A 72,089-nucleotide genomic window follows, 5' to 3' on the forward strand; every position below is an offset into this window, starting at 1 on the left:
TAAAACCAAATGCTACTACTGTACTAAACTAATGTAGCAATAAAATGACTCCAAATGGCATTCTGCTTTACTCATAGACCAGAGCCTTGTTCAGCCATCATCAGAGAAGCTTCCTTCTGCAGCAGATTCAAACATTTAACACAGAGATCCACAGTCAGCCATACATTATGTTGAGAGTGAAAGACCCTGTAACATTCAGTCCTAAATGAGATTTCTCCATCAAATTTCTCACCTCAGACATCAGGGAACCTTTCTGAAAAGGAAATGGAAAGAGTCTAAGAGTCAGAGGGGATGGAAGACACCAAAGCCCAAATATGAACTCACAGAGACTGTGGCAGCATGCACAGAGCCTGCATGGGTCTGTAACAGATGAAGGTTTTAGAGCTGACAGGACTAGTGAACACATACCCCCATCCCTAACCCAGAAACTATCACTAATTGATAACCACTTGCAAATGAAAATGTAATGTACTCCAATTTCATCAAGGTAGTCTGCCTGGTCAGTAGCAGACAGCCAAATGGAGTGAGCGGGTGGGTGGTGCCCTTGGAGAGGCAGGGGCGTGGGATGGGGGATAACCTTTGAAATGTAAACAAAATAACCAATAAAACAAGAGTTTTATAAGAAAAAGAAAACAAAAAAGAAAATGAACTCAAAGGCATCTTTGGATATTCCTTGTCTCATAATGTGTGTCAGGACTTTTTGTTTTGTTTTGTTTTGTTTCATTTTCGTTTTAAGTTATCATATTTTTTATTTAATTTTGTTTGCATCTCTGTTTACCCTACAGGTCTTTGGAGGAAAAGTTATGGTTTCCAGGTTTTTTTGTTTTGTTTTGTTTTTATGGGACTCCTGAGTGTAGGAATGAGTGGGTCCCTATGTCTATCTATATCTGCTTCTTATGCCAGTTGGAGGGCCCTTTTTCTTCTGCTGGTTTGTTTTGTCCTATCCAGACATGGTAGATATTATATTAATTATATTATATTATATAGTAGAGTATAGTACAGTACTGTACAGTATAGTATGGTGTAGTATAATATATTCCCTTAGAAGCCGATTTGTTTTCTTCTGAGAGACGAAAGGGAATGGATCCAGATGGGAGAGGAGGTGGGAGAAAACTGGGAAGAGTGGGGAGAAGAACTGTAATCAGGATATATTTATGTGAAAAAAAATATCTTCAGAAAATGAAAAAGGAGAAAGAAAATCACAGTCATAAATTCACATTGTAGGGTCTTTTTTTTCCCCTACAGTTCATCCAAGAATTGAGGAAAGTGTTCCTTTTAGAAGAAACAAAGATACTGAAAAGAAATAAGGCAAGAATGGGCTGTTCCTATTTGATTCCGTATTCAGGATTTTCTTCTGGTCAAGATGTGTCCCTCAAGTGAAAAGGATCAGCCTGCAGTCCTCTGGATTGCACTTCCTGTTCTCACTTTTTGACAGGTCTTTCCCAGGCACAGCAACATATTTGTGATAGCTGCAATTTATTGAAGAATCCAACTCACCAATTTCCTCCTCACAGTTGAGACACTGTTCTCTTTCACAGTCACATGAACGAACACATTTACCTCCTGCCATTTCACAACAGCCATTTCTCTCAGACACCATGAAGTTAAGAACTCAGTGTACACAATTAAATGGTCCTTTTAAAGACTCCACAAAGCTCCACGGATTTATTTAAACAGTGACTCATTATGTTATCCATCTCAGAGGCAAACCCCACTTTCCATTCTCACGTTTATTGCTTTCTTACATAGGGTGCCTGACATTTAATAGTCTAAAAGTCTGGTAAAGTAAAAACTTAGCCTTTCTTTGAATCATGATAGTGTAGAGTTCAGGGATCATGAAGACATCAAACTTGCAATAAATCTCTAATGGTAAAAAACCTACTTGGTTTCATCAAGCAATTTCATGCCTTCCTTTTTATATCATCTAAATTAACTCTAGATCCATACATCAATTGGCAATAGACCAAAACAAACCTCTTTGTTTTATCTGAAATTCAGACTTGATCTCAAAGAGGATCATGGATGCAAGAATGAATTGATTTCTTCTGGGTACTTCATTCCATTTCTGCCTTTGACAGCTTTTCTCAAACCAGACGGAAACGGGTGGTGGATTGGAACTTATTACTTATTTCTTCTAAAGTCAAAAAATGTAGTTGGAGCTCAGGAATCTGATAAGCATTTGTAACTCTTTTTTTAATAGAGAAAACTAGAGCACAAACGTGATTTAAAGTAGTTTCTTTATTCTGTGCCTTTTGTAACTCTAGTCCTCTGTAGCTGGAAGAGAGGTGAGTTCAATCAGACAGGTGAATTGGCTCTGAGAGGACCACTATGTAACATCCCAGTTCTTTTTTCTCATTATCTTCTCCCTTTTTTTAATTAGATATTTTCTTTATTTCCATCTCAAATGTTAGCCCCTTTCCTAGTTTCCCCTCTGAAAACCCCCTATCCCTTCCCCCCTCCTTCTGCTCGAGAACCCACCCACTCCCACTTCCTGCCCCTGGCATTCCCCTATACTAAGGCATAGAACCCTCACAAGACCAAGAGCCTCTCCTCCCATTGATGACCGACTAAGCCATCCTCTCCTACATATGCAGATAGAGCCATGAGTTCCCACAATGTGTTTCTTTGGTTGGTAATTTAGAGCCAGGGAGCTCTGGGGATACTGGTTAGTTCATACTGTTGTACCTCCTATGGGGCTGCAAACCCCTTCAGCTCCTTGGGTACTTTCTCTAGCTCCTTCATTGGGGATCCTGTGCTCCATCTAATGGATGACTGTGAGCATTCACGTCTGTATTCATCAGGCACTGGCAGAGCCTCTCAGGAGACAGCTATATCAGGGTCCTGTCAGCAAGCTCTTGTTGGCATCCACAATAGTGCCTGGTCTTGGTGGTTGTTTATGAGATGGATCTCAGGGTGGGTCAGTCACTGGATGGTCATTCCTTCAGTCTCTGCTTCACACTTTGTCTCTGTAACTCCTTCCATGGGTATTTTGTTTCCCATTCTAAAAAGGACCAAAGCATCCACACTTTGGTCTTCCTTCCTTTTGAGTTCAATGTGTTTTGTGAATTGTATCTTGGTTATTCCATGCTTCTGGGCTAATATCCACATATCAGCGAGTGCATATCATGTGTGTTCTTTTGTAATTGGGTTACCTCTAATGTGATACTTGCCTGTCTTGTTCAAATGCTTTGCTCTCCAGGCAATTCTCTCACCCCATCCTTCACTCCTGTCTCAGGGGTTTAGCAAAGCTTAGTCTGTGAGATCATAGTAAGCTGGGTTTATGTGGCTATCTGCCTGTAGAAATCCAGTCCTGGGCCACAGCGTATGACCTCCTTTAACCGAGGAAAAAGGTCAAACACAGGCCTGAAGCTACTCATCCAGGCTTCTTCACACTACACATAAGGTTAAGATCTCCTGATTCTCTACCCAAAACTGGGCAGGGTCAGAATAGATGCCTTCACTTTTTTGCTTCCATCTTTGCTTCTTCAAGTGTTGCTATTCAAGTGTTGGTTATACTTGTAAATTGATGAAATCTGGATCTGATGACATATTTTTCCTTCCCTTATGTCTTAGGACTTTACTGCTATGAAGGGACACCATGACCAAGGCAATTGTTATAAAGACAAACATTTAATTGGGGCTGCCTTACAGTTTCAGAGATTCAGTCCATTTTCATCATGGCAAGAAGCATGACAGCATGCAGGCAGACATGGCAGGAGGAGCTGAGAATTCTACATGTTGATTTGAAGGCAGCCAGGAACAGATGTCTTCTGCAGGCAGCCAGGAGGAAGGTCTCATTCTGCACTGGATAGAGCTTGAGAATTTAGAGACCTCAAAGCCCACCCCCACAGTGATGTACTTCCTCCAAGGCCACACCTCCTAGTAGTGCCACTCTCCATAGGCCAAGTATTCAAACACAAGAGTCTACAGGGCCAAAGCTATTCAAACCACCATACTACCCGCCTTTAATCTTTCCTTCTTTCCTTCCTAACTGTTTTATTACCTACTTGTGGAAGTTTCTTTTCTAGACCTTATGGAATATTCTTACGTTATTACAGGCCTGCTTTTCTGGGGATTGTCAAAGTTTGGTCTCTGTGCTTGCCTCACTTGTTCACCATGACCTAAGCAGTTTACTTTGCCACATGCTTCCGTATCATTGACATCTGGCATCCAGAAAGATGCCTAATGCAAAGGGTCCATCAGTTTGTGAACTGGAACACTCAGAACTGTTAGCTGACAACCCTGTTCTCTTTCAGGTAAACCATCTCAAGTAGTTCAGTATAATGATAAAAATTAGCACACTGATCACCAGTGTTCTGAGATCTTTTTCAATGCTTTCCACTACTTCTGCTCAGGATAATATCTTCTTTTCATCCCATCCCACTCCCTAATGGGACAAGGAAGCCGTTTGTCTTAGAAAGATAGAGCCACATGGAACAGTTTACCTTTCTGAAAAAAACTTTTTTTTTTTTTGGTTTTTCGAGACAGGGTGTCTCTATAGTCCTGGCTGTCCTGAAACTCAATCTGAAGACCAGGCTGGCCTCGAACTCAGAAATCTACCTGTCTCTGCCTCCCAAGTGCTGGGATTAAAGGTGTGCACCACCACTGCCCAGCTCCTTCTCAACAAGCTTATTCCTTACATTTCTTTTTTCATTATTCCGATAACCTCACAAACTATATGAGAAAAGTTCCTGTACATCTGATGAGAAGTTGGAACCAAAAGTTATCACGGTCATGAAGACAGAATAAACTTGTCTTACAAGCTCTTGGGTGATTTGGCACTTGATATGTTCCTTACTGGTATAATGAAAAGTTCTTGCTCTAAATAAAGATGTCCCTCAGTACTGGCATGTAGCTCACTGGTGGAACATTTCTTGAATGTTAAAAAAAAAATAAGAGAAAGAAAGAAATTTTACAAAGGATGGAATGAGCCCAGGACATCTAATTATATCCAGCACAGGAATACGGGCTTATTGAATCCTGCCAACTACAAGATATGGGCTGTTTTTATTTTAAGAAGCTTTTCTATTATAAATTTCTAGTCTATCAACAGAAATGTAAATTATTGCAATGCACTCTCTTATATTTGGACATTCCATGTGGAGTGTAATTATTTCTATTTTTTGAGGAGGAGAAACAATAGTCAATTTTAAGTTGGCATCTTAGAAACTTATGGAACACTAAGCTGGTAAAATAAAGACAATTATATATCATTAGTAGAAAGGAAACTGGGCTCCCACAAAGACACATTTGATGTATTCAGAGACATATTTCACTAGGACACAATTCTCCTTCTTGATGACAGTATGCCCATCATTATGATGCTGATGTGATAGGCTCTTGTGTGGGAACTGGCTTCTGATTCTTATCCTAAGAATTCATCTGACACACACAGGGAGCCACTACCATAACCAAGGCCCTGAGCCTGCACCACTCACCCTCACACCATGTGTTTATCCAGCCCTTGTCCCATTTCTTTCTGAAGAAGATATTTTATTTCCATTTGCTCATCTTCTATTTTGTTTTCTCTCCTTGGCAAGCATTTCTTAAGCTGTCAGATGCTGGGGACAGCACACAATGACAGGGACTGCCTGCAGTAGGCTGGGATGGAGACATCTCAGCAGTCCATGGCAGCTCTTTAAAAAAAAAAAAAAAAGTTGTTCCCATTTCTCCTAACCTTATCCCTATACAACAGCTGTATAGATTTCATTTGTGCATGACTACTTTTCAGTTGGCCTTGGTGTGCATAATTATTCTATTATATCTGACTTTCTAACTTCTTTCTCCTTCTGCTCTGGTGAATTCTGTGAAACTAGATGTTCCTTGATGTAATGATTCTTAAACAATTAAAAATTGAGGCATGGGACACAGCACATCACAGTTCTAATGGTCCAAGTGCATGCTGTGTGTTCTTATCTTGGAAACAATGTAATAACTGCACAATAGTAGTTCCAGATTAATGCTTGACTTGCAAAGAAAGTTTGAAGAAGTTATTAGAAAGTGAAATAGAGCCAACATTGGGACCCCAAGAAAGGAAAAATTATTAAAGTTATGAAATAAGTTTTGTATGAAATTTGAGAATGGCTCCTGAATAAGCAAGTATAGAATATGTAAAATCTTATATTAGTAAAGCTAAGTCCAAACACTGAGACTCTTAGAAGAGTCATTGTGTGCAATGTGCAGAAGCAGAAAGCTAGGGGAATAAGTGTTAAGGGTTAACTTGATTCTTTCTGGTCATTGCCTGGCAGCTTTGCCCATGTTATTTATCATTAGAGCTTTACAAGAAAATGCAAGTAGCTGGTCTTGGAGCTCTGAGCTCTAATGTATAATAAGTTAAAGTTTAAATAATGATAAGTTTGCAATAGGGAAGTTTGACACTTTGGGGAACAATTGTAATTCTTGATTCTTTGTGGGACGTGGTTATTCTTTTGAATTTGATATGGCAGTGATTGTACAATGTCTTTTTATTTTTACCTGTTTTTGGAATATCAATAAAAGACTGGGGCAAGATAAAGGCAAGAGAGTGAGTAGAGAACATGTAGAGAGAGTAGCGAGCATGGAGAGAGCGAGTGAGGAGTATGTGAGGTGAATGTGAAGAGCGAATGAAGAGTGAGAGAGAGAGCTTCATTAAATACTCCTATGAATTTAATTCTCATACTTCTAAGTCTAATGTATACTTAGTTTTATTTTATTCATGAACTCTTCAAAATACAAAAAGCTCCACATTTTTCTGTTAAGTAAGAATTTTCTCCTTTATTGAAAAAAAAGATTTTCTTCCATACAATATATCCTGATTATAGTTTCCTCTTCCTCTACTCTTCCTAGTTCCTCTCCACCTCCCCTTTTCTCTAGACCACTTCCTTTCTGTCTCTCATTAGAAAAACGGGTTTCTAATATATAAGAGAAAGCATAACAAAACAAAATAAAATAAGATAAAACAAAAACCATCATATCAAAAACCATCATATCAAAGTTGAACAAGGCAAGCCAACAGAAGAAAAAGAACGCCAAGAGAAGGCCCATGAATCAGAGACTCAGTTATTCACACACTCAGGAATCCCATAAAAATACTAATATAAGTGTATGTTTGAATGCATGCAGAGGACCTGGTGCAGACCCATGCAGGCCCTCTACTTGTTGCTTAAGTCTATGTGAGTTCATATGACACTGGGATGATTTGGAGGGACTTAGAAAGGCAGCTGGAATTGAGAGAGCTCATATTCATATATATATATATATATATATATATATATATATATGTGTGTATATATATATATATATATATATATATATATGAGTATATATGGAGAGAGAGGGAGAGAGAGAGAGAGAGAGAGAGAGAGAGAGAGAGAGAGAGAGAGAGTTAGTTTTCCTGGATGCATGGGTAGAGATTAACAAAATAATGTATAAAAGCCATGCTATAATCTATTTGAAATGTCTTTGGTAGGAATTTTATATCCATGGAAGAAAAATATGTTACCCATGATGCTGTCTATTTCTGGTCCCTGGCAAATACCCATAACCAGGTCCTGAGCATTGGCCTCTTAAGTACTTCTCTGTCTAGTTGTAGTATTGCTGTGGTGTTAGTGATCATCAACCTTGGCTGTCTTGCTTTAACTTCTCACTGGCCCCTCAGATCCTCAATAAGCTATGATCAACAGACAGAAAGAACTATTTTTTTTTCTTCTCAGAGAAGCTACTCAATTAATGCTGTTGACCTCTGCAATTGCTCTTGTCCATGCATCCAAAGCCCAGGCAAAGGACAATCTGCACACAATGTCAGTGTGAGATACTATCATTCAGAACCAAATTTACCAATGTTATAAACAATCTGGGACCTTACTGATAACCTGTCAGAAATGTGTTTCTTAAATCACTTGAATGAAGATTAAAAACAAAATTAAAAATCTACAATGGGCTGGGTGCTTTTTAAGTAAAAATGAATCATGAGTTACTAGAAAAGATAAATTTAAAACTTTTAAATTTAAAAAATTTTAAATTTATTTTACTTTTATACAGTGATGTTTGGTGAGACTTTATGAGTGTCTCTTCTGACATTACCAAAAGACACATGCTTACAGCTTACAAACTCTGATCTGCTGGCTCTTACAGTCTTTCTGACCCCTCATCTGAAATGTTCTTTGAGCTCTTGGTGTGGGAATGTTGTGTTGATGTATCCACTGGTCTGGGCCCCACAACTCTGCTTTCTAATTGATTGTTGTTTTCTGTAATGGTTTCCATATTTGCATCTAAGTGGAAGAGGAAAAGGCTATGAGGCCTCAATTCTATACAAAAAGTACAAGCAACTAAAAATACTGAGGGTGGAAGACATATTTTTCTACAGGGAAGCATTCCAATTAATTATTCAATACCAGACAGCCATCCTTGAAAATATACAAATAGCATTATATAGACTTAGCAGGTTATATTTAGAAAATGCTTATTTCTATGTATATTTATACATGTATCCATATATAAGAATGATTGGTGAATAAAGAAGACATGAGTATGAAAGAGAGCAAAGAGGAATATATGGAATGTTTTGGAGGGAGGAAATGAAAATGATGTAATTATGTTACAATATCAAAAATATAAGAAAAAACTGAGATTCAAGAGATATAAAATTATGTAGGGGGATATAGTAATAGAGTTTGCTAAGCTGGTAAAGTCTGGTACCTTTTTAACAAAGACAAACAAATATGTGAAGTCATAATTAACTAATTTATTAGAAACGTCTTGTGACATGAGAGCCATTTAATAGAGTATTATTTGTCCATGAATAATAATACACATTAAGGAGAATAAGCTAGACACAGAAAAACAAGTATCACATGTTTTCTCTGATATGTGGAAAGTAGGGGAGGGAGAGAAGTAAAGATAGACAGAAATTTATAAGTTAATAAATTTATAATAAATATATAATATAATATAATATGATATAATATAATATAGATAGTTACTTTTCTCACTGCTGTAATCAAATACCTGACAAGAGCCTGTGAATAGTTTATGTTGATTTACAGTTTTATACGGACGGTATTCATCATGATGAGGAAGTCATGCTCTCTGGAGTTTGGGGGAACTGATCACATAGAAATTAATGTTGGCATTAGACTCTCCTTTTGTGAATGTGCGTACACACATGCCATCACCTCTGTTTGGAGATCAGAGGACAAACGTGTTGTTCCCCACTTTCTATCTTGTTCACTGCTAAAAATGCCATGCTAGCTGAGCCTGAGCTTCCAGAGATTCTCCTGCCCTATATTTTGGAAAAGCAGTGCTAGGATTATAGCCATTTTTGCTACTGCACTGGGCTTTTAAGCAGGTTCTGTCCTCCAAACTTCACCTCCAGGCCTGTACAGCAAGCACTTTACCCCCTGAGCCACCTCCATAGCCAGTTTTCCCTTTTTTATTCAGTCTGGGACTATAGCCCATGGAATGTTGCTGTCTAGGTTATAGTGAGCCTTCCATCTTCAAGTAACCTAGTCTAGATATGCCCTCACAGAATGCCTAGAGGTTTGTCTTCTAGGTGATTCTAGACCTTGTCAAGTTGCCAACCAGCATTAACCATCATAATGTCTTAGTGATTATCAGTAATATTACTAATAAAACAATGTACCAGATAGAGGTGAGAGGTCAAACCACAGTAATGAATAGGAGAAAGCAACTACAAGCTTTAGGTTCAGACTTACTGACAGAGCAGTTTTCAGGGTCTGCCTAGTGTGAATGCAAAGAATGTTTAACATGAGAGGTTCAGGAATGTATTGTTTTACCATTTATTTACATTTTGCTTTGTGTATGTGTGTGTGTGTGTGTATATATATATATATATATATATTTATATATATATATATATTTGTGGTTTTGTTTTATTTATATTTTTACTTCTATTTTTATATATTTATATTTATGTTTGTGTTTATGTTTGTATTTATTTATATTTTGTATTTGTATTTATATTTGTATTCATATTCACTTAGATTTAGATGGTTTATGTTCATGTTAATGTTTGTGTTTATAGGTACATATTTGTACATTTTGGTACAATACTGTGGATCTGAAATAAACCCATAAATTTAACCCATGGTGAGATACAACATTTCTGGAAAAATCTACAATGGCCAAGTTGTGTCACTTCAAGACGGCTCACACTTCAAAGCATTAAGCTTACCTGACAGGAAGCTTTAAAATGGAATGACATGCATGTATATGCTTAGCTTGACCCATGCTATAGAAATTCAAACAAGTCCTAAGTAGGTCCTTAAACATTCTCGGTTAAACCATGGTAAGCAAAATGGCTAAGCTCAGAATCCAGAGAAGAAGCTGGGTGGGGTGCAGCAGGGCTAAGGGATCAGTGCTTGGAAGACAGCTAAGAGCAAACAAAACAGCAGCTGGAAATGTGAGCAAGATTTATGGATGGGCAGAAGATGAATAGCCAATAACTTTCCCTTGGATAAGCATTTATTGCCTAAGGCTATGTGTATTATAAAATATGGTGGGAGAAAAACTAAGAAGAGTCAAACACAAGCTCCTGTGGATCATTAATCATTGACAAAGATGAGACAAGGTCTAGTTGAAGGCTGAGAGTAATGAGCTTGGAGATTCTTTATTGCAAAAATATCAAGTAAATTGTGACTATGCAGCCACAAGTGATCATCAGAACACTGGGATTGCTTGAGATATGTGGGTAAGAGTTTACAGTCCTGTTCTCAGTGAACACGAGCTGGACCTCATCAGGAACACTCAAGAGCATATATTCTTCTTTTTTTATTAGATGTTTCCTTTATATACATTTCAAATGCTATCCCAAAAGTTCCCTATACCCTCCCCCTGCCCTGCTCCCCTACCCACCCACTCCCACTCCTTGGCCCTGGCATTCCCCTGTACTGGGGCATGTAAAGTTTGCAAGACCAAGGGGCCTCATTCCCAGTGATAGCCGACTAGGCCATCTTTTGCTACATGTGCAGCTAGAGATATGAGCTCTGGGGGTACTGGTTAGTTCATATTGTTGTTCCACCTATAGGGTTGCAGACCCCTTCAGCTCCTTGGGTGCTTTCTCTAGCTTCTCCACTGGGGGCCCTGTGTTCCATCTTATAGATGACTGTGAGCATCCACTTCTGTATTTGCCAGGCACAGGCATAGCCTCATACAAAACAACTATAACAGGGTCCCTTCAGCAAAATCTTTCTGGCAATTGTGTCTGGGTTTGGTGGCTGATTATGGGATGGATCCCCAGGTGGGGTAGTATCTGGATAGTCCATCCTTTCGTCTTAGCTCCAAACTTTGTCTCTGTAACTCCTTTCATGGGTATTTTGTTTCCTATTCTAAGGAGGAATGAAGTATCCACCCACTACTCTTTCCTCTTCTTGATTTTTCTTGTGTTTTGAAAATTGTACCTTGGGTGTTCTATGTTTCTGGGTTAATATCCACTAATCAGTGAGTGCATATCTAGTGATTTCTTTTGTGATTGGGTTACCTAACTAAGAATGATATCCTCCAGATACATCTATTTGTCCAAGAATTTCATTAATTCATTGTTTTTAATAGCTGAGTAGTACTCCATTGTGTAAATGCACCACATTTTCTGTATCCGTTCCTCTGTTGAGGGGCATCTGGGTTCTTTCCAGCTTCTGGCTATTATAAATAAGGCTGCTATGAACATAGTAGAGCATGTGTTCTTATTACCAGTTGGAACTTCTGGGTATATGCCTAGGAGAGGTATTGTTGGATCTTCCAGTAGTATTATGTCCAATTTTCTGAGGAACCTCCAGACTGACTTCCAGAGTGGTTGCACCAGCTTGCAATCCCACCAGCAGTGGAGGAGTGTTCCTCTTTCTCCACATCCTCGCCAGCATCTGCTGTCATCTGAATTTTTGATCTTAGCCATTCTGACTGGTGTGAGGTGGAATCTCAAAATTGTTTTGATTTGCAAATATTTCCCTGATGATTAAGGATGTTGAACATTTTTTCAGGTGCTTCTCAGCCATTCGGTATTCCTCAGTTGAGAATTCTTTGTTAAGCTCTGTACCCCATTTTTAATGGGGTTATTTGAATTTCTGGAGTCCACCTTCTTGAGCTCTTTGTATATATTGGATATTAGTCCCCTGTCAGATTTAGGATTGGTAAAAATCCTTTCCCAATCTGTTGGTGGCCTTTTTGTCTTATTGACAGTGTCTTTTGCCTTACAGAAGTTTTGCAATTTGATGAGGTTCCACTTGTTAATTCTTGATCTTACAGCAAGATCAAATCTTGCTATTCTGTTTAGGAATTTTTCCCCTGTGCCCATATCTTCAAGGCTTTTCCCCATTTTCTCCTCTGTGAGTTTCACTGTCTCTGGTTTTATTTGGAGTTCCTTGATCCACTTAGATTTGACCTTAGTACAAGGAGATAGGAATGGATCAATTCGCATTCTTCTACATGATAAGTGCCAGTTGTGCCAGCACCGTTTGTTGAAAATGCTGTCTTTTTTCCACTGGATGATTTTAGCTCCCTTGTCAATGATCAAGTGACCATAGGCTCTAAAGTTCAGAATTACTTGAAAAGCCCAACTGTGGGGAGCACAACAAGTCATGGTTTGAGATGCATAGGCCTTTTAAATTCTATTGTAAGAAGCCTTTTTTTTTTTCACTTGCAAAATCCATCATTAAAAACACCAGCACACGTAGTAGGAGGTACAGAACTCTGTCCTAAATTTTAGCAAATCCAAATACAGACTTTTTTGACTCCCAAGGAATTCATCAGATGTCTTGGCTTCTCAGTCACGTTATCTAAAATATGGAAGTAAACATAAACCCTCTGTGGTCTGCTTGACCACATTTCTGTGAGGATGAATTCAAATCTTAACAAAGATGGCTCTCGGTGTGCATACACACTGGTATAATTAACAATTGCTTAACTTAGCCTCGATTTTACAGATGAAAGAGGCTCTATCTATATTGTATTATTAAATTAGGAAATTTATTTAGTTATCTGTTACATGTAATCTTTGCGGGGCCTGGTGGTGAATGATAGTAATCTCAGTATCTAAGGAAGGAAGATTGACAGTTCAAGGTGAGTCTGGGTTGCATATTAAAGGTCAACACAAACTCCATTTGTCTTCATTTAAGGACCAGGCCTGATTTAGAAAAAGAAAGCCATGAGCTCCAGCACCAGGAACATATCATAAGTCCCAGAAACTAGGCCATGAGACACCAGCTCCAGGAACAGACCATGAAATCCAGAAACAGGGTCATAAACCCCCCCTCCCAAAGAACAGCCTGGGATAACCAAAAAAAAAGAGGGGGGAGAATATCTTATCTCAGAATAGGCCAGCTATGCTGGGCAGCTCTATCTCATCGGTGGTTAAATGTTCATGACATAGGAGTGCAGACAACTGACCACCTATGATCTCCGCAGCTCCTACCGATGACATTTTAGATTACCTAATCCTTCTAGAGAGTTCCCCTAAAAGAAGGTCTGCTTACCTTTCTCTGGGGTCATCATTTTGAAGAATGGTTGACCCTCAATTGCTGGATGTTTCCGTAGAGTAAATGTTCATTGTCTTTGCATACTGTCTGAGTCTGGGGTCTTTGTTCAGTGATTTTTCAGGCCCTTGAACAGAATGAAACTGTCTCAAAAGGAGGGAAAAAACCAATAACAGATAGTTCTAGATATAACTAAATAAACCCAATTAACCTCATGATTTATATAATAAAATCTTTTTCTTAGGTTAGCACTTGTCTTAGTTATTTTTCTGTGGCTGTGATAAAATGCCCTCATAAAAGGACCTTAAAGAAAAGAAATTTATTTTGGCTTGCACTGTGAGAGTATGCCCATTGTGGCATAGAAGTCTGTCTGGCAGGAGGAGCTTGTACTCATGTTGCTTTTGCTACCAAGAAAAAGAGAGACTATGTCTTGTACTCAGCTAGCTTTTTTCTTTTATTCTCTCCTGAACTCCAGCCTATGGAATGGCTTCATCCACAGTAGGTAGGTCTTCTCAACTCACTTAACCACATCAACATAATCCCTTGGCATTGATCCTTGTTTCCTTGAAGAATCTAGATCCTGGTAAGTTGCTAAATTGCCAAATAGTGAATATTAACCACTGTAGCACTGAAGAATAAAAAACTAAAATATGTTTTAATATCAATTAGTTTGTTGTTTTATTGCCCAAACACCAAATATTTCTCATTGGGAGTGGGCTAAGATCAAATAATCAATATCTCTTATTGTCTTTTTGTGATTTCACTGCATAATATTTTCTTCTTTTTCTTTTTTTTAATTAGATATTTTCTTTATTTATATTTTAAATTTTATCCCCATTCCCCACTTCCCCTCCGAAAACCCTCCTATTCCATCCCTCTCCCCTTGATCACTAACCCACCTATGCCTGCTCTAATGTTCTGGGATTCACCTACACTGGAGCATTGAGCATTCAGAAGACCAAGGGCCTCTCCTCTCATTGATGTCCCACAAGGCCATGCTCTGCTACATATGCAGCTGGAGCCATGAGTCCTTCCTTGTGAACGCTTTGGCTGGTGGTTTAGTTCCTGGGTGCTCTGGGGTTTCTGGTTGGTTCATATTGTTCTTCCTATAGGGCTGCAAATATTTTCAGCTCCTTGGTACTTTGTCTAGGTCCTTCATTGGGGACCCTCTAACTCAGTCCAGTGGATGACTGTGAGCATCCTTCTGAATTTGTCAGGCACTGGCAGAGCCTCTCAGGAGTCAGTAAGCACTTGTCATCCACAATAGTGTCTGGGTTTGGTATGGGATGGATCACCATGTGGGACAGTCACAGGATGGCCTTTCGTTCAGTTTCTGCTCCAAACTTTGTTTCTGTATCTCCTAACATGGGTATTTTGATCCCCCTTCCAAGAAGGACCTAAGTACCAATACTTTGGTCTTCCTTCTTCTTGAGTTTCATGTAGTCTGTGAATTGTATCTTGGGTATTTTGAACTTCTGGGCTAATATCCTCTTATCAGTGAGTGCATATTGTGTGTTCTTTTGTAATTGGGTTACCTCACTCAGGATGATATTTTCTAGTTTCATCCATTTGCCTAAGAACTTCATGAATTCATAGTTTTTAATAACTGAGTAGTACTCCATTGTGTAAATGTACCACATTTTCTGTATCCATTCTTCTGTTGAAGGACATCTGGGTTCTTTCCAGCTTCTGGCTATTATAAATAAGGCTGCTATGAATATAATGGAGCATGTGTCCTAATTACATATTGGAGCATCTTCTGGGTATATGCCAATTTTCTAAGGAACCACAAAACTGATTTCCAGAGTGGTTGAACCAGTTTGCAATCCTACCAGCAATGGAGGAGTGTTCCTTTTTCTCCACATCCAGGCCAGCATCTGCTGTCACCTGAGTTTTTGATCTTAGCCATTCTGACTGGTATGAGGTGGACTCTCAGGGTTGTTTTGATTTACATTTCTCTGATGAAAAGGATGTTAAACATTTCTTTAGGTGCTTCTCTGCCATTTGGTATGCCTCAGTTAAGAATTCTTTGTTTAGCTCTGTACCCTATTTAAAAAAAAAAAAATTTATTTTTAATTTATATTTTACACTTCATATTCCATTCCTCATCCCCCCCATTCACCCTCCATCTGCTCCACATTCCACACCTCCTCCCCACCCCACCCCATGTTTTCATGGGTGCCCCCAACTCCCACCCCACCTAACCTCTAAACTCCCTGGGACCTCCAGTCTCTTGAGAGTTAGGTAAATCATCTCTGAATGAATACAGACCCAGAAGTCCTCTACTGTATGTGTGTTCGGGGCCTCATATCAGCTGGTGGATGCTGTCTGTTTGGTAGTCCAGTGATTGAAAGATCTCTGGGGTCCAGATTAATTGAGACTGCTGGTCCTCCTATAGGATTGCCCTTCTCCTCAGCTTCTTTCAGCTTTCCCTAATTCAACAACAGGGGTCAGCTGCTTCTGTCCATTGGTTGGGTCAAATATCTGCATCTGACTCTTTCACCTGCTTGTTGGGTCTTTTGGAGGGCAGTCATGAGAGATCCCTTTCTGTGAGCACTCCATAGCCTCAGTAATAGTGTCAGGCCTTAGGACCTCCCCTTGAGCTGGATCCCACTTTGGGCCTGTTGCTGGACCTTCCTTTCCTCAGGCTCCTCTCCATTTCCATCTTTTGTTCCATTTCAGACAGGAACAATTATGGGTCAGAGTTGTGACTGTGGGGTGGCAACCCCATGCCTCACTTGATGTCCTGTTTTCCTGCTGAAGGTGGTCTCTATAATTTCCCTCGCCCTACTATCAGGTATTTCATCTAAGGTCCCTCCCATTGAGTCCTGGGAGTCTCTCACCTCCCAGGTCTCTGGTATATTCTGGGGGTCCTCCCAAACTCCTATTTCCTGAGTTTGGCTGTTTACATTCTTTCTGCTGGCCCTCAGGGCTTCAGTCCTTTTTCTTCACCCAATACCAGATCAGGTTCCCCCACACACACACACACACTCTCCTTCACCATGTCTGCTTTCCCTCCCATGTGCCTCCCTCCCTCCCCACTTGTGATTGCTTTCTTCTCTCTCCCAAGTGGGACTCAGGTCTCCTCACTTGGGCACTTCAGCTTGTTGAGCTTTTGAGCTGTGTGGACTGTATCTTGGGTATTCTATACATTTTGGGGGGGAGGGGTGGTGGCTAAAATCTACTTATTAATGAGTACATACCATGCAAGTCCTTTTTGGTCTGAGTGACCTCATTCAGCATATTTTCTAGTTCCATCCAGTTGGCTGCAAGTCAGGATGTTCTCATTCTTAATAGCTCAGTAGTACTCCATTGTATAAATGAACCACATTTTCTGTATCCATTCTTCTGTCATGGGACATTGTCTTAGTTAGGGTTTTACTGCTGTGAACAGACACCATGACCAAGGTAAGTCTTATAAAAAACAACATTTAATTGGGGCTGGCTTACAGGTTCAGAGGTTCAATCCATTATCATCAAGATGGGAGCATGGCAGTATCCAGGCAGGCATGGTGCAGGAGGAGCTGAGGGTTTTATGTCTTCATCCAAAGGCTGCTAGTGGAAGACTGACTTCCAGGCAACTAGGGTGAGGATCTTATACCCACACCCACTGTGACACACCCATTCCAACCAGGTCACACCTATTCCAACAAGGCCACACCTTCAGATGGTGCCACTCCCTGGTCCAAGGATATACAAACCATCACAGACTGTGGGAAGCCACACATGCCATTACAAGGTGGTGCTGGTTACTGCTGGCCACCACACATAAGTTTGGGTAAACAACCAATGTGTACATATGCAGTAAAGTTTTTTGCCAAGACACTGCCTGGCCCGGGCATGATAATGAGGTTCTGTGAGGTACTGAGAGTATAACCAATCAGATGTGAGACATGCAAATGAGGTATGTTAATGAGGTTTTGTGAGGTATTGAGAGTATAACCAGTCAGATGTGAGACATGCAAATGAGGTATGTTAATGAGGTTTTGTGAGGTACTGAGAGAGTATAACCAATCAGATGTGAGACATGCAAATGAGGTAGAAGGCATAACCAATCCGGGTGTGAGACACGCCTCTCCTAGGCCTATATAAGCAGCACCAATACTGGGCTTGGGGTCTTTTTGCCTCTGCAATCAAGCTCTCCCAATAAACGTGTGCAGAAGGATCCTGTTGTGGCATTGTTCTTGCTGGCGAGTCGGGCGCTCACAAGAAATGGTGCCGAAACCCGGGAAAAGAAATATCTTCAGGCACAAGCGAAGACCCCCTGTTACAGGGAGGATTCAGAACTGCATCACGGGGAAGGAGCAGTCAACGAAGTGTTCCTGCAACGCAGATTGTTGAGAAGGATTCAGCTGCGTGGATTCAGAACTCTTCAGCTGGGAACGGTGGTGCCAGTAAGTAAAAAGAAATTAATGTGAGTCTCTGAGAGGTATGCTTTCCTACACAGTAGGTCCAGTAATTGTTGCTGGGGTTGTGTTGAAGGAAGGGCAGCGACTTTTGCAGGAGTACCAAAAAGGCATATCAGAAACAGAGAGAAATGAAAAAGAAGACTCGTGCGGAAAAAATAAGTAACTTAAGAAATATAAAAAGAGAAAAAGAAAGGAAGCTAAAATATAAAGATACAAAATATAATATAGAATATAAAGATATAAAGGATAATATAAAAAATGAAGAACAAAAAATTAAGTAAATTTACCCTCCTCTCAAGGACATTGACTAAAGAGGCAGACTTCATCAAAGGCTTAACGATAGCTCTCAGGGAAAGAGGAGTAACTATTAGAAGCAGCCACTGTGTAGAATTCCCAGAAGAAGGAGAAAAAAATGAAAATAAGCTATTTCAGAGCTCTCCTAGGGACAGAAGGAAAACGGGAGACATCCTGCTTCCTTTCTGGCTCCTATGGAGATATTTTTATCTCTGGTTAGGATATCTGTGTTCCTTTGAGACATCAAGTTCTATTCCCTGTCTGTCTATTGTCTGTTTTTGGTGCACCAAATTGTCCATATGTCTGTCAATTCATGTTTGTTTTTGTTTGGTTGTTTGAATGATTGTTGTTCTGTGTTTCATGTTGAAAAATATAAATGGTTAAAACTTTATCTGCTGGCTGTACATCCTTTAACTTGTTTAAAAAGCAGTCTCAGTCTGCACAGCAGAAACTGATAAGTTAGCTGCACTGTGGCTGGGAGTCAAGTACAGCTGAAAAAAACCCTGCTGAGGGCCGATTGCAAATGGAGCTCTTAAAGGGGCAGGCAGTCTTTTCCTTGTAACAGAAAGTTAGCTTAAAAATTGGAAACTCAAGGTTGGAGTCATTCTAAACAACATGAACGAACCCAAGAAAACAGCTCATATGCAAAAGCAGTGTGCAAAGGGTAGAAAGAGTAGGTTTGAAAAGAAAGTACATATCTTTAGATTTGGATAATCGCCCCACTTTACAATTACAAATAGAAGGAAAAACCTTTCAAGGTATAATGGATACAGGAGCAGATAAAAGCATTGTATCCAGTAACTGGTGGCCTGCTTCTTGGCCTGTTAATGAATCATCACATAGCTTACAAGGATTAGGATATGAGGCTACCCCAACTATAAGTGCAAAATCCTTACAATGGAAAGATAAAGAAGGAAGGACAGGGCTTTTTCAACCTTATGTACTCCCTTTACCTGTAAATCTATGGGAAGAGATGTGTTGTCAGCCATGAACTTTATACTGACTAATGATTATTCTCAGAAAAGCAAGGAAATGATGAAAGGAATGGGATATATACCTGGACTAGGTCTTGGAAAAAATTTACAAGGTAGAATTTCACCAGTTGAAGCCACAGAAAAAGCAGACAAAAAAGGGCTGGGTTTTTTCTAGGGGCCGCTGAGGAGCCTTTACCCATTCTGTGGCATATGGAGGACACAATGTGGGTGCCTCAGTGGCCTTTACCCTCTGAGAAGCTAAAAGCAGCTAAAGAATTAGTACAAGAACAATTAGACCTAGGACATGTGGAACCCACACAAACACCCTGGAATACCCCTACTTTTGTAGTAAAGAAGAAGTCAGGTAAATGGAGATTGTTACATGATCTACAAGCCATTAATGCACAAATGCAAGTTATGGGTCCTGTACAAAGAGGACTCCCCCTACTCTCAGCTCTGCCTAAGGATTAGAGAATTATAGTAGTAGATATTAAGGATTGTTTCTTTTCCATTCCATTAAATAAGAAAAATAAACCTAGATTTGCATTTACCCTGCCTTCTATTAATCATATGGAGCCTGATAGAAGGTATCAATGTCGGGTATTACCCCAAGGAATGGCAAATAGCCCTACCATATGTCAGTTATATGTAGGAAAAGGTTTGCAACCAGTTAGGGATGGTTTCCCCTCCTTAAAAATTTGTCATTATATGGATGATATTGTGATTTGTGGACCTGAAGAAGAAAGTATACAGCAAGCTTATGGCTTGCTTAATGAAACTTTAAAAAAATAATGGCTTGATTTTTGCACCAGAAAAAGTACAGCAGTCTAAAGTTAGTCATTTTTTTAGGAGCCACTATTACTTTACAGTGTGTCACCCCACAAAAGATTAGTATAAGAAAAGATTATTTAAAGACACTAAATGATTTTCAAAAATTATTAGGAGATATAAATTGGATTAGACCTTATTTAAGGATCCCTACTTCAGAATTAAAACCTTTATTTCAAATTTTAGAAGGAGAACCACATATTACCTCATTGTGACAATTAACACCTGAGGCTTGTGATGTTCTTAGGAAGGTAGAAAAAGCGATCCAAACAGCACAGTTAAATCGTATAAATGAGCAAGAACATTTGTGCCTATGCATACTATGAACCATAAATTTGCCAACTGCTGTGTTATGGCAAGATGGTCCTTTAGTATGGATACATCCACACATATCCCCTAATAAGACTATAGAGCATTATCCCACCCTGGTGGCAAATATGGCCCATAAAGGTATAAAAAGTTCAATTATTCACTTTGGAAAAATGCCTGATAGCATAATTATTCCATATACTGCTGCATAAATGCAAATATTGTGTGCTACTATAGATGAATGGGCCATTCTTAGATACAGTTATTCTGGTTTAATTGATAATCATTATCCTAAACATCCTTTATTACATTTTATGTTATTGCATCCTGTGATATTTCTAAAGGTGACAGCTAATACCCCTATAAAGGGAGCCATTGATATTTATACAGATGGATCCAAAACAGGAATTGGAAGTTATGTGATTAATGAAAAGGCTGTACAGTTGCAATTTACACCAGGAGCCCCTCAATTGGTAGAATGTTTGGTGGTTTTAGAAGTTTTTAAAAGATTTCTTATGTCCATAAATATTATCTCTGATTCTGTTTATGTGGTTAATGCTGTACTGGCATTAGAGACTGCAGGAAATTTTAAGCAGTCTAGTCCAGTATCGGAAATTTTGATAAAAATACAAGATTGTATTTTGATGTGTGAGCACCCCTTTTATATTCAACATATTAGAGCACATACATCATTACCTGAACCTATGGTTAAGGGAAATGCAATTGCTGATTCAGCCACCAGAGATATGGTTTTCCTATCACAAAGTTCTATAGAAAGTGCTAAGAATTCTCATCAACTTTATCATGTCCCTGCTTCTACATTACGACAAAAGTTTAAGCTCACATGAACAGAAGCTCGAGATATTGTCCTACAGTGTGGTAAATGTGTAGAATTTATTAATGCACCTTCCGTGGGCATTAATCCTCGTGGATTGCAACCCCTAGATGTTTTGCAGATGGACGTCATGCATATCCCAGCTTTTGGTAAATTACAATATGTACATGTGTCCATCGATACCAGTTCTGGTGTCCTACATGCCTCTCCCTTGACAGGGGAAAAAGCAGTTCATGTCATATCTCATTGCTTAGAGGCTTGGGCTGCATGGGGCAAGCCCCTAGTGCTAAAGACAGATAATGGTCCTGCATATACTTCTTCTAAATTTAGCCAATTTTGCAAACAAATGCAAGTGAAACATATTACTGGGTTTCCCTATAATCCACAGGGCCAAGGCATCATTGAAAGAGCCCATTGTAATTGAAACAATATTTGCAAAAACGAAAAGGGGGAATAGAAGCTATGACGCCAAAGATGGCTCTATCCCTTACAATATTTACTCTTAATTTTTAAAAATTGAATGATGCTGGAAGATCACCAGCCGAAAGGCACGGACAATGGCCTCAACTGCCCAATGAAATGGTCAAATGGAAAAATGTCCTTGATAATAAATGGTATGGCCCGGATCCCATATTAATCAGATCCTGGGGAGCTATTTGTGTTTTTCCACAGGGTGAAGATAATCCTCTTTGGGATCTGACGCGACTGACAAGGACCGTGAAAGAGCAAAATGAATCCCAAGATGATCCTGCTATTCTTACTCCTGATGATTGAGACCGGGATAAGTATACCTTTGTGGGCCATAGTAAGATCATGGCCAGTACCTTTACCGGTACATTCCAATTCTTCTACCTTGCCTTTGTTTTTTGCAACGGAATGGTTTTTTGGATGCGCCTTGTGCACGACAAACTCCTCAAGAGCCACAGGTGTATGATAGTACGAGATTTCATTTAAATTATACACTATGCTTTGTGCATAATGTGGATAAACCTTTAACACCCTGTATATTTTTAAAGAAAAATTATCTCTAATTGGGCAGATCCCATTATCCAAAATAAAGTGAGCTCTGGAGTGTTACTTAATGCTTTAACGCAAATTGTCCAAGGAGCACAATCAGGCTCAGGTGATGTTGGAAATAATGTAACTTCACCTATAAACATCACCACTATTATGATAAAGGGAAATGTGACTATTCCCAAAAGATCACGATGGCCTGTTGGCAATGCTGCTGCTATACGCAGCATGCCTTGGTGTCATCCGGACCTCGCATTTCCTATAGTTTTTTCACCTTGTCAATCAAAAATTTTTCCACGGAAAGAAATAGCAAAGGGTTTTGTTTTGTCACCTCCATTAGATTTTGCTGTAATGAATGATAAAGGAGATGCTACAGGGAAAGAAAATATTTGGCCATATTACCAATGGATTTTAAGTAATGAGGCAGGTGCTAGTACCAGTTTGTCAGCCTTTGCACTGCTGACTGGAACCTTTCATGAGATATTGAATGTTTCTGCCACACTTTCCAATACCTCTGCTCATTTAGATAATGTGACAATTAATAGAGTTATCAGAAATATGACTACCTCTCCAGTAGAAGTTTGTGTTAGCCCTCCATTTTTCTTTATATTGGCTGAATTTCAAAATAATACAGAATGGTTAGATTGTACAAATGTCACTTGTTTTTTGACACAATGCTGGAATGGAACCAAATTCTTAGCCTTAGTGGTACATCTACCAATCTTTGTCCCTGTACCTGTTGAGGCAGATCCAGAGAAGTTCCCAATAATGAGTCTTGTTTGGAAAAAGAGAGGTTTTGGAATCACAGCTGCCATTGTTACAGCCATTGTGGTGTCTGCGGCATTAGCGGTTACCACAGGAATTGCTATGGCCAATCAAGTTAGTACTGCTGACACCATATGTCAGATAGAAGAAAAAAACGTCTGAGGCAATGCTTACCCTGCAAAGGGTAGATTCTCATATCGCCTCAGGGTTAATGTTAGTGAATCAGAGAGTGGATATCTTACAACATAAAATGGAACAGATGATGGATGTCATACAAATGAGTTGTGTAGCATCAACTCCGCACGTGTGCATTACTCCCAATAGGTATATTAATAATTCTTTTATTAAAAGTAAAGACCTATTGAATTATCTGAAGGGGAACTGGTCGCAGGAGCTGGAAAAGTTGCAGACGAGGCTGCAGATACAGATCCTGAACCTTAATGGAACCAGAGTGGAACCTGTGACCCTTGGAGACTTTACCTCTTGGCTTAATTCTGCATTTTCTTACTTTAAGGAATGGGTGGGAGTGATTTTGTTTGGTGCTGCCATATGCTGTGGACTGGTGTTCATGATCTGGTTGGTTTGCAAATTCAGAACCAAACAAAAACGTGACAAGGTGATTATAACTCAGGCACTTTTAGCCATTGAAAACGGCGCCTCCCTTGAAGTTTGGTTATCTATGTGTAAGAATTAGTCGGCATCTGAGTTCTCTGCTCTTGCACCCCATGGATTTATGGATCCATTGCACTGGGATGAGAGAGACTCAATGATCATTGATCAGCCCTTGCACATCGCTGAGGTCTCTTCATTGCACGCGGTACAGTGATCATGATTTCCCCACTAATTCATTTTTTAAAACTTGGCTGGCCTCTTTTATAGAGTTCGCCCTAGGTCATTTAGCAGTTACTGTCACACAGCACTGTGGTATCCAGAGACGGGCAACTTTACTCATGCACAGACCAACCTAAGACATGGGGCCCGGTGGCGATAGGGGATAGGGCTACCCTATGACAGGTAAGGCTGTGACATTAGAGGAATGACCTAAAACAAGAGCCACGGCAGATGGACATAATTGCACAGGCCTAGTCCAGCATCATTTTATTAAAACAAAAAGGGGGAGATGTGGGAAGCCACATATGCCATTACAAGGTGGCGCTGGCTACCGCTGGCCACCATGCATAAGTTTGGGTAAACAACCAATGTGTACATATGCAGTAAAGTTTTTGCCAAGACACTGCCTGGCCCGGGCATGATAATGAGGTTCTGTGAGGTACTGAGAGTATAACCAATCAGATGTGAGACATGCAAATGAGGTAGAAAGCATAACCAATCCGGGTGTGAGACACACCTCTCCTAGGCCTATATAAGCAGCACCAGTTCTGGGCTTGGGGTCTTTTCACCTCTGCAATCAAGCTCTCCCAATAAACGTGTGCAGAAGGATCCTTTTGTGGTGTCGTTCTTCCTGGCGAGTCGGGCGCTCACAAGAACAGACATCTAGGTTGCTTCCAGGTTCTGACTATCACAAATAAGGCTGCTATGAACATAGTGGTGAAAGATCCTGACAGAATGTAAAAGGTCACAGAAGCCCTGAAATTGGCAAAATAAATGTCAGTGTTAGCAGAACTAGCTTCACTGATTTAGAAAAATAGAGGTGCACAATGCTCTGGCCACTCCTTGAACCTGTGTGTCTGCCAATGTTTTGACCGTTCCTTGACCCATGTGTGTGCCCACTGATGAAGCCCATTGCCAGGTGTTTGTGATATTGGTTGCTGAGAAAGAGTCACAAAATCTCCCCAGCAACCACAGCCTGGCCAATCCTGAGTTGCTACACCTGCACCAGACTCTTTCCTTGTACCCCTTCCATACCCATTTCTTGAGAATAGACATTGTTTAGATTTGGAAATCCCCTACTCTCCCCCTTCTCGTTCCCCCTCCGCCGAGGGCCTATAAAAACTGGGACCTCTTTCCCCTCTCGGTCGACTCCTCTACTCCTGTGTGGGATATGAGTCATTCCCAGAGCTCTGGCTTTCCCCGAATAAAGCCTCATGTGGTTTGCAACAAGCTCTGTCTATCGTCAGTTCTTGGGTGTCTGCTATTGTCCTGAGGCCTGAGTGAGGGGCTCCTCTCAGAGTCTTTCAGTGGAACACATGCCCCTGCAGCATGGTGGGGTGTCTTTTAGGTATATTCCCAAGAGTGGTATAGCTGGACTTTCAGGTAGATCTATTTCAAAGTTTCTGAGGAGCCTTGGTTTTCTGGAGTCTAACTTCTTGAATTCTTTGTATATATTGGATATTAGGCCTCTATTGGATGTAGAATTGGTAAAGGTCTTTTCCCAATCATCTGTTGGTTGTCGTTTTGTCCTATTGACAGTGTCCTTAGCCTTACAGAAGCTTTGCAATTTTATGAGGTTTCGTTTGTCAATACTTGATCTTAGAGCATAAGCCATTGGCGTTCTGTTCAGGAAAATTTCCCTTGTGCCCATATCTTCAAGGCTTTCCCCCACTTTCTCCTGTATAAATTTTAGTGTCTCTGGTTTTATGTGGAAGTCCTTGATCCACTTGAAACTGAACTTTGTAGAAGGAGATAAGAATAGCTCAATTTGCATTCTTTTACGTGCTAATCAACAGTTGAACCAGCACCATTTGTTGAAAATGCTGTCTTTTTTTTCTTTGTCAAAGATCAAGTGACCATAGGTATGTGGTTTCTTTTCTGGGTCTTCAATTTTGTTTGTTTGATCTACCTGCCTTTCTCTGTACTAATACCATGCACTTTTGTTTTTTGTTTTTTGTTTGTTTTTTGGGTTTTTTGTTTGTTTGCTTGTTTTTATCACTACTGCTCTATAATAGAGCTTGAGGTTAGGGATGGTGATTCCCCAGAATTTCTTTTATTGTTGGAAATAGTTTTTGCTATCCTGGGTTTTTTGTTATTCCAAATGAATTTACAAATTGCTCTTTCTAACTCTATGTAGAATTGAGTTGGAATTTTGATGGGGATTGCATTGAATCCATAGATTGCCTTCTGCAAGGTAGCCATTTTTATTATATTGATCCTGCCAATCCACAAGCATGGGAGATCTTTTCATATTCTGAGATCTTCTTTGATTTATTTCTTCAGAGACTTGAAGTTCATGTCACACAGATCTTTCACTTGCTTGGCTAGAGTCACACCAAGGTATTTTATATTATTTGTGACTATTGTGAAGGTTGTTGTTTCCCTAATTTCTTCCTCATTCTGTTTGTCCTTTGAGTAGAGGAAGGCTACTGATTTGAGTTAATTTTATATCCAGCCACTTTGCTGAAGTTGTTTATGAGCTTTAGGAGTTCTCTGCTGGAATTTTTTGGGTCACTTATGTATACTAGCATATCTTATGCAAATAGTGATATTTTGACTTCTTCCTTTATAATTTCTATCCCTTTGACCTCCTTTTGTTTTCTAATTGCTCTAGATAGAACTTCAAGTACTATATTGAATATATAGGGAGAGAGTGGGCACCCTTGTCTAGTCCCTGATTTTAATCAGATTAAAGTGATTGTTGCTTCCTGTTATTTTTGTTGTTAGAGGTAGAATTATGTTTATGTGGCTATCTTCTCTTTGGTTTGTTAAAAGTATATTAAAAGAGGATAATTTTCTTACTTTTTCTGAGATGTAGTTTCCCTCCTTGTGTTTTCCATTTATTATTCTTTGTAGGGCTGGATATGTAGAAAGATATTATATAAATTTGTTTTTGTCATGGAATACCTTTGTTTCTCCATGTATGTTAACTGAGAGTTTTGCTGGGTATAGTAGCCTGGGCTAGCATTTGTGTTCTCGTAGGGTCTGTATGACATCTGCCCAGGATCTTCTGGCTTTTATAGTCTCTGGTGAGAAGTCTGGAGTAATTCTGATAGGTCTGCCCGTTTGCTTTTAATATTCTTTCCTTGTTTTGTTCATTTGGTGTCTTATTATGTGATGGGAGGAATTTCTTTTCTGGTCCAGTCTATTTGGAGTTCTGTAGGCTTCTTTTATGTTCATGGGCTTCTCTTTCTTTAGGTTAGGTACATTTTCTTCTATAATTTTGTTGAAGATATTTACTGACCCTTTAAGTTGGAAATCATACTCTTATAGACTTATTATTCTTAGGTTTGGTCTTCTCATTGTATCCTGGATTTCCTGGATGTTTTGGGTTAGGAGCTTTTTGCATTTTGCATTTTCTTTGATTGTAGTGTCAATGTTTTCTATGGTATATTCTGCAGCTGAGATTCTCTCTTCTATCTCTTGTATCCTGTTGCTGATGCTTACTTGCATCTATGACTCCTGATCTCTTTCCTAGATTTTCTATCTCCAGAATTGTCTCCCTTTGTGATTTCATTATTCTTTCTATTTCCATTTTTATATCCTGGATGGATTTGTTCAAGTCCTTCACCTGTTTGGCTGTGTTTTCTTCTAACTCTTTAAGGGATTTCTGTCTTTCCTCTTTAAGGGCTTCTGTTTACCTGTGTTCTCCTCTGTATTTCTTTAAAGGAGTTTTATGTCCTTCTTAAAGTTCTCTATCAGCATCATGAGATATAATTTTAAATCTAAATCTTGCTTTTCAGTGTATTGGGGTATCCAAGACTTGCTTTGGTGGGAGAACTGGATTCTGATGATGCCAAGTAGCCTTGGTTTCTGTTGGTAAGTTTTTTGTACTTGACTCTTACCATCTGGGTTTCTCTGGTGTTAGTCGGTCTTGCTGTTTCTGACTGGAGCTTGTCCCTCCTGTGGGCCTGTAAGTGTGTGTCAGCACTCCTGGCAAGATCAACTCTCTCCTGGGCAGGGTTTGGGAGCAAGGGCTGTGGAACAGCCTTAGCTCCCAGGTGCAGATGTAGACAAGAAGGATCCTGTCCCTGCTGCTCCACTATTCCCATTCCCTATGTGCTCCTGGTCAGTCCCACTTTGAACAGTTATTGGTGCAAAAGTGGCGATCTTACCTCTCTGAGCTTAGGAGTGAGAGCACTCCTGGGTGACCAGCTCTCTCCCTGTGGGCTTTGTGTACAGAGGGCTATGGAACAGCCTTATCTCCCAGGTGCAGATGGAGCCTGGAAGGTGTAAATATATTTGTACTACCTTCACATTTTCTCATGAGAAGCAAGCTCATGAATGAAGCTATAGATGAAAAGATTCCCAGTGTGCCAGGCATGGTGGTACATGCCTCTGAATCTCAGCACTGTGGAGGTTGTAGTGGAAGAATTGAGTGTTTGGGAGCCTCCTTTCAATATGACTCAACAGTAGAGCATGTGCCTGGGTTCAAATTTAGAGCCATAAAACAAATAAACAGACAGACAGACACAAACAATCACAAAATCCTAGTATGTGTCATAGTTCATGGTTCCTTGGCAGGTTAGATGAAATTAGTACATACTAATAAAATAGATATACTTACAGTTGGCAAATTTATTTGTGGTCTCTGGTTATAATTTTCACAAATTAAGCTAGTGAGCCTAAAATATAATTTGTAAAGACACAAAAATACTCAAAATATGATATTAATTTAGTGCTTTTCTTCATGACAAATGTGTACCATATCATTAAAAATCACCTCTTTAGTGGGGAAGACTATTCAACTCTTCTCCACTGAAATTTGATGTTAGCTTTGTGCCTGAGCAGCCTCTGGCTACATCTGAGCACTGTAACTAGAAAGAAATAATGAGTGTTCTGATACATATACATATAATATACATATACTTATATATATTACATATACACATACATAAAAACATATGTATGTGTGTGTCCATATCCCATTAGAAACTTATATTTAAATTTCATATATATGTATATATATTTTCCCTAATTGAAATATTCGACAATGTAATGAATGCATCAAAACATCACAGGGTACCTTATCTATGTACACAATTTTACCAAAAGTAGAAGTAGTATATGACCCAGGTATACCATTCATACAATATATATATATATATGTATATGTGTGTGTGTGTGTGTGTGTATAAAGAGAATGAAGTCATCAAAAAATAAAGATGCACAGCCTTGTTTATAATGGTACTCCTCACAGCCCCAAGTAATGGAATCTGCCTAGATCTTGTTAGTAAATAACTGGATAAAGAAAAATTATTCTTCATTTATCAATCTGTGCTCAAAGCCCCCAGTCTAGCCTGAGCTCTGTGGAGAAAACATTGTTCTTTAATAATTAGTAGTTGACACATTTTATAGCCACCTTTAACAAATCCAAAATTAGTTTTTATGCAACGACAGAATAAAGCTTGCCTTTATTATCCCATAGTTTCATGAATTGTGTATAACAAATTGGTGCAATATGGTGATTTGGAAGACTCTTCTTGATTGATTCATCTTTAACCATTCCCATCTTGATATATCATATACTCAGTTAAAATAAGCATTTCTGGAGATAAATGTGTTTTATGACTATAATCCCAGCAACAAGGAGGTCAAGAGTCCCCAAAAGACTCTCAGGGTCCATAGAACTCTTCTAGAGATAGGGTATCTTAGAATATGAAGAATAACCAGTACTGACGTTAGAGCTCCAGTACATCTTTCAGCCCCAATATCTATTTTATAATATACATCAACACAAGGGGAAACTATAAATTCATGTTCAAAGTTCAGTCCAGAATGACCCTATCCTGGGAAGCCTAGGAGCTAGAGCTTCTCCTGACTCATGTGCCTTCTGCTCTGGACTGAGGAGAGCAGACCTACTGGGAAAGCAGTCTCTCTCTCTCTCTCTCTCTCTCTCTCTCTCTCTCTCTCTCTCTCTCTCTCTCTCTCTCTCTCTCTCTCTCTAGCAGCTGGATACACAAAAGATAGGAAATTGCCCCTATTTCCCCAACTTTCTTTCCTTCTTTTTTTTTTTTCTTTAATTTGGAGTTAAGATTCTTTACTAGCTATTAGTTCAGGCAGATGCCCTGGCTCTGCGATCCCCTCTCTCTATAGGTCACAGTGAGCGGGTTTCTTCAGAAGAGCCTGTGGGGCTGAGAGTGCTGAGCCCCAGGGTCAGAAGCAGAACTGGAAAGCCTCCAATACAGGCTGCTTCTATGTTTCCAGGCTGGGCAGCAGGGAGGGCAGGCCCATGATGTGCCAGGGCTCTCCGTCAGACACCATGGAGGTTTGGTAGGACAGCAGCTGTACACCCGCCTCTGCCAGAAGGCCGATCATAGTGGGCAGCAGCATCACAGGGTTGGAGGGCTGAGCCCGGAATATGAGCAGGGGTTGACCCCTGCGTAGTGGCATCTCTGGTCTAAAGACAGCTCCGTTGAGAATCTGCAGCATTGGTGTGGTGCCCTGGACCAAGCCCACAGCTTGGTAGGGGGCACCTGCCAGGGCCACAGTCAGGAGGCATTCCCCGCTGCCCTGCTCCTCTGGGACCCCAGGGTTGTGGGAGGTGGTGACATTGAGGCCAGCCTCTTTCACCAGTAGCTTAGTGTTCACCAAGTTCATGTCTGCCTGCTTAGATGCTTCTCTCAGAAGACCGACAATGACTGCAGGGCTCAGGCAGGTCCCAGCATTCTTCAGAGATGTTCCTTGTGTCTCCTTTAGGGGAGCCAGCCCCAGCGTGCATCAGTGTGCCCAGTGCTTCTGCCAGACCAATCCAAGGCTTGGTGTGTGGAGAGAAGGCACTGGTGAGGGCCTGGGCATTCACGACTCCTGTTAGAGATTTCCCCTTCACCATGTCCACAAACTGGACTGCGATTTCCTCCCCACAGCGGCTCTGGGCTTCCTTGGTGCTGGCACCAAGGTGGGTACAGCTGATGACATTCTCGTGGTCCACCAAGGCCCGGTCCCCGTGGTGGCTCTTCTGTAAACACATCCAGTGCAGCTCCAGCACACTGACCAGACTGCAGGGCACGCAGCAGGGCACCTTCATCCACGATGCCTCCCCGAGCACAGTTCACCACTCACACACCTTTCTTGCACTGAGCAAAGGTGCTGTCATTCAGCAAGCCTGTGGTGGAGGGCGGGAGTTGGGTATGGGCAGTTATGAAGTCACAAAGAGGCCAGATCTCCTCCAGCGGCAGCTGCTGAACACCAAAGGAGGCCGCGACTTCAGGAAAAATGATGGGGTCATAGCCTATAGTCTTCATTCCAAAGGACTGCATTCGGGTGGCCACCTCTCTTCCGATTCTGCCGAGACCAAGAATTCCCAGTGTCTTCCCGTTCAGTTCTGTCCCCATGAACTTCTTCCGGTCCCATTTGCCATCTTTCATTGAAGCTGTCGCCTGGGGAATCCGCCTGGCCGGGCACATGATCATCCCACAGGTGAGCTCCGCAGCACTGAGGCTGTTCCCATTAGGGTTGTTCATGACTAGGATGCCCTTCCTCGTGGCAGCCTACAGATCCACATTGTCCACGCCTGTGCCAGCCCTGCCCACCACCTGGAGCTTCTCTGCTGCATTGATGACATCAGCAGTGACCTTAGTAGCTGACCGGACAATGAGGCCTTCACAGTCCTGGAGTTCAGCTATCAGCTCCTCCTTGCTCAAGTTCTGCTTCTCCACCACCTGCAGCCCTCCATCTTGCAAGATCTTCCAGCATCAGGGATCCAGGCTGTCACTGATGAGTACTTTGCGCAGATTTGCGAAGGCCATTGCTAGAGTCAGGCCTTAGAATCAGTTGCTCTGGGTGGGCAGAAGCACTTAGTTCAGGAAACTGCAGGCAGGGCTGGCTCTGGTGACTGGGCCTATTTTCCCAACTTTCTATAATGAACCAATATTAAAAGTCTCCTTTTCCAGCCCATGTCAAACTAATAAAAGGTCAGAGCACAAGCCTCACACTCTCACCCAGAGCTGAGCCTGTCTTGTCCTTGTTCTCGTCTTGGTGTGCAGTCTCTAGCCATTTGTTACATAGCTGTGATGTTATCCTGGCCATCCTCTTGTTCTGAAGTCATGGGCTGCCAGGTCTTTCCCAAGGAATTTCCTATATTTACTGTTTCCACACAGAAACCCTCGTGCAGACCTTGGTCTCACACACTTATCTCCTTTTCTGAGATATCCTCTCTTTGGAAGCACACCTGTGGGTTTGGGTCTCTGGCTGCCTCAATGTGTAGTGTCAGCACATGGAATTATTTCTTAGTGGGTTTTAACTTTGAAATATCATAAACCACTGCACAAAAATTGTTCATCTCTCCCCCAAATTTAAATGTGTCATGTACTTTTTAAACTATCAGTTTAAATTTTCCTTAGGTGTTTTTGTTATTTGCCAGAAAGTACACACACACACATGCACACATGCTCACACACACAACCGATGTCTGTCTTATGAACTGATTGTCTATGAACTTGTTAGTAGCACACTGAAATGCACATCTCTGAATATGGAAATGACCACATGTCAGGGAAACAGGAGCTGTTATTTTAAACGTGTGAAATAGAGCAGCCCATTCTGGCCATGGTTAATAATGTCCCCAAATCTATTCTTCAGCTGTTCATATGCCACAAGCTAGCACCAGTGAAGCATAACAGTGCCAGATGCATGCGCCTTCGATGTGAAATGAGGGCAGGGATGATTTGTGAAGGCCCTTTGGCTAGTTGATGTAGCATGTCTGTGGGGTCATCAGTCCCAGGTTTCAGTGAAAGAGTCCCCTCTGGTGCATCCATGGGCAAGTCACAGCTGACTGATAACGACAAAGGACTACTCTCCCCTTTGGGGCATATTTTGGTTTCATATGAATTTTGAAATTTCAAGCTGCTTCTGAAAGAAATTATTTCATCTTTTACACATTTGCAAGGTTCACACAAGCCACAAAATGCTCCTTGGTGATCCTGACACACCATGGAGCGTTTCAATGAAGAAAGGAAAAACAGATTCACATAATGGAAACTGCTAAGATAAAAACAGAAACAAAACAAAGCAAATGACATTAATTCTTCATCTAAGGACTGTGGTTAGAGATACTACTGAGACTTTATATACACATAAGTTTACATTTATATTAAATGTTACATATGTTAATACTTCAACACACACACACACACACACACACACCTTATAGGACTACTTCAGGCCCAGATTTAAATAAGATCACCAGATTCTGTAAAAAGGGGCCCAAAGTTAAAAATCTGAATAACAATCCTGGAAAATTGCTGTGGCAATGTCTGACTTTAACTACTCATTATAAAGGAGAAGAAATACCATTCTTAATTTGTTATGTGTTTTTCTTCAAGTAAGAGTGACTGAGTTTAACAAAACATTTTTTACAAATTATCTCATAATAAATTAAAACTCAAATACTGTTATGATTTGCATTCATACACTTGGAGATATGTACATAGCCAATTTATGAATAAATATAAATATATGTAAACTATATCCAATATTTGAATAAACTGAATAAATGTAAATATATATAAAATATGGAATTTGACAATCTTACTGATTTCTCAAAAACCTAAATCTTTATTTATTTCACTGATTCTTTGTATTTTTCTTTTTGTTTCTATTTTATTAACTTCAGTCCTGAGTTTGTTTCTTGCTTTCTATTACTTTTAGGTGTGAATTCCTTTTCTTATTTCTCTCTCTCTCTCTCTCTCTCTTTCCTTTCGTCCTTCTTTCCTCCCTCCCTTCTTCCCTTTCTTTTTGTTTTTGCTTTTGTTTCATTTTGTCCTTGTTCTAGAGGTTTCAGGTGTGCTCTTAAGTAACTAAAATGAGATCGCCATTCCTTCGTTTGGTTGGTTTTAGTCAGTCAGTGCTATAACTTACTTCTTAGAACTGCCTTCATTTTGTCCCATAAGTTTAGCTATGTTGTGAATTCATTTTCATTAAACTCCAGAAAGTCTTTCTTTTTTAATTTCTGTCTTGACCCAGTTTATATTCCGTAATGAGTTATTCAGTTTCCACGAGTTTGTAAGCTTCCTTCTGTTTCTTGTGGTGTTGATATTCAGCTTTAATTTATGGTCTGTTAGGATACAAGGAGTTATTTCAATTTTCTTGAGTATATTGAGACTTGTTATGGTCGATTTTAGACAAAGTTGCAGGTGATGCTGAGAAGAAGTTATGTTTTTCTGTGTTTGGGTGAAATGCTACAGCATTTCTTTGTTTAGTTTTTTTTTTTTTTTTGGATGACCTGTCTATTGGTGAGTGAGGGAGATATAAGTTTTCCACTATCTGTGTATAAGGGTAAATGTATGATTTAAGCTGCAGTAATGTCTCTGTTATAATAGTAAGACTATCATGTCCTCTTGGTGGATTCCTTTCCTTTGATGTTTATGTGGATGCATATGGACTTTTCTTTCCTATCTTTTCTGATTAGTTTTTGGTTTGAAGTCTGTCATATTAAAATGGCTACACCAGCTTGTTTCTTAGGTACTTGGAGCATCTTTTTCATCCTTTTACCCTGAGGTAATGTATATCCTTGCTGTTAAGATGTGTTACTTGGATGCAGATGAATGGTTACAGTTTTGTAACCATTCTCTTAGTCTGTGTCTTATTGAGGGAATTGAGACCGCTGATTTAGAGAGTTATCAATGAGGTGTATTTTTGATTCTTGTTACTTTGTTCTTGTGGTGGTTTTGTTTGTTTGTTTCCTTGTTTGTTTTTGCTCCCCTCTTTCGATTTGCTGAGCTGGGATTATTTGTTCTGTGTGTTTTCTTGGATGTGGTTAACTTTTTATTTAAGTTGAAGTTTTTCTTCTAGGGCTTTCTGTAGGACTGGCTTTGTAGACAGATACTATTTAAATTTTGTTTATCTTGGAATATCTTTCTTTCTCCATCTATTGTGATTGAAAGTCTTTCTGGGTATAGTAGTCTGAGCTGGCATGTGTGATGTGTGGTCTCTTAGAGTTTATATAACATATTTTCAAGCCCTTCTGGCTTTTAGAGTCTCCATTGAGAAGTCAGTTGTCATTCTAATAGGTCCGCCTTTATATGTCACTTGAGTTATTTTCCCTTGCAGCTTTTAATATTATCTCGTTGATCTGTACATTTAGTGTTTTGATTATTATGTATTGAGGGTACTTGCTTTCTGGACCAACCTCTTGGTGTTCAATATGCTTCTTGTGTCTTAATAGGCTCCTCTTTCTTTAGGTTAGGGATTTTTTTTTCCCTATGATTTGTTGAAAATATTTTCTGTGTCTTTAATTTGGGTTTCTTCTCCCCAGTTCCTATTATTTGTAAATTTTGTCTTTTCATGGGGCCCCAGGTTTCCTAGATTTTGTAGATTTATATATTTTTTTAGATTTATCTTTTTCTTGATCAAGGTATCCACTTTTTCTATTGTGTTTTCAATGCCTGAGATTCTCTCTTTGATCTCTTTTGAGGTTTCTATTTGAGTTCCTAAATTTTCATTTTCAGATTTCCCTATTTGGATCTTCTTTATTGACTCTATATTCACTTTCAGATCTTAAACTGTTTGTTTATTTTCTTCCACTGTTAGTGTTTAAAAATGATTTCTTCAAGGGATTTATTCATTTCCTCTTTAAGGACATCTAATATATTCTAAAAGTTGTTTTAAGGTCTTTTTCTTGTGCTTGAACTGTTTTGTATTTCTCAGAATCTATATTAAGGTTGCTATGTCTACTTGGTATACGTTTCCTAGCCGTTATTGATTGTAATTTTCTGCTGGCATCTAAGCATCAGAGTCTGATGTTATTATAATTCTAGGTGCCAATATATGATCTTCATTTTGTTGGATAAGTATTTATTTCTTGGTTTCTGTTCTCCTCTTTGATTTTTAGGAGAGTGTGGTTGCCTGGTAGGGGTAACTTCTGATATCCTGCCAGTTGTGGCCACTAGGTGTTCCAGATACAATATGTTTCTAGGCATGGGGAGTTGATATTTAGAAATGAGGATTTGATATAATAGGGATTTGAGGGGATCCACAGGAAGGAGAAAAGAGGGTTTTTCACAAGGAATTGCTCAGTCTTTTGGGTTAGAAAATGAGGAGAGACCACATTAGGTGGATTACTACAGACAGAGGATGAAACTAGGGGAATGGATTTGGAGGAAAGAAAGGAGAACGAGGATGTGAAGCTCACCAACCTGCTTTGCTACCCTGTTCACTTTTCTAGCCAGATTGGATGTTGGGTTTCTGTTGAGGCTGGCCAGCGGCCCACGTGTCTAGGTTCTAGCCTGGGAGGCATCTTGGAATCTGGAAGAAAAGAGGGAACTAGGTGGCGGAAGAAAGGATGGAACCAAGACATTAGTCTGATCAAGGTTCATTTTTACTATTCCGAGACACTGGGTTATGAAGAAGGGGGAGGGGCCCATTCCTGCCAAATCATCCTTGGAGTCCAGTTTCAGGTGACCACGTATTGGCTCCGGAACAGCTAGTAGCAGTGGGAGTGGCAGAATGATAGGGTGGCAGGCTCTACCCCCATGCTCTCTTAGTGCTAACAGTCAAACCTGATCAGCCAGAGTTCAGGCTGAGGGGGGGAGGTTACAGGTTTCTAGGGAATGCCCACTGGTGTTAGCAGCCTGAGATAAACGGATGGCTGGGAAGAAGACCTATGAGATCTGCAGGAGATGGAGGCAGAGAGGAAGAAGGCTGTAGGAGGTGGTCTGCTAGGCTGTAGGTGGTGGAACTGGAAGTTAAGGCTAGAAGACTGGGTTTAGAGGAGATGTAAAGATCTGAGGGTGTCTGACTTGCTTTCCTGGACTGTACCATGCCGTATTTTCTTTTTTCCCCCCATTTATTGACACTTTGTTGCTTGTATGCATCTTCTGGAAACAATAAAAAATGACAACACACATTAAAGGACAGACATCTTTAGTAGAACTTGATCCTCATCCTTTTGGAAATATACCCAGAATTAAGATTTCTGGGTCAAATATTTGTTATGTTTTTCAAAGAACTGCATAGTATTTTCTATAATGGTCACACTAATTTATATCTCTATCAAGAATATACAAGGGATCTGTCTCATCATCCTTTCCAAGACTCACTTTTCATCATTTTTATAACAGTTATGCTAACATTTCCACATTAGTAATGTTGAGCCCTTTTAATACTTATGTATCGGTCGGCCATTTGTATGTGATTTGTGGAGAAATGTGCATTCAATTCTTTGTGCATGTGTGAGTGTGCACATGTGTGCTTGTGTGTATGTATGTGTGTGGTGTGTAGTTGTGGGGGATCCTAATACATCTTACATACTAGTCTTTGGGAGGTATGTGCTTCTAATGTATTTTCTCTTGTTCCATACATTTCCTTTTCCTTTTGTCAGTTGTTTTCTTTGCTCCCCTGAAGCTCTTCAGTTAATATAACCCAAATCACCCACATTCATTTTAGTTTTTATACTTTGCTTTATAGCCAAACTCACTGCCAAAAGCTATTTTAAGAAACTTTCCACCTATATTTTCTTTCACTAGATTTGTGGTTTTAGGTGTTATGTTTAAGTCTTTGATGAATTTAAATTGATTCCCTAAATTATGAATTATGGCATGAGAGAATTCTCTCTCTCTCTCTCTCTCTCTCTCTCCAACCTTCTGGTCATGCTTCATGCTCTAGTTTTTCAATATCATTTCAACTCTCTTTCCCTGTTGTTGATTCCTGACATCCTTATTGAAAATCATTTGATTGTAGAAAGCTGGGTGTGTGAAAATGTAGGGTTTTAGAAAGATAAAGGACCTTATGATTAAAGGTAGCAAAATGAATGCTTCACAGAAAAGAGACTGATGTTGCTAACTGCTACACTAGATGGCTTTATATTAATTTCTGTCAGAGCTGAAGGGACTGCCTTCATATTGTATCAACAAAACCTATTCTAGGGCATTCTACAGATTTTAATCAATTTTCATGTCTATAAATGCACATAATAATGTCATTCATTGCTGGTTCCTTAGATAGTACTATGTCCAATTTTCTGAGGAACCACCAGACTGATTTCCAGAGTGGTTGTACCAGCTTGCAATCCCACCAGCAATGGAGGAGTGTTCCTCTTTCTCCACATCCTCGCCAGCATCTGCTGTCACCTGAATTTTTGATCTTAGCCATTTTGACTGGTGTGAGGTAGAATTTCAAGGTGTTTTTTTTAATTTAATTTTATTTGTATTTCATTTTTTACACTCCATATTCCATCTCCCACCTTTCCCCATCCACACTCTGACTGCTCCACATCACATACTTCCTCCCCACCCCACCCCATCTCCATGTGGATGTCCTCAACCCCCATCCCACCTGACCTCTAAACTCTCTGGGGCTTCCAGTCTCTTGAGGATCTCTGAATGAACACAGACCTAGAAGCCCTCTATTGTATGTGTGTTGGGGGGCCTCAAAACAGCTGGTGTATGCTGTCTGTTTGGTGGTCCAGGGATTGAAAGAGCTTGGGGGGTCCAGATTAATTAAGATTGCTGGTCCTCCTATAGGCCCTTCTCTTCAGCTTCTTTCAGCCTTCCCTAATTCAACAACAGGGGTCAGCTGCTTCTCTCCATTGGTTGGGTCAAATATCTGCATCTGACTCTTTCACCTGCTTGTTGGGTCTTTTGGAGGGCAGTCATGAGAGATCCCTTTTTGTGAGCACTCCTCAGTAATAGTGTCAGGCCTTGGGACCTCCTGTTGAGTTGGATCCTGCTTTGGTCCTGTTGCTGGATCTTCCTTTCCTCAGGCTCCTCTCCATTTCCATCCCTGTAATTCTTTCAGACAGGAACAATTATGGGTCAGAGGTGTGACTGTGGGATGGCAACCCAACCCTCACTTGATGTCCTGTCTTCCTGCTGGAGGTGGGCTCTATAAGTTTCCTCTCCCTATTGTAGGCCATTTCATCAAAGGTCCCTCCCTATGAGTCCTGAGAGTCTCTCACCATACCCAGGAGAAGCTCCAACATGTAATAAGGACACATGTTCCACTATGTTCATAGCAGCCTTATTTATAATATCCAGAAGCTGGAAAGAACCCAGATATGCTTCAACAGAGGAATGGATACAGAATATGTGGTACGTTTACACAATGGAGTACTACTCAACTACCAAAAATCATGAATTCATGAAGTTCTTAGGCAAATGGTTGGAACTAGAAAATATCATCCTGCATGACATAACCCAATCACAAAAGAACACACATGGTATGCACTCACTGACAACAAAATGTTTAAAGGAAAAAATAATGTCATTCATTATTTTAAATTGTAAAAAATTAATTTACTTGTCATACACTGTAATTCTGGAAAGTTCTCTTAAGGTCTATGTTTAACTAGAGAAGACAATATAAATACAAATCCAGAAACACTTCAAATAACTTCAGCATTTGTCTGTGTCTATGGTGATTAGCAATAAAAAATAAAATTTATGCATTGTTGAATGATGTTTTTTAACTACTCAAACACAAAAAAAGTAATCCTGCTAGCTTCTAATAGATTTTTGTTACTTATTAATTGATCCATATACTTACCACACTTACCATAACTATAAATACTTTATAAAATAATTATCAGTACATAAAACACTAGATTTTCTGTAGACAGGGCACAGTGAGATGAATCTGATATAGCCTTTTGTTTTATCTTCTAGAACTTTCCCCTGATGAAGGATGCCGAGTGGTAAAGGAAATTGTTTCCAGTCGACCTAGATCTCAAGGGTTTTAACTGAAAAATTTAGTAGTCTCTCTTCCTTAGGAATCTCTAAAAACATCTTAAATGAAAGACATTTGAGATATTCTTTTCCAGAAATCTCTTCCCTACTATTCTTCCCAACTATAGAGAAAGAAGAAACCACAAAAATGTTTGCTTTCTTCCAGGAAAAAGCTAAACATTCTCTTCCCTACCACGACTTTATAGAGTCAGCTAGGAAACTGAAGGGTGTTTTTGTTTGTTTGTTTGTTTGTTTGTTAAACACCAAAAGGCATGTCTTAGGGTTTTATTGCTGTGAAGAGACACCATGACCAAGGCAACTCCTATAAAAGACAACATTTAATTTGGGGCTGGCTTAGAGTTTCAGAGGTTCTGTCCATTATTATTATGGCCAGAAGCAGGGCAGTATGCAGACAGTCATAGTACAGGAGAAGTCAAGAGTTCTACATCCTGAAGCTAAGGCAGCCAGGAAGAGACTGGTATCTGCAGGCAGCTAGAAGGAAGCTCTCTTCCACACTGGGTGGAACCTGAACATAGGAGGAGACCTCCAAAGCCCACCCCCACAGTAACACACTTCCTCTACCAAGGCCATACCTGCTAACAGTACCACTTCCAATAGGCCAAGCATATTAAAACCAGCACAAGGCAGTAGAACAGATTGTTGGAGGGATGGCTGATAGCCAGAGAGGTGAGATAATTCGGCACATGTACAGATGAGAAAGCCAGTGGAATTTACATCTGGAGCCATATGGATGAAAACGAAACCATGTGCATTGGATGGCACAGTAAAATGGGGGCACAGCAGCAAAGCTCCTGTTCACTATGGAGCAAAAAAGGCCTGAAAACATGACAGCTTTCATTATCTTTGCAAGATGGAGTTCTGGGTGCTGGCTATCTTGATTTGAGGAAAAGGACTCACAGTGAGATATTCTGAGAAAAACTAAAATGTTTGTGGGGATTTTGACAGCAGAGAACCTATAAGCATACTGACTTTCCATGATGGTGCTGAGGGGAGGGATGGAAGCACAAGGAAGGATTGCCATCAATTGGTCCCAAGCAAACTCAGATCAAACCTGTACCAGATCACAAGCTTCATATCATTAATACAAAATCTCCATGTGCATCTTGGTTTTGCTTTATTTTGCTTTACTTATTTTGCCTTATTCACAAATGACAAATGAAATTTTATCCACAGCAAGTCCAAGAAAGCATTTATTAAATGGTTGGATATGCATCATACTTAGCCCAGAAAGAAATCTCAATAGATAAATAAAAGTAGGAGATTCAAATGATATTAAAAATAAATAAATAGTCAACTATGCTGCTGACATTATTATAAGCTGTGGTTAGTAAATTAGAGTAGGTACTATATAGAGTATAATATGTTAAGACACAAAAGATACACACTCTTAGAATTTGATGTAAAGAAAAATTTCAAGGCATAAGAGCAATCAGTTGCTCAGAATAAATGTATCTAAACTAACTACATATGATCATGTTCCTAGAAAGTCTTTGAAAGTACAAGGCAAATGCAAAATAAAAATGAACCAACTCTTAAATGTATATTTCACATGCAAATGTAAATGTTCAATGCATACTGTTCACTCTCATCAAATATGTTCAAAGGGTGCAAACCCCAGAAGAGCAGATTTACATACCCTGGTGAAGAATTCTGCACACAAGAGCAATGTCACTGTGTGGCTTTAGCATCAGTAGCAGTCAGAGAACAGAAATTCTCTTCTACAAGAATGAGTTATCAGTCTGTGTGAAGAATAATTATTTTTTTCTCATATAAACCAGGGAAAAATACTGTATTACCAATGCAAATATATATATACACACACACACACACACACACACACACACATATATATATATATATATATATATATATATATATATATTTCCCCTGCCTGTTTTTATGTTCATCATGTGTATGCCTAGTACCCACAAAGGACAGAAGAAGGCATAAGAGCCCCTGAGTTTTATGACTGGATGTGAGCCACTGCATAGGTGCTTGAAACAAAAACCAGGTCTTCTTCAAGAACAGAAAAATGTTCTTAATTGCTGAGCATCTCCAGCGCTAACCACAGAATTTTATGTTAAATCATTACAATCCAAGTAAAGCCAAGGGGATAAAGTAATAGAGACATAGTTCTAGATAGTTCTTAAAAATTCAATTATATAAGGTGCGGCAGAGACTTGTTTATAGTGATGAAGTCCAAGACAAGAACACTAATGTTTTAATACATGTATTGCATTGTGGGAGAGTGCAGGAGAGTGTGGGATACTCCCCTTTTAGTTTGTTTTATACTTAATTTCACTTACCTTAGAGAATTTTATGAGTTACTATTTAAAAAACAATCATTTTGTATTGATATGTATGAGATGAGAGACAGTTTAGAGACCATTTATATACTGACATGGCTCAGTAGCCAGATATAAAAAATGTTTTCTATCACTGAGCTATGTATAGCTTAATAAACTAAAGAGCAACCTCAAACTCCTGGACTATAAAACCCAGCCAGCTGATTCCAAGAAAACAAATGGTGAAAATTACCACTTGCATACTATAGATGCATATTCTCTGTATGGTTTATTGTCCTCAGGTTGCAGTCCAGGAGAGCCACACTCCAAGAATTTCGATACCATAATTGTTACTGTAATCATGCAGAAAATATGTGTCAAGACATAAATGGTAAAATCAGGGTATGATAGTACCAGAAACAATATTTATTTATCCTTAAAAAAAACTGTGTATAGTTTAACAGCACACCTGAAAGCTCTAGAACAAAAAGAAGTAAATACACCCAAGAGGAGTAGAAAGCAAAAAATAATCAAACTCAGGGCTGAAATCATCCAAGTAGAAACAAGAACTATACAGAGAATCAATAACACCAGGAGCTGGTTCTTTGAGAAAATCAACAAGATAGATAAACCCTTAGCCAGACCAACCAGAGGGCACAGAGACAGCATTCAAACTAACAAAATCATAAATGAAAAGGGAGACATAACAACAGAAACTGAGGAAATTAAAAACACCATCAGATCCTACTACAAAAGCCTATATTCAAGAAACCTGGAAAATCCAGATGAAATGGACAATTTTCTAGACAGATACCAAGTACCTAAGTTAAATCACGATCAGATAAACCTTCCAAACAGCACCATAACCCCTAAAGAAATAGAAGTTGTCATTAAAAGTCTCCCAACCAACTAAAGCCCAGGACCAGATGTGTTTAGAGTTCCATCAGACCTTCAAAGACAACCTAATACCAATACTCTTCAAACTATTCCACAAAATAGAAACAGAACACCACCCAGTTTACTATATTAAGCCACAGTTACACTATATATTCTCCCTTGGAGATGGAATAGTGTACTGGCTAGTTTTGTGTGTCAACTTGACATAGCTGGAGTTATCACAGAGAAAGGAGCTTCAGTTGAGGAAATGCCTCCATGAGATCCAACTGTAAGGCATTTTCTCAATTAGTGATCAAGGGGGAAAGGCCCCTTGTGGGTGGGACCATCTCTGGGCTAGTAATCTTGGTTCCATAAGAGAGCAGGCTGAGCAAGCCAGGGAGGCAAGCCAGTAAAGAACATCCCTCCATGGCCTCTGCATCAGCTCCTGCTTTCTGACCTGCTTGAGTTCCAGTCCTGACTTCCTTTGGTGATGGACAGCAGTATGGAAGTGTAAGCAGAATAAACCCTTTCCTCCCCAACTTGCTTCTTGGTCGTGATGTTTGTGCAGGAATAGAAACCCTGACTAGGACAAATAGTTTCTGTCTAATCAGGAACCTGTCACAATTTCCTTTCATAGAGGACTGCATAAGAGATTTTCTTCTACTTCTATCATGTTTAATGTTCCAAATAGATTTTAAAAACTGGCCGAGTGAGTATTATTTTTAGATTCAGAAGACATCATGTATATTTAAGAGGCATTTAACTATTATAAATTATTTTGATGACTTAAAAAATGTCAATACTGAGTTGTATATTTTAAAATAAATTTTATTTGTTTAATAAAAACTCTGGGTATTTGTGAAAAAAGCTGAATATCATAATTATCTATGCTTTATATTTTTGTTTTAAATAAAAAGGAATGAAATAAAAATAATGTTCACTCTAGGTCCTCTTTCTTCTCAAACATCAGCATTATAAATCTTATATAATCGTTGTTGCACTTGTATGCCCAGTGGTATACGCTAAGGCTCTGGTCTCTCAGTGTCTAAATGAGGATCACAGCTCCTTTGTAGAGTTGTACTTTTGAAGCCTATTTATAAAAGGAACCAACGTCGTCATATTCAATTATGTGTTTTTAAGTCAAGACAGTTGGGGGTGATGTGACTCTTTATACAAAGCAACACATTTTTAAAAAGAAGTCCAATTTTCTGTTGGTTTCTTGAAGTCTTCAAACCACTCAGTGGTTGATAATTTCCACATAAAGCCAGGTTTCCCAGGACACATAGAGCCAGGCAGCCTGCCTAGTGTTCCCTCCACAGTTGCCCATTGATGTTGAGTTGGATAAGGGCCAAGCTGCCTCTACATTAGTTTCTTCGATGTCACCGTGCAAGATACCCAACAGACAGACTTACTTTGTCAGTTTCCAGGGCATCATAGTGGGAAAGGCAGAGCACAGTGGCTCAGCCTGTGGTGGCCCAGCCTGTGAGAGCAGAAAGAATGTTGCAGGAACTGGGGTTGTTAGTAGTAACTTAAGTTATACCAATCAGGCCCTATTTCCTAATCGTTGCAAAGTCTCTCAAAACACTGCTACCAGGCAAGGAGTAATTATTTAAAACAGAGGGCTGCTGGAGACAGTTTAGATTCAAAGTATAGTAACTACCAAGATTCCCCCATTTTTTCTCTTTGTGTACATGGTGCCCACTGTGAGAAGTGGGGGAACAGACTATGAAGAGGGTCGAAGACCATATCTTCATAGCCTTCATGCTCAACACCTGTCCAGAACTTTACTCTTATTAAACACATAAGCAATCTACTGAGTGTGAAATCCTTAAATTGTGCCAAATCAATTTGTGTAAACAGACAGGAAAGCTGGTACTAATTTGTTAATACTCAGCTTTCCAATTCACCTTTCAAAGCCTTTTTCATGGTTTACCTAAAACTCTGTATTTTCATGTTCTTTTAATAGGATTGTTTTTAATATGGCTTGGTGATTTATAGAATCATCTTTCAAAACATTAGACATAGTCATGTTTATTATTATGTAGGAGTGTTTGCCTGCATGTATGCATGTGCATCATCCACTTTTATTTTATGTGTGTAAGTATTTGCCTGAAAGTATGTATTGAACCACATGTGTGCCTGGTGCCCATACAGGCTACAGAGAGTACCAGATATCCTAGAACTGAAGTTACAAATGAGCTTCCATTTGGATACTAGGAGTAAAACCTGGGTGTTCTGCAAAAGCAAAATGTGCTCTTAACCTCAGAGCTATCTCTACAGGTTTATTTTATTTTTCATGAATTCAGTAACAAAAGTCTACAGAAGATTCCAACAGTTAACATTAGACAGAATAACATTAATCTCCCATTATAGTTTCTCAATATTATATATCTTGCTGATGTATTAGATCTGCATCATTTCTCCTTCACATCATGTTGAGATAAGGACCTACATATATATTATATACACACACAAATATGTATGTGTATATGCATATACATACATATGAGATCATTAGGGGGAGCAACCTTTCTGACAATTCTCAAAAGGTAGCCCCTGAATTGCAAACTTCTTGCAATTATCTAATGAGTTTCCTTTCCTCTTTCACATTAATATCAAATATATCTTTCTTTTGTAGTCAAAAAGAACTGGCCTGACTGACATTGTACCTGAGACTCCAGGCTAGATCTTTTATTTCCTTGTGTTTTCTGAAGAAAAAATGATTACACTGTGACTAGCCATTGATTAACTAAAATCACCCAACTATAGCGAGACGAGAAAGTGCAGCCAGAAACCATAGCAACCTCCATGGAAATGAATCCTGTAATGATGCTCTTTCTGAATATCCAGGCATCCAGGTGGGCAATTGCTTGTGTTTTTTGCAGTATTACTGGACCATCTGCAGAGGAGCTGGCTGGATTTCCTCGTGACAGAGCCATTCTGATTATGTAAAGGCAGTTCATACTTACAGAGATGCAGCACCAGAAAATCGGCTTTTGATGTATTATAAGATCAGAGAGGGTCTATCTGCACTGCCCTCAAGGTAGTTAGGAATCCATTTGTATGTGCAACCATTAACTAATCTCTTAATTTCTCTTGATAGATGAGAATCTTATTTGAGACTCTAAAGAGTCATTTTCACTTTGTGAAGCACAGTTAGCTCTCTTGTCAGGGCTGCTGCTAATTTTTGAACTGCTATTTTTTTAAGAGTAAGATATTGAAATTTACCAGTGGTATTTCAATGATTAATTTTACAATGACATTTATTTGATTACCAACCACAGGTTCAATACATGAGTGTCTACAACTGTGGAGATTAACATCCCAGCAGCAATGACACCAACTACACACACACATATATGCCACACCCACTCCAATGGAAACTACGTGCCAGGCCCAAAAGCTTAGACACAGTTTTGAGGCAAAAAGTTTCATGGAAACTTAGTCTCCTGGAGTCTTGGCATCCCGTAGCATGAATGCTTCAAACTTGTCCTTTGAGGTTCCTCCTGCTTCAGCACAAAATTGCATGCTGTAGCCAGTGTCTTAAAGTGTTGAAAAATCAAGTTTTAATTTGTATACTGACACACACACACACACACACACACATATATATATATATATATATATATATATATACTCAAAAGAATAAACATGTGATCCAATATACCTCTCTCCCATAGAAGGACTGTTTTTAAATACAGTAGATATATATATATCAATCTCAGGGTTTACAATTGCTTGAAATTGTTCCCTTTTTAGATACTTCTAATTCTCAAATTTTGCAATTATTTATGCATATACAACTCAAGAGAAAATACTGTTCCTTTAAAGGACTGTCCTTGGACATTTAAGAACTCATCCTGGATTGCCTGGATAAGACCCCTTAAGACAATACCACCCCAAATTTGTATCCTAGGCAGATTATAGGCCTTACACAAGAACAACTGACCATATGATCTCATTCTTTACATCGCCAAAGTAATAATGGCTTGAGATAATAATTTGGTATTTTTAGAGAATATGCATGTCAAACTGTAAAGACTTGTTCTCAATGTCCTCGGTTTCTACCTGGACATTATAATGGTGTTAATTCTCGAGGACTTATACTTAATCAATTATTGCAAATGGATACTCATATTTCTGATTTTAGAACAATAAAATATGCACATGTGACTATTGATACCTTTTCAGGCTTTCTAGTTGCAACTGCTTTAACAGGAAAAGCAACTAAAAATGTAATTAGTCATTGTCTATGTTAATTTTGTTTTATGCTTGGTGTTCCAAATCAGATTAAAACAGATAATTGAACTGGCTATTACAGTCAAGCATTTGAGATGTTTTGTCAACAATTTAATGTTACCCATGTTACTGAGAATTTTTTTATAATGCTCAAGGACAAGGTGTTGTGGAACTTTAAAACAATATCTTCTTAAGAAACAAAAAAAGGGGGGATTATATCCCTGTGCACATTATTTAAATCATGCTTTTTATTTTTAAAATTTTAAAATTTGGATGCTAAGGAACTCCTTGCTGAGTGCCTATAGCATCCTATAACTAGGCATACTCATGCCTAGGTGAGATGGAAGAATCCACTTATAAGTATATGGCATGATCCTGATCAGGTATTTAATATGGGGAAGAGGTCATTTTTGTGGTTTTTTTTTTTTTCACAGAATGATGCAGGTGCATGCTAGCTTCCAGAGTGATTGGTGTGACATACTGACTCACAAGGATAATGCTGACCTGTCAGCTTGCTGAGTGCCCTGACAATGGTGACAGGAAAGCTGTATTGGGTATATGTTCTTGATCCACCTTTGTACCTAATGTCCCAGATTAGACAACCTAAACTGCCTTGCTTCAAGCTTTTAAACCTTGTGGGACAGAGAATATAGAGACTGTGGAAACTGATTTAGAAAAATTAATCAAGAGGAAGATTTATAATGACTCCTCTCTTTCCTTTAATGTGACAAGTTATTCTGACCCAATCATGGACTGGTCTAGAAATAAATCCAATATTGGAGATTCCAATTATGATGATAGCTAAAAATCTTTATTAGCCATCAGAGTTAACTTGGAGCATGGTCTCCACTATTTCCATGAGAAGTAACAGTTTTTCGGTTGATTCTAAAAGCCACTTCCCCAACACTGGGAGGTCAGACCCTGGGACTGCTCATTGCTAATTTGCAAGTGAATTGAGTGCCTGGAACATCCCCACAGACAACCTTCATCCTGCTCCTTTCAACTTTTGACTTTGTATTTCAAGCAGGTAGGTTACCTCTATACAGGTTCACCTTCAGCAAAGCTCAGATGGCAGTTATTCATTGTTATGAAGAGATTCATTGAGTGCATATTGTGGCTTTGGTATGAATGGGGAAAGGTGTGCTATGAGGGCCAGCAGTCAAAGATGGGCCACTGGTCTATGGCTTTTCTCAACCTAAGACAGAAAAGCATGTATCAAGAGGCTGTGTTTGTTCATAATAAACACTAAAAGACTGTGTTTGTGCAAATAAATACAAACAAGCTGCACGTGTTCTCCGAGACAGGTCAGAAAGAGTCCAATAGATTCAGGCACAGCCACCAGCCACCATAATTCCCAGGCAGGACCATGTAGCATGCCCCAGTCCAGCTAATTTTTAATAAATAAAAAGGGAGGAACTATGCCCTTCCCCCAGCCTTGAGTTGGCTAAACAAACCTCCTCAGACACTGGAGCCAGGAGTCTTTGTTACATTTACATCTTCCTGCCACAGAACTGAGAACTGCCTGCCAGCTGAGCTGCTCAAGAGCCTACTTTGCAACTCAGTCCAGCAGAAACAAGCAACAGAACCCAGCTGAAAAAAGGGATGGGTCCTTAGGCTTTCCCATATATATTCAGTACATTAAAGATCAGAGAACTTTGTCTTGGCTCTTTATTTCTCTCACCGCCTTTCCAATCCACCCTCAACTTTCCTTTCAGGAACCCAGTAACCGGTGGCTGCTGGCAGGTACAATGGGAATTCTGAAGGCAAGAGTAAGTTATGAGCTAAGTTTCAGAATATGAAGCAGTGAGCACATACGGGGATATCACAGATTCAGGAAACAATGAATCTTAAATATTTTTCATATACTTGTATTTATCTGTAACTGTTTCCATGTATTTAAGTAAAACTTTCTTCTTTTGTAAGACTTTACTCCTTAAGTAGAAAAACTATAGCTCATATACATTGTCTGTATCCACTGTAGATCATGGTACTTAAAATAATATCAATTTTTGTAGCTGAGTTTCAGTGTCATAATTATAATTATGCAGATGCACAAAGCAATATGAAACATACTGCCTGTAACCTATGACTTCAGAAAACTACTGTGCATATTATTTTAAGTATCTTTATACCAGCTTCAGTCCTGGAGCTGAGTTTTGGTCATCATTTAAGTACACTTAGATGTTATGTAAGGCAATTCCTGGAAGCTAAATGTAATGATGAATACATAAGTTTTCATTTCATATGCTCCCTTTAAAGAACCAATTTAGCTTATCGCTCAGAAACAGGTTTGATTAATTCAAAATATGCCCTTGGATATATTGACTTGTGGGAATAAATCTGCACTAGGCTTGCTGTATATACATTTGCTGTGTGTTGATCAGAAGAAACAAAAATGAATCAGAGATTCAGCAGAATACATACTACTCCCAAGGACTTGACTCCTAACATCATATACTTAATGTCTGTCTTTGTTGGTACCACTCCCAAGACATTTATCTAGGCCTGAATTTGTAAGACATTGTGTGAAGAATATTCCTGAAAACAAAAACAGTGGGTGAGCATTCATGTAGCAAGTCACATGCTGAACAGTTTTTGTTTCTTTCTTTCTTTGTTTTTTGAGACAACACTTATTTGTGCAGAATGGTCTTTGGGCAGGATTTACTGATTTGCAGGATATGGCATTTGAAGCTATAATAGAAGTTATTTTGTTTATATAAATAGATGCCTTATGACCTATATTACTAAAGATTAAAAGCAGTGGAAAATATCAAAATTATAGATGGAAAGGAGAGGAAAATAGATAAGGAGCCATAAATTATTTTAAAGACCTTGGCATGCATTCACTTTGATGTCCAGCTAGCTGATATAGATGTTGCAGAAGTATAAACAACCTGTATACATCATTGGAATATTAATTCATTTTTACATAGCAGTGTATGCTTACATCCAGACATTGTACTTAAGAGAGTGAATTTTGACACCTGCTGTAAAGTGCTAAGGAGGCTTCCAAGTGTTCTATTCTTTACAGCAACAAGTATTTTCTATACTAGAGGTTGAACATTAACTTAACCTGGTATATTATCCTGGTATTCAGGCTGTGTCATCTAATTGATTTGTGTTATGATGTGAATTGATCAGCTTCTACTAAGCCAAGAATAAGCGCTCAGTCAATGATGGCAGATGCATGCTTTCATGAATATGGTAGGTTGTTAAGTGTTCATACAGTCTGACTGTGTAGAGAGATGGATGGTAGCTCAGTTCAGGGGAGCCTCACTCCAGATAAGAAGTAATGACTTAGTTCAAGAGTCAGGTCCTTTCCTCAGTATTTCCATTAATAGGGGGATGTGATGCTCTAGAAAAGCCAGGAAAAAACTCAAGGAGAAGAACATCTGAGAGTTTTAAATTGAGAGAGCCATGTTTTTGAAGAATAAACACAGAACATTGATGACCAGATTCCAGCATGTGTACAGTTGCCACTGGGAACCTAGAAGACAGAGAAAGGGCCAGTTCTGTAAAACAACCAAACCATAAATCAATCCAATAATGAAGGAAGAAGAGCTATTAAAAGAAAAGTTTAAACATGCTGAGATAATTAGAAGAATATTTTGGGAGGCTGGAAAGTGCATAATTTTTCTGGAATATGGTAGAGATTAAATATTATGCATCCTTCCAAAAATGAATCCATCCAAATAGAAAATGCTGCACTGTGGAAAAAAATCTGGGGGATTTGTACTGAACACATTTATATATAAAACATTGAAAATAATGGTTCCTGGAGAGAATGACATATCTATAAACCTAAATACAACACAGTAAAGCCAATACTTATCCATAGGCCTGCAATTGGGGAAATAAACTGTGAACAGGGTTTGAATTGCTTCATTTTTCCAAGGAGGGATCATATCAGCTGTGCTTTTGAATCATAAACCTAAAAGGACTAATGTCTAGCACATATGTTATAAAGGTGGTTATATCTGTTCACTCAAATGTTTATTAAATTACATAGAAGTATTATAAAAATTTGGATTTAGGAAATTAAATTTATATGATTTTTAAAAAATCATTAAGATGGTTTTCATTTCAAAGTAAGTATAACAGCCAAAATGTCTTCACTATTATTTTATTTAAACATTTTATGTAGATAGTCATGACACTGATTTTGTAGGACCCCAAATATGGGGACCCCCACTCTAGTCCAGGGACAGGAAGCACCCACGAATACAAGAATCCTCTCTTGTTGCAAGACGCATGAGGCTTTATTGGCAGAGCTCTGGGCCAACACGTACCTCACACAGGAGGCAGGGGAGTAGACCCTGGGGCTCCTAGGGGTTTTTAAAGAAGCAAAGGGTTAGAAGTACAAGGAATTTTGACAAAGGCATGGGATTGGTTCATTAACAGAAAGATGACAGGTCAACAAAAAGGGGCATCAGAACTTTGTTCCTGTGGGCTTGGGGCTTATCTTTGTTCACATAATCAACCAGTTGATGTATGACTTTACCCGGCGCCAAAGGGTAATAGACAGAGGGGAGGTTCCGGCCAGATGGTGTTGACTTTAGACAAGATGACCCTGCCTGTCCTCGGATTGAGGGGAGATTCCTGCCAGATGGTGTTAACTTAGATAATTTAGCCCTATTTGTCCTTGAATACCTTTTCATCTTTACAGCCAAGATGTTCTTAGGAATGCCTTAACAACAGCCCTGCCCCGGCATGCCTGGGGGGCTGTTCTGCTTTGTTCTCAGTCCCAGGACAACTCACAAGTTACAATATTTCATATTCCTTCAATTTGTAGCTTTCCCTTTTGCTCTGTCAAAAACCATAAAGTCAAACAATCAAGATTGCTTAGAGCAAATAGCAAGGAGCAACTGTACATTGTGGTAGTTTGAATATGCTTGGCCCCTGGGAAGTGGCACTATTAGGAGGTTTGGCCTTATTAGAGGAGGTATATGTAGCCTTGTTATAGGAAATGTGTTACACTGGAAGCACAGGACTTTGAGGTTTCATATGTAAGCTTGAATCTGGCTAGGGTGACCTAGAGTCTCCTGCTGTCTGCTTTGCAAGCAAGATATAGAAGTGTTAGCTCCTTCTCTAGCACCCATTTTTGCCTGGATCCTGCCATACTTCCTACCATGGTGATAATGAACTGAACCTCTCACATGGTGTCTCAGTTAGGGTTTTCCTGCTGTGAACAGACACCATGACCAAGGCAAGTCTTATAAAAAACAACATTTAATTGGGGCTGGCTTACAGGTTCAGAGGTTCAGTCCATTATCATCAAGGTGGGAACATGGCAGTATCCAGGCAGGCATGGCACAGGCAGAGCTGAGAGTTCTATGTCTTCATCCAAATGCTGCTAGTGGAAGAATGACTTCCAGGCAACTAGGGTGAGGGTCTTAAGCCTATGCCCACAGTGACATACCTTCTCCAACCAGGGCACACCTATTCCAACAAGGCCACACCTCCAAATGGTGCCATTCCCTGGCCCAAGAATATACAAACCATCAGACATGGTAAGCCAACCCCAGTTAAATATTTGCCTTTATTAAAGTTTCCTTCATCATGGTGTCTCTTTACAGCAACGAGAATGCTAACTGAGGTATACACACTTCTAAAACATTTAAAAAACCTTTTAAGCTTATTCTGATAGATGGGCTGCTCTCAGCCTTGGTTAGAAGCTTGATCCTGAAGAGGGCAGCAGTCATAGGAAAGATATAAAAGTCAAAGTGCCCAGAATAAGAACTCAATCCCAGCTGGACATCTGCATGAACATCATTTCCAAGGCTCAGGGAACATCACCGAGAAGGGAGTAAGCATGTAAGAACCAAGGGGCAGGAGGAATGCTGTGATTGCTTCCGGAAATGGCTTGACCATCACAATCATGAAGCAACAGCAGCTACTGTTACCTGCACAATACCCACATGAGAACAAGCCCTGCAAAACATTCTCAAAGCCATGGTAGATGATCCCCAAGAGCCAATGCTTATTGGAGAATGATTGGCCATAGAGTGGAAGAGACATTCATTCTTTATTGATGATGTGAACCATTGGTAGGTTTCTCATATTCCAGAGGATGCTCCAACACCCATACACATATGAAGAACAGTAACTACTAAGAGCTTTGTGGGTTCTCAGAGCAAGTGAGCCAACAAGAGAGTGAGAGAGAGAGAGAGAGAGAGAGAGAGAGAGAATAATTACATTTCATTGTATTTATGTATGAGATTCTAAAATATAAAATTAATACCTATGTATTAAATACTATATCCAGGCTGCGATAGGTTAGTACTCACTTTTAAAAGATGGGATTTACAAAGATAGAGGGAAATGGAAGGAAAGGGAAGCAGAAAATAAAGAGGGAGGAGTGAGATCATAACTATGTGAATGTTGTGCAAATTAGGAAAGAAAGAGTGTGGGCATAGTAAAGTTGCAGACAGTGTAGGTTTAGGGGTCATCACTGTGAAACAGAGATATCGAGAAAAAGAGAGCTTTGCCCTAGGACAATACAAACAGTACCTGTAGATTAAGAGTATATCATGGGAAGAGGAATAAGAGGAGTAACAACACTCAGCCATTTGATAAACTTCCAGTTGAAAATCTGATCAAACAGAACCTCTAGAATATTGTAGTTGTGCAGAGCTGTCTAGGATGATGTTTTCGATGATTCAGCTAGGCAAATGCCCAGAGGCCACTGTAGCTGTGCCTCAAGAGGACCAGGTTCAACCCATATTTCATGCTGTCAGCAAAACGTGGGGGCATCATACACATGGAGGTTATTTTGAAGGCAGGCAGGACACAAAAATTAGAGAGTCACTGAGGTTTACATCAAGGTTCCAGAATGCCCCACTGAGACCTGGTAACATGTGTCAGGCACTGTATTCCCTGTACTGAGATTCTGAGAGGACACTGTGTGGCCATGAAGGCAAAACCTAAGTCACAGTGGAGACTGAGGCTATTAGAGATGTGGTAAATGCAGGGTTTCCACTGAGGTGAGCACTGGGTAATAACTAGAGATGGCTCAAGAGAGAGCTCACCATTGTTGCCTGTAACAGAACTGAAGGAGTAGAACTGCCCAAGCCTCCTGGAGCCCAGGTGCCTTCATGAATCCCAGCTGTAACAGGGAGCTTCAGGATGTAGTGTTTGCTTTGCTGGGTTTTAATCTTGTTTTGGTTACATCTTTGCTTGATGTCTTCCTTTCTTCTCTCCATTTTGAAATGTGGATACTTACCCAGAGGCCCTGTACACTGGAAATACCTGACTACCCAACTTGAGTTTTTGTTTCTTTAGTTTAGAAAAACTCACAGTTTCGAGACTGGGTTGACACTTAAAAAAGACTCAGAATTTAAACAGAGTTAGGACTATTAAGGCTCAGAAGAAATACAGAGGAACTGAATGCAATTTGCATTATGATAAGGCCTCAAGAACATAGAGATTAGGGTAAAGTGTTAATAGCTTGAATGAAATTTCCCCTACAGACTCAGGTTTTCACATACTTGCTTCCCTGCTGGTAGTTCTATTTGGGGAGGCTGTGCAGCCTTTAGTAGGTGTGGACTAGGTGGAAGAAGTGCATTGCTGGCGTAGGAAGGGTTGGGGTTTATAGCTCAACCCCACTTTCACCCTCCGTTTTCAAGCCAAACTCTCCAAATTGTGAAGAGATATTAAATCCCAGCCACTTGCTTCCACAGCTTCGGGGCTGTCTGCTGCTATGCCTGACTAGGCATGATAGACTTCAAGTCTATTATAATGTAATAATGTGAGCCAAAATAAAGCCTTTTAAGATGCTTCTCATCTGGTAAGATGGTCATAGTGAGAAGCAACTAATACCAGGAATTATGACTGATAATTACTGTTTGTTTCAAAATACCTAATAAGATTTCAAATGTTCCCCTAAGAAATGATAAAAAGTCGCTGTAATAGACATGCCAGTTATGTGATGGAAAGTTATGTGTGCATGTGTGCCACATCTATGTGTGCCACACTGTGCCCCATAAGTGTGTACAGTGACTATGTGTCCAGGAAAAATTTTAAATTGAATTAAATTTAAAAGTATGCAATGTAAATTTAGTCAATGCAGGTGGCACCGCTTATTTCTTCTTCTGTGCATTTTGTTTGTTTGCTTTCGTTTCTAAAGTGCAGTCCTGATCTCTTTCCAAGGTCACTCAGATGACAACTTCCTGATACATTATTAGCTGGAAAAGTACCCCCTCTCCCCAGGATTCTTATTCATTACAAGGATTGATGGTTTATTCAATGATTTCCAACTCCATCCCAGATGCATTAAGATCTGCACTTAATTTTTATGAAAATAATGAAAATACAATAAAACAAGAATTATATGACCATACTGTGAAGCAGACATCATTGCTGAAACTGGTCAACCTGCAAAATCATCACCTAAAATGATCCTGTCACTGGATGAATGAAAAATTAATTCATTGTATACTCAAAACTCCCAGTGGCTCCCAACTCACTGAGAATAAAAGGCAAGGTTCCACAGTGGACAATGAGATCTATGACCTTTCACCTTTCATTCTCTGACACAATCAACTCCCCTCTGCCTCATTCAACTCTACCACAGCTGACTGTTCTCTTCTACAAGATGAAAGGCAGGTGTGCTCCTGCCTTTTAGCCTTTATATTAACCATCCTGCTTTCTAGAGTATTCTATATCAGGTACTGAAGCTGTCAAAGCTCCCATGCCATTTCAGCCTTTTTTTTTTCTTCACATAACACGTTTGTAATCAAAGCTTCTCCAATTCCCTATTTAAAAAGTTTAAATCTACACCCTGTGCCTCTCCATAACATTCTGATATCTATTGCCCTACTGGATTTTGTCCCCATATGGAGCTTTTCACTTTTCTGTATACTTTAGAAACTCCTCTATTATTATGTTAATTACTAGTCTACTACTTCTGTAATGTACATTTCAAAAATATAAGGCTATGTATTTTACCAGTATAGCACCTACCTTTATGACGGGAGATAGGGTCTTGTATACCTTCTAACTCCTCTGTGTAATTTCAGATGTAATTTCAGATGACCTTGAACTTCGATAATTCTGCCACCCCTTTCCCCATTCTTAATACTGAGATTCCAGACATAGACAATATGTTCAGTTTATATGGTGATGGCGATTGAGCCCAAGGTTTCATGTATACTCTGCAAGCACTCCACTGTGTGTGTGTGTGTGTGTGTGTGCCGTGCGCACGCACGCATATACCCCCAACTCTCAATTATTTTCTAAGCACTTGGCAAACAGTAGTCATTCAATGCGTTGTTGTTGAATGAATAAATGAAATATCTTTGTGAGCCTCTGATATCTCCATCCTATGGTTTTTAGGTTTCTGGAATCCTACCGTCCAGTGTAGGGTTGTCTAATCCTATTGTCTAAGTCTCTTAGACAGGTATGGAGGGCAGAAAACAGTGCATGGCCAGTATTACTCTGTCCCTGCTTTCATTGCTAATGCAGAAATGAAGTAACACCAAACTAAATCACCTCTTATAGATGGAAATCATTACACTCACAGTTTCTTAAAATATCCCATGATACCTCAGTTGCTCAGTTGTCACCTGTTGTCACATAAGTCTGGGATCTTGGTTTGTCAGGAAGAGAACCCTTTCTTTATGGAAACCCTTTTATCTCTCATGAGGCAGAATGTGGTGACAAGTGGATGATGCTCTGCATTTCATTTGTAACTCTCAGTTCAGCATTATTCTGGGCAACGTCTCACCAAAAGATTCGTTTCTGTTGGTTTCCATGGCATTTATTGTGATTTCAGCTTCCAGAGGCAGATGTTTGAGGATTGTGAATCCATGACAGTGGAGAGACAAGAAGGGAGGATTTCTCATCTTCATTTCAACCCAGATGTAATGGAGACAGAGCTCTTAGCATCAGCATCAGCCTTCATCTCCATCATTTTGAATTAATACTTCTTGCCTCACATTCAGCTCCTAACCCACATTGTCATGAGGAAATAGTTCTACAAAAAGAAGCTCCAGGTTTAGAGCAGCGGAATCTGTCTTCTCTGGACAACAAAGCTGGACTTGAGACTAATTGATTGAGAAGGAAGGAAACATGATAGTATCAGAAATGCAGTTGGCTTTTCCTGGAGTCTTCCAATTTCAATATGTGGTTTTAGGAGGAAAAGGTTCTCCTTCAAACACATCATCAGCAACAAGAGTAATAGAGGGGAAATTGTAACCAAAGGTAAATGGCTTTGAGTACATATATTCTTTGCTTTCCCAGATTTGACACTTTATAGAAACCTTTTAGTGAAATTACAAAGCTTTCATGTTGCCCTCTCTTACTTGGCTATATGTGGATGGAGAGAGAAGAAAAAATATGAACAGCTATGAGATATTGATGTCTCCAGCTTTCTGAGGACATTTTGTTCTTTCACTCATTTTGTTTGGCACTGTTCTTCATCTTTCACCTCATTGCTGGAAGTGGCTACTCAGAGCATGATGAAAAGAACAGGAAGAAAGAAAGCACTCTTCTCATCACTGTAATGGAAATGAAGACAAGTCACATTGTCTTATTTTCACATTGCAATAGCCCCCCCGGAAAGTTCTGGCTCCTAACTGAGTGGGAACAGCTGGGTGGGCAGCACTGTGAGAGAAGCAGCGGTTATGCCACATGTGGTTCTCAAAGGCTAGCACACATATGGGCAATGAGTGCCTTCAGCTGTTGCCTTGGCTTGTAGTAGGGAAGAGACGCAGCTGCTCAAATTGCAAAGTGAACTTGAAATTCGTCAACTAAAATATGCACAGCTGGGAGGGGAATTGTCTTCAGGAGGAATGACCTTGTGACCTGCTCTTACCATTCATCTACGGCATCCGAAACCCCTGGCTCAGTAAGAACCATGTCAGGGAGCTTGGGATACATTGCTTTCTTATCATGAGGCCCTATTCTTCAGTGCAACTTGCTCTGTTTACGGCAGGGTAGGATGCTTGTTGCCCTGGAATTAGACCTTACCCATTTTGACTTCTGTCACTTTCCTTCTCAGGGAGTTCTTAACGACCCCACTCTCCTGCCATATCTTTACACAGCCAGTAAAGGATATAGCATATGAGGAAGACTCTAATTATGTCTCTTGAGTCCTTAATCTCTAGCATCTGACCTGGTTGTCCTGTAACTGAAGTCACAAAGCTTCTATTGGATCGGTTACCAGTCTTCTGTCAATCTCCAAAGTCTGCATGTGTTTTCTTTAATATACCAGGGTCCAATCAGGTCACATGGGCCCTGGGCACAAACATCTCACAAGATGACATTAGGAAATAAGAATACAAAAAAAAAAATCCTTCATTCAGGGTGTTAGGAAATTTCAGTGCCTGGTGTTCATGCTTTGGCTGACCACAACCTCTGAGGAGAGAGGTTTTGGATGCTACAACATCTTTGAAGAATAAGATAACTGATGCCATACAAATATGTACTCTAGGAGGAAAACCATGGGAGGGAAATTCAATCTTATCAGTTCACTGTTGAGAAAATGAAGCTTGACAGAACAAGAACTAGGTGGTATGTTTTGAAACCAGGTGAAATGTTGAACCCCAAGGCTTTTGGTTCTGTTTCTTCATCAGAATGGTGGTGTACTGTCTTTATAGAGAAATCAGCTTCATTATTATGCATTGGAGGAGAGTTCTCAGTTGAAGCTTGAGCTACATTATCCATCAGGAAACTGATATACCAACACCGATACCAAACCAAGACCTAGTGGCATGGGTCTGCCAGAAAGGTCTTTGTACAAGCAACTTCAAACTTGTAAGACAAGACATCCTAGGGAGGAGTGAATTAGGTCCTATAACAGACAGCTATGAAAATAAGAGTTCAAATAAGTAAGTGATCTTCCTGTTTATCAATGACCATTCACTAACTTAATTTCTATTGTTATGTCCTTCAGTTTCAAGAAGGCAATTAAGTTTCCGTAAGAATTTATTGAACAGCAAAACTTATGGTAGGCATATTTCTCCACCTTAGCCCACAGTGCTACTGGTCTGTCATAAGCCTGGGGCCTTGGATAGAAAGCACATTTATGCATTATCTGACCTTTGTTTATATGAATGCCAGCAGCTGGAGTTCTTTGGTGCACAGACCATGCAGCCAAACTATGCAAAGGCCCTTGTGTAGGGCACTTATGCACTGAGAACATAGAAAGAAAAAGATCCAACTTGGCCCAGTCACGATTGATGGAGAAACCTTGCTAAGCTACCTCCATTTCCTCATCTATAAATGGAGAAGTTGTCAGTGCATTCTCTGGAGCTAAGATGGAATGACTGGGACACCCTTCTAGACTTTTGAACTAGAGGAAAAATTGCTGTAAACATGAAATCGATCTTCTGGGCAGTTCTTTCTTTCTTTCTTTTAATTTTTTTTTAATCACAAACGTTATTGTTTGTTTCAGAAGACAGCCCCCAAGAAGCACATCACTTTGCTCATAGGCCACAAGAGCTAAGGAAATGGCTCATCTGCAGCACCAACAGACTTCTGATGAGCACCCAGGGAGTCACGAGCAGAGGCTGACTCAGCCTGTCTCATTCTAAATACAGTCTGGTTGTGTCTGCAGTCTGACAGGAGCCCTCCCCAGGACTTCAAAGGAGTGATCTCTGCAGGAGATGAGCATCAGGGAGCTGCCTGGTTGATCACAGGCTGCTTCTGTGAAAGTAACCCTTTTGGCTTCCACATGCGAGTGTTGTAATCACGCACTATGTTTTTGTGCCTGTAGAATAACACCTCACATAATGATCTCCTGGTCCATCTGTTGGCATTATTTTGTGCCTGAATTACATTCTATTTTGTATATGTACCATATTTCCTGTATCCATTTGGCCACCCAGGTATTTAATGTGGGATGTAAATGATTATAGCATAGCCATTATAGGAAGCCATCTGGAGTTAAAGAACTAGAACTAGAAATATCTCTAGATCTATCAATACTACTACTGAGTGTAGATCCAAAGAGAAGAAAATCACTATGTAGATCAGCTATCTGAACCCTATGTTTATTATAGCACTGTTCATGATAGCTAGGATATGGTATCAACCTAAGTACAGTCAATATTAAGTTCACTGAACTAAAACCATACCACATACTTATTTGTAATTAAAAAGCACAAAAATAAACTCACAAACCTCATAAACTCCTCAAAAGATGTCATCATATTTTCTGTGGAAATGAGATCTCTTCTTTAAATGTGACTTATTCTAGAAATTCCTTGTATTTTATTTAACTTAGAGTTTTTTCCTTTTCTTTTATGCAGAGGTTGACTTGTCACCAAGATGTGATTTCTTTGCTATGGTTGTAGAGCTTATGCTTGCAATAGGATGACCATACCAAATGCTACTCTTTTCCAAGTCCACCAGTGAGAGGCTGGGAAGTCACCAATTAATTAGTCACATTAAAATAAGAGCAAATTAAAAATAACAAATTGTGCAAAATAATAGTTGACAATTAGGCTCTTTCATTAATTGATACTTAATACATACTCATGATATGCACAGTGACTTTTCTACACATGGAAATGATGCAGAACCATCAAATCAGGATAATTAGCATATTCATTACCCGAAATCCCAATCTTTTCTTTACACTGAGAACATTAAAAATCTTTTCTTTTAGCTACTTTAAAATACACAATGTTTTGTTTATTTCCAGTCACCACCAAACTTTGCTGAAGAACATTTGAACTTAATCCTCCCCACTGTCTGACTGTCGGGTCTATGTACCTCTTTACTTTCCTGCTCATTGAGATGAGGAGCTAAAGAGAGCCTGCCTGTTTTCCCTCAAACAAATATAATATGTTTGGTTATTTTCACAATGAGGTCTGTAATCCTTAAAATTGTCGTTAGTAATCATAATTATCCTACTTGAATTTCATGTTCATTATCCATGACATTGTCATAGTAGTCTTAAAATCTGATACCCTGTTCCCTATGGTGAAACTCAGTTCTATGCCCATTTGCCTAATTAGAGCACTGCAGTTGTCTAGCTTTGAGTCTCCCATTTGGCTTGAAGGAATAGGCCTTCTTTCTCCTCCCCAGCCTTACTCCATGTGACTACTACACCCGAGTCATTTCTTGGGACTGCTTAAAAATGTACATAGATCAGAATCATCTTTGACCTATGTTTCTTCAAGATAAAATATTCTCAGAACTTATGCATCCATTATCCATGCTCTAAATGAGCACTTTTCTCTTGAAATTAAGTGGCATATAGATGATGCCAGAGAGCACTCCATGACTTCCAAGGTAAAATAGGAACTAGGTTTGAAATCAATGGTAGAGTACTTTCTAGTGTGTAGGAAACCCTGGATTTGATTCCCAGTACCACAAACATAAAAGAGAGAGAAAAAATGTCAACACCTCAAGGAACTTTAGTCTTCTTCGTTGGAACACTTTTCACCTAGCATATTCATTCTCATGTGACAATTGTCCTTATCATATGGTAGCCAAAGTCCTACCAGTGTTAGGCTGGAGACAAGTCTGCTCTGGGAAAGCTGAGTTGACCAGATGGAACAGAGAGTCTGTTACCGGCCTCCAAATTTCCACAGCGTATAATTAGCAAGCTGCTAAAATAATAGAAGTCAATTGGACAAAAATATGGTATGTGTGGCAGTCATTTATTAACTACCTTATGTTTCCAAACACTGCTTTCACAGTAGATGCAAAGCCTTCATAGGCTGTTGCATCATGTGTCCTTGGGAGCAAGGATTGACAGTCTTCTTGAACAACATGGGTGGAAAAGTTCATGGATGCTGTTACTAAGTCCAACAAGCAGGCATGGGCATGTCTGTTTCACATCTGCATGATAAAGTGATGCATTTGTCAAAAGAAGCTTTTAAGTAGGTTGCCGTTATCAAAGACATCAGCAGCCTGTCTCCCTGGGAGACTGCGAAACCCCACATTTATCTAAATTATCTCCGTAATATGACAGGGTGATTGCTCAGTAATGGTCAGTAACAGTTTTCTTTGTCATTTTCCTAGTCATTACCTCCTCAGAATGAACTCCAGAATAAACTGCTTGCCGTCCGTGTGCAGAATATTAATTTCCTCTTAGCATTCATGAACGGTTCTCTCCAACCTCTGAGTGTGGCTGAAACATTTCTGTTATTTTTATTTTGTGAAAACAAAAAGCAAGATACACCCTCTCTCAGGAAGCCTCCTGGACACAGCCCCTCTGCATTCAAACAGAATCCAAGCTTAGTGTGTCTCTGGCTGTGAATCTAACAAAGCACACACGACATCCTCAGAAATGGCTGGTGCAGGCCCTGATGAGTGGGCCAGTGTTTTCTGCTTTATTAGGCTATCGCTGGTTGTTTTCATTGTTCACAGCTCTCTCCACTGAAGATTCCTATTGCACAGCAAAGCCAAAGCACTCCCATACTAAGCTTGTGAAAAATACTTCTGCAGCAACAGCAGAATTCAAAATCTGTTCTTTACCCAAAGAGGGATAATATGTGTTTTTCTTCTCAAGAAAGATATACAAGGCTTCAAAAAATTAAAATCTTAAGCCAAAGGGAAAAGATAAGAAAGCAGAGATTTTTTTGTCCCCCAGAACAGAGCTGAGGAACCCCTAAAATGAAGATTTTAAAATGTAAAAGATTTGCTTATATCTGGGGAACTTACCATCATAGTTCAAAGTGCTCCCTGTACTGAACTATGCAAATATCAGAAACCCCAAGAGTTAAGACAGAGTCAGATTATCTATAGGAACCAGTATAGGCATGACAAGTATCCTGTGTTGTACAAAACTGCCCCCTTCTGTAGGAGGAAATGCAGTGAGTGCAGACATCAGGAAAACAGATCTGTGTATTCATAGGGAAAGAAGAAAGTTCTAAATTCTTCTTAGCCCAGAGAAATCTCAACTACACACATATCTGGCTGTTCTGGCCATTTATTTTTCTCATTTAGCAATAATATAAGCAATCAGCTCCTGGAATATTCCACTCTATGTGGAAGATATATATGTGTGGCAGCTGTGCAAGCACAGGTCCCTGGGTTCAAATCCTCAGCACCTGGGTAAAAATATGCTCTGACCAAATAACACCTGTAACCCCAGGACTGTTGGTGAAAGACAGGAAAATCACAAGGGCTTACTAGCTACCAGCTCAAAGAGAAACTGTCTCAAGAAAAGAAGGTTAAACATGGTAGAGAAGAATACTCTTTTAGTATTAGAGGACTTCTGTCTCTGACCTCTAAGGCACATGCTACATATGTATATACACATGACTGTGTGCTTACACTACACATTCACACATTTATTGATTAGTTAATTAAGAAGAATATGCAGCCTTATTATAAACTTGGAAAATATATGGCCCTATAATTCTTTTGTTATCCATCCATGTCCCATCCAGTCCCTGTGATCAGACATAGTCCTACTTCTAGGGCACCTGTTTTACTTCCAAATGAGCTGCGCTGGCATCCTATATGGCCCATGTACTCATTATCTATTATGCAGAATATAAAACTCAACATCTTCCTTCTAATGCTTTTGACTAATTTTGTGCAAACTTTTCCTGGGGAGATAGATGCCCAGACAGGACATCAATTATAGACCATTAAAAACAATCAAACAAACAAACCCATTCTAGTCAAGCTTGCTGACCCTGTCACTTACAGGAGAATGAACAATTCCAGAGTGGGTATAGCACTAAAGAAAAAGGCTCTTACTTTCACTCAGCAAACATTAATTGCCTATAAATCCTCTGGGAGAATCAGGGCCTCACAAGTCAGTCCATACTCCATGAGGGAAAGTAAATGGGCCCAATCTGCCTGCCAGTAACTATATACAGAGCTAGCTAAGAGTACAAAAGGGCAATTATATGTTATGCAAAGACAGCATTCCATACAAGCAGAACATTTCACCAATCAGATCTCTAGTGTCATCCTAAGATCTGTCTCCATTCCTACTTCCAAGGCAAACAAACACTTTTGTCATACATTCTTGGCATGCATTCCAGACCCGGGTGCCTGGTACCTGTACACATGGCAGGTTGTCTGTAGCCCTGGCCTAAATGTAGTCTCTTGACCTCTGAACTAATATCTCCTGTTCAACCTTCAGTTCTAAGCTATTTTCTATGCTGCTTTCACTTTATTTTTAAAACAAGTTAAAATTAAAACCACATTGTCTTGTAGCTTAAAATGCATAATGGTCCCCTAGATTCTCCAAATTGCTTCTTTGGACTTTTAACTTCAACAGTCTCTGAATTTTGCTTTGAAACCCCACACCTCCAGGTCATTTGCACACACTTTGCTGAATTTGGCTCAGGTTTTCTCTCTTCTGTACTCTTCTTGTTCAGTTATTGTGTTTCATGTAGCCCTTCCACCATGGTTTGTCATTGCCGGTTTATTATTTAAAGCTTGGATATGAAAGAGAAGTCCCAAGAATTATGACTCAAATCCGACTCAAAGTTTTCTTTAGATAGGAACCCAAAATTGCCCGAACCAAGCAAAGCTGCTCCATCTGTCCATTTCCTCTTCTGTGCACTCCACAAAATGCAACCGGCACCACACTCAGCAGCAATATGGTTGGCTTTGAAGATAAAGCAATGAGAACCAACTATCACATGACTACCAGCCTTCAAGCCAGTGGCCCCACTTGGCTGTCACCACTATCCTTGCCAGCATAGGTCCCCATCCTTTCCACCATGATTCAATTTACCTCAAGTAGAAGTCACACGGGGCCATACACAGGTAGACAAAGCTTTTAAAGGAGGATGGGTAAGCAGCATCTTGCATTTTCTTTCTTCCATAAAGGGAAAGACTGTGTTTGCAAAATCCCATGATATTCAATAACTGTCCAGCCTCCCCAACACAGAACAGCATTGTATTGAGTCAAGATATGTAAACTAAAAGACAAAGGACCAATGGGAAGGTATTTTAGGACAAATTTCTCCCAAGTGATGAATTTCCTGTGTTTAAAGCTATAAATCCCATAATGTACCTTTGTTAATTAGCCCTTTTTCTATCCATGGAACCATTACCATGACAGTAGACTTCCAGCTCCAAGCCAGTAAGGTGTCTGAGACACATTTTATCTACAAATGATGGCAAGGAACACTTCAAGGCTCTATGAGAGTTAAAGAGCAGACACACAGGTCATTACTTACACTTAAGAGACACTGAGATGGGTTTAAATTGGGCCAAATAGAACATGAAGACTTAGCTTGTATGTAACAAATATCTGTAACTATAGACACTTAAATCTTTATCTAGTTGCATATACATATATCGGTGCACACAACAATGTGTGTGTGTGATGGTCAGAAGGCAACCTGTAGGAGTCAGTTCTTGCTTCCATTGTGTATATCCTGGGTATCAAACTTAGGTTGTCAGCCTTAGCAATGAGCATTTTTAACTCCTGAGCTGTCCTTCTGACCCTATAGCTACTTTGGATATTGTGTGGTTTAGATTAAAAAAAAGACCGCAATAGGATGCTGTGTCTAAGTATTTGGTCCTCAGTTCGGGGAGCTATCTGGGAAGGACTAGGAAATGTAGCCTTTTTGGAAGGGTTGTATCACTAGGTGTGGGCTTTGATGTTTCAAAAGATCATACCATACCCAATTGGTGTCTTTCCCCCTCTGCCTGCTATCTTGTGAGTCAGGATGTAAAACTCTCATTACTGCCTCACCATCATGCCTGTTTGCTCCCCACCGTGACAATCATGGACTAACCCTCTAAAACTGTAAGGTTTCCAATTAAATTCTTTCTTAGCCTGGTCTACATACATAGTGAGTTCTATGACAGGCAGGGCTATGTAGAGAGACCCTACCTCAACAACAAAACAACACAAAACAAACAAAAAACCAAAGCAAGCAAAAAACCCAACCAAGCAACCAAGTAAACAAACAAAAACCACCACTCATATATAAATAAATAAATGTTTTCTTTTATAATAGTTGCCATAGTCATGGTATTTCTTCACAGTGATAGAGCTGCAACAAAGATAATTTTATATTAAGCATCTAAATATCTTTAAGATTTATTTTTATGTATATTTCTTTTGTCTGGATGTATGTGTGTGTGTGTGGTGCTCAAAGAGGCCAGAAGCAGGTGTCAGATCCCCTGGAACTGGAGTCACAGACAGTTATAAGCAGCCAGTCCTCTTAACTGCTGAGCCGTTTCTCCAGCCTCAGGTCTCAAAATATCTTAAAACAACATCAACTAACAAAACCTTCCCTTCTCTCGCTGGAAACTACCTAGACAAGCCTAATTGAGATGGTAAAAAACCAAGCTTTTAAGGGAATTAGGTGGAAGAATTCAAAAGCCAAAGGTTGTGACTACTGTGGAAACTGTCATGCAGAAGCTAGATAGCAATATTTCATTCAATCATATTAGGTAGTGAGAGTAGTCTCCAACTAAACACAATGCCAAGCGCGGGGAAATGGACCTGGAGGAAGAGGAGGAAAAGCATGAAAAACAAAAAAGAGGGGTTCGTTCTAACTTCAGATTTTGTTACTTGAGATTTTTGGTATCTATATGCTTAACTCAGAAGGTAGTAAATGACTGACAGAAAAAAAAAAAAAAAAAAGAGCCCTGTCCTGTTGTGATAGATGCTAAACTACTTTCTTTGAAAAACAAATCCAATAGGATCACACAGACTATATATTTCCTTGGCTGTCCTTCAATAATAGGATAGCAGACTTCTTGCTACACCATAAACACAAGTTTGATATTTTCCTATAGAAGTATTTAGCCCGTTGCTTAATACAAACTCATTCAAACCCAGACACAAGCTTGCTTCTGCAAATACATGGCTTCTCATTATCTTCTGTGTTGTGTGCCTGAGCCTCCAGATTCCTGTACACATGCATCTGTTCTCAAGCAAACAGCTTGGTTTAATCATCTGTTTGTTGTGTAGAGAAACACTCTTTAGGATTTTAGTTGACAGTGATTTCACTAGTATAGTTGAGAAAGTTCTCATGGAAAATAGAGCATAGTGATTAGAAAGCTCTTCAACTGAGTATGAGTAAGACCCTCCCCCATGAGATAATTCCACTATTCCAGGGACCTCCAGCTCTTATAGATAAAGATAGCATACTTCTGTAGGAGGCCCTGGGCTTATTATGACTTAGTGTAGCATGCTAATAACCTGACCAAAAATGGTTTGACCTTATTCCTTCAATTCTATGAAATAGTAACATCATTTTAAAGATCTGAAAGTCACAAACTATTCAGTAGTAAAATAGATCCCTCATATGTAGCTAGACAACTACGCCCTATTAATTTATCTACCCTTAGTCAAGGAAGAAGACTCAGTACCACTGTATGACGGTCTATGTCAAAGATGAAATATATAGTCAATAGCATTTGGGACTCCTAGGTATGTCAGAGCTAACAGGCTTCTCTGTCATGAGAGAACTGGGCCTTTATCTTCCCATAGCAGGCCTGGGTCAGTGCTATAATGGTCTACCAGTCACATTAGGTCTTTGAGGGGCTTTTATTTCTCTAGTGGTATGTATTCTTTTTTGGTTTGTGTTTTGTATTTTGATTTTTTAAAACAGAGTTTCTCTGTGTAGTCCTGGCTGTTCTAGGCTGGCCTTGACCTCTAGATCTGCTGCATCTACCTCCTCTGCCTCCTGAGCACTGGAATTAAAGGTGTGCACCACCACCACCCAGTTATAGTGTTATATATTCTAATGGGAAAGATAAGAGCCCATTTCTATTGATCAATCGGTAGTTTCTCATGAATATTTAATTGATACATATTATATATTAATAAGGACAAGTAACAAATACAGTACAGCATTATAATATAACTGTGTTTACATTGCTGAAATAAAACAACGATGCCGGGCTGGCGAGATGGCTCAATGGGTAAGAGCACTGACTGCTCTTCCAAAGGTTCTGAGTTCAAATCCCAGCAACCACATGGTAGCTCACAACTACCCGTAATGAGATCTGACAGCCTCTTCTGGTGTGTCTGAAGACAGCTACAGTGTACTTACATATAATAAATAAATAAATCTTAAAAAAAAAAAAAAAACAACGATGCCCCTCCAGCCTCTTCATTCAATAAAACAAATGTAGATGAACCCTGAACCTGAACCTGTTGGCTAGTTCAGCTAAGGAATGAGAATACTGAAAAACCACCTGGAAAGTTATGTGCTTGTGTATTGCAGAAAAGCCTGTTATGTACTCTGGGCCTTAAAAATATAGGGACATGAATCATAGGCGACTATAGGGTGTGGTTTTGTGTTCCCCCCCACCTCTAGGGTGCTTGGACAGGGGGAACGCAGACACTAGACTGCATTTACCCTATGCCCTATTGGGTGTTGGGCTCAAGAAAAGCACTGATGTACCACTCAAATGGTGGGAAAAGGCAGTCTAAGATGTGGGAGGCTAAAGCTGCAGTTCCCAAGTTTATGGGCATCCAGTTGTCACTGGAAACCACATGGAGTCAGAACAAAGGGTTGTGGGGTGGGGGTGCGGGGAGGGAGCAGTTCATTGTCCTGTGATGAGGAGCCCAGGGCCCAGGGCTCCCAAACTCCTGGACATTCAGATGCTGCTGGGCCTCGGGAAGTTGGGAACTGAGTGAGCCCAAGGGCTGAAGGTTAACTCCGGGGCTGGAGGTTCTCAGACTTCTGGACATCCAGATGTCGCTGGGAGTCGAGGATGTTTGTTATCAGACAGTAATTCTGGACATTCATGTAGCTACACAACCGAGAGGAAGCTGTACCTACATCACTGGTGGATTCACTGGTGTCTATGAGTTCCACTCATAGACATAATCTGACGTGAAGTCATTATCTAGGTTAGATTGCTCTTGCCTAGAACATTAAACTGTGGCATTGAAGGGCAAAGGCTGAAAGACCAGATACGAACTTGGAAATGGGTGGAGGTAAAGACAAGGTGCAGAAAGGTGCAGAAAAACATCAGAGTGCAGCTCCACTTAATATGCAACAGTGCAAGCTCTCTCTCTCTCTCTCTCTCTCTCTCTCTCTCTGTGTGTGTGTTATGTCATAGTTACATATGCAAAAATAAACTATAAAGCATGTGCAAATGAGGCTCCCAGAGGATAATCTCTGGGAAGATCTGTTCATGGTCAGTAGAATCTGAACGTAGTATTTTTTAAAATGAGGAATGTGGGGAAATATGATGAAATAATTGCATTCAGTTAGCTTAGGGGAGTGCCTCATGTCTGCCTATCATATATACTATGTGTATGCTTCTCCTATTCCATTATATAAAATATAACACAAAATAACCATCTGCTTATTTGAATTTCTAGCATTTTGATTACTTGATTTAAATAAAACTCTTGAATGATTGAAAGTTTTTCTAGATGTTAAAATACAACAAAGAATTGATTGCAGCTAACTGAATCAACCAAATAATTCTATACCATTTGGAACTCTTGGAGAATTTTCTCCATAGAATTTCTCTAAAATCTTTGCAAAAAATAGACTTTCCTACACTCTTCTAAAGTGTGTATCTCCCAAACCCAGTTCCTGTCTTCTAACTCTCAGAGTCCATCTCATATGACCACATTATGATTATTGTGGGGCAGTGGACTGTGTCCGGAAACTTGGTAAGGCTGAGTTGATTGGAATCACTAGAACCCAGAGGGGGGCGGTAGGAGTTTCATCTGCTTCTGGCCAGGTCCCTGTCACTTGACCACATTCCTTAGATAGGAATGTGACCTATGGTCACTTAGATCAGAATAGAGTTCTCCATGCTGATGAGGTACCTAGATGAGCCCTGAGGGTTTAACCAATAAGCTTTCCTTTCTGGACATCCCTTCCTGCAAAAGGTTTTTAATCTCTGGGCCACCTTGAGGAGATGGTATTGCACCCATGATGGTATTGCATTTTCCATGATGAACAATCAATAAACAGTTTGAAACCAAGGACTGTCTCTTTTAGCAAGAACTATCATGAGAACATGGAGAAAGCTTTGTCTACAGACTTGTCTAAGTCTCCTGCAGAAGGCTCCTATGTGCTCCCTGTCAATCTCCCCTCCCCCTGAGACCTGGGCTCTTCCTCAGCTCATGGGCCTCCTCTGTTCTAGGCTCCTCCACAACTTCCAGTAGCATCTAGATGTCCAGGAGTCCAAGAACCTCTGATCCTGAGTTTATCCTCAGTCTATTGGCCTACTCTGTTTCCCATGATTCAGCGGCATCAGGATGTCCAGGGGTTTGGGACCCCTCTACCTGGGGCTCCTCAACGCAGGCCCATGGATCCCTTAGAGCCTGAGAACCTCAGCTTCAACCTCCCACATCGTAAGCTGCACTACCTCCTCACCACAAGTGCTATATTGGTGCTTCATTTGAGCCCCACACCCAATGGTGGTACAGGGTAAATGCACTGTAGTATCTCTATGTTCTGCCTGCCCAAGGCAGCCATTCACACACCCCAGTATCAAGGTGGAACACAAAGCCACAGTGAATAGTGAAATCAACTGCCTGCAGAGGTCAGAGTAAGAAATGATTTAATGTTAATGTTTAAGGCACCCAGGACTGTCCCTGGAGCATAATGAAATCACGCAAATGTTGGCTCTTAGTATCAATAAAAGAAGCAATGTTATTATAATAATTACACAAAGCATAGGTAAAACTAAGGCCTGCATCATGCGTAAAAGGAATAGGAAATTATCAAATGATTATGGACTATTAGAAATATTTATTCTAGGATGTGCTTTAAAATCTATAAATGAAAATAATATCTCTATATATTTAAATACAATGACAATAAATATGCATTTAAAATAGTATTTTGACAAAAAAAAAGCTCATGAGCTTAAATAGAGACTGCATAGAGGCTTGCACCATACTCTTGACAAGGAATAGAGAGTTTCAAAGCACAGGGAGGGGGAGGGTAAATGATGGAAGCAGTAACCTAAGGGAGGGTGCCTAGAACCTTTTATGTAACTTAAGTCAGAATGCACTGACAAGGACAAAGAAGGAAACAACACGAAAACAAGAGAAACTCTATTAAGATGGTGCCATTATAAACTTGAACTTTAATTGTAGAAAATTTTAATCCCAATCCAGGATTTCTACCCAACCTTTGATCATTTAGCTCCTGGATAAAATACCCATGCACACAACATTTATATTTACAATAAATCTTAACCAATACTAGAACTGGGCACAGATATCTACCCTCTATCTACTTTCCTATTGATAACCATGAGTTGTTACTATGTGTCATTTGGGCTGCTTTTAACTCCAATAGGCCAGCCCTTGGGGCCATTCTTGCTTGACTCCTAACCTATGTCCTTCTCACCTCATGGTTCTCCTCTGACCCCCAAGTATGCCAAACTCAACTTTGCCTATGTCTCTCCAGCGCAGCTATTGGCTTTCAGCATTTTTATTCCCTAATCAGAAATAACTTGGGGGCAAAGTCACATAGCATCACTTAGGTCTGCATGTGGACTTTTGTCTCTGCAGTAACTAGGTCTTGAGGAACCAGTATTAACATTAGAATACAAGCAGCATCTGGCCAACCCACTACATTGAATATTCCATTAACTTTTAAATACATTAAACAAATTCTAACATTATTAGGAAAACTTAAAAGACTATACATGTGTCCAGTGTTAGCATATTTCTATCAAAAGCCCAAACAAAAAGCACAGGGACTGTTAATTGGTTTTTAGAAAGATAAACAACAACATCAGCTACCCTAGCTCAGTCCACCTCTATGATAAGGCAAAGCAATCTTTTTGCACTTTCTACAAAGAAGACCTGCAGTTTTTGAGTCCATAGATGATTTTACCAGACTAACCAAGCATGTGTCATAGATTAGGAAATCTTAGAGAACTGAGAACATATAAGCATGTATTCTGACCTTAGCACTAAACTTTAAAAAATGTATCAGTTTAGAAAGTCAAAAACACCATACTAAATGATTCATATCTAAAGGAAAATTAAGCTATTTAGAAGTAGGATGCTGCAAAACATTGCCTCATCTGCATCACTTGCATCACCTGCCTGAAGAGGCACAGAAACAGAAGATTGGGGTTATTTGTGTATTTGATAAGAAAAGGAAAACTAAGACAACTATAAGAGTATAGCCCTGAAGTAATAAACGAGAATAGGACCACAGTGAATCTAATGAATTAGAAGGAAATGAATGTAAAGAATAAAACCCAGATATCTGCCAGTAACAACAAAATAGAAAAACAATTTAATCAGTTTTACTTTTCACTTTTTATTCTAAATTAAACATGAGGTTCCTTAGAGTGAAATTTTATTTCTCCTATTAAATTTGTAAATTTATTTTGAAGTAGTCACTGAAATTCTGATAGATTTAGTGGAGAATTGACAACTAGAAATCAGAAAAGCTATTTTTT

The 72,089-nt window shown here is 39.6% G+C and overlaps 1 pseudogene; it reads right to left on the reverse strand.

Moving 5' to 3' along the window:
* Positions 1-29,878: 29,878 nt before the first annotated feature.
* LOC110290209 (D-3-phosphoglycerate dehydrogenase pseudogene) lies at positions 29,879-31,573 on the reverse strand (annotated as a pseudogene).
* Positions 31,574-72,089: the final 40,516 nt, after the last annotated feature.

The sequence above is a fragment of the Mus caroli genome, unplaced genomic scaffold, assembly GCF_978045245.1.
Source record: "Mus caroli unplaced genomic scaffold, Mus_caroli_1 scaffold_2, whole genome shotgun sequence".
Lineage (NCBI taxonomy): Eukaryota > Metazoa > Chordata > Mammalia > Rodentia > Muridae > Mus > Mus caroli.